We start from the raw sequence: 72,089 nt of genomic DNA, 5'->3' as shown, positions 1-72,089 counted from the left end.
AGCCATAGCCATCTTGCTCTGTATGGACATTTTTACATTTTTCATTAGTAGAAATCTACCTCATCAGAAAATATCCTTCAAGGAGTGTCACATAGACATTGCAACTAGATAGAAGAAGTGAATTTTAATTTTGGAAATGAATCTGTAATTATAACTTACAAAACTTTAACAGGTACTGAAGGAAAAGGTAACCTGAAAACAAATATCCTTATTTGTATACATGATGATGTCCTGACTTTACTTATTTCTATATATCCTGTATTAAATAAAAAGTGAAACATACTGTAGTTGTAGGCTGGCAGGGCTTGATGATGCAATAGTATAATCTAGGGCAATTTACAAGCAGTCATCTCAAGAAAATATGTCAATACTACAAATCTGTACATACAAACTTTTTAATAGCTCTAAATTTTGGTATCTTGTATTTTGCAAACTTATAAATAGCAGATAGTTAATGGCTACATATTAAACATGTAAATGCCCCTCAACATAAAATAAAAGCTTATCAATGTAATTTTCAGAAATAAGGATCTTAATTCCCTTGAAAAAATATATCTTTCTTGTGGTTTTATTATTACTGTCTTGCTGAGAGAGTCAGTAAGGGTTAATCCAATCTCAGTTCGCCTTGGACTGAAGGTTTCAGTCAGGCCGGTAGACTGTACTCAAAGCGACAATGGGGATTTTCATTTCTTTGAAGTATTTCTGCAGTGATCAGGTATCAGGAAACATTCTATTATGGACTATGAGGGGAAAGACTGAGCTGGAGAGGTAAAGATTAAGTCTTTAGGTTAGGAAGCAAAGGACTGGGAAGTAGATGAAGGAGAGTCTCTGGAGGGGAGATGCTACAGCTCAGTTGCACTCCCTTCTGTTCCCATCTCAAATGTATACACTTAGCTATGCAGTAAAGTGAAGTCAGTTCCACAGTGGATTGAGAGATGTTCCCATCTGCATTGATTCTTTACGGAATGTAGTATTTTTAATTTATTATTTGAAATTACTGGACACTGTTTCATCAATCTTCAGTTACCGAATAAATACAAATTTGATACATTCTTACTGGTTAGCAGTATTCATTCTGTGTTTAAGATGTTGCACATGAAAGGAATTTAGTCTTGCCAAGAAAGATATGAAAATATTCTATTAAAGGGCTGAAGGCTGATGCATATGCTACAGAAATAGAGCAGGAACTGTGAAGTAAAATAGTACATTTGAAACCAGCAGTAATATCAGGAGTGATACGCTCTTTGAACAATCAACGGGTCTTGCATCTTACGTCCACGTTGTGTTCTCTTTTTTCTTCCAGTGTCGTAAGAGTCTGGTCTTCTGAGAAAACATACACTAGGGGAAAATGCAACTGCCAAAGAAAACTAGGTACTGGAAACCAAAGATGTTGATACAATCTTAACAGAATTGACAAGAATTGCCTGTTGATTTACAGCTGGCTTTCTTTTGCTTTTCTCTTAAAAAACCAAATCATTCTTCAAGAAGCAGACTAAAAAAAAAAAAAAAAAAAAAAAAAAAAAAAGCCTTAGTACATTTTGCAAAGAACTTTAAGAACATAGCTGGTAAAAACCACATTAGCTGTTGCTGTTTTCTAATTACCTAAAGTGAGCTCCAAAATCCATAAACACATCACACTACGATTCTGAGGTCTTTAGTGTTTTCACTGAGATGTATGCTCATGGGTACTTTACTAAATGCTGTTAACAGTTTAATACTGCAAAAGTGATGTAAAAATACTTAAAGAAAAATTATTTTACTTACTGCATACCTATTATACAATGTGATTCCCCACATAAGGGACTTGTGTGATCCAGTGGCTCTTTACCGACACCATAATGAGTGGCAATGATAATTACATTTCTGAGAGATAATTTATTAATTTGGGCAGGTCTATTGATTTTTATGTGGTACTAATCTTTTTGTTTGCTTTTATTTGTCTTTGATATCTGACAACTTCAGAAATATTGTGATACAGGTTCTGTAGTATATGGCAAGGAAGAGAAAACTCATCTCAGGATTATTGACAAGGTAGAGAAAATATGCCACCCTTGAATTTTCTGAATTGGGCAATAGACTTCCCCTCTGCAGTCAGCTAGAGTTTGCCTTTCTCTTATCAAGCCTGGATATCCTGCCTGTGATCTTTTGTTACAGCTCCTCTCCCTCCTGCTCCCTTTTGCCGTTATCAGACATCTGTCCATCTGTTATGAGTGCTCCTGCAATGGCATGAGGAGGGTGCTCTCATCTGTCCTCACTACACTTTCATAGCTTCCCCTGGGATCAAAATTGGCACTGCTACAATATTAATGAAAGGAGTTGAATAGTTTATTATTGTTTATCACTGTAAAGAGAAAGGCTCAGATTTATATTAATCACTTGCTCCTAGGACATGGAGCATGATGGGAAGAACTGGTGATTTGTGCGGCTCTGAATTGTTCTGTCTGTCTCTCTGACCTTTTTGAATTGAAATTTTATGGACCTCAGCAGTTTGCTCTATAAGCCTTATAGAGATTTAACAGCTTATGTATTTTACTCTTTCTTTCAGGATAATTATAATTGTGTGACCCAGTCACAGCAAATGCTGTTACAAAAACAAAGACTTTAATAACCTTGGTGTTACGCATATTTTGAAAGACAGGAACAAGCATTCCAAAACTAAGGTCCAAATTGCTTCCACTTCATTTTAATGTCTACATTGCCATTTCAGTATGGATTGCTTGAAAACAAGAATTCTATTTTCAAAAAGGAAATTATTATATTAAATTTTTTGGGTTTGCAATACATCAAAAAGGCACTTTGAGAAACAGTATTGTGAACAGTTAATAGAATCATAGAAACATTTAGGTTGGAAAAGACCTTTGAGATCATCATGTCCAACCATTAACCCAGGAGTGCCAAGTCCATCACTAAACCATGTCCCTGAGCGCCACATCTACATATTTTTCAAACACCTCAGGGATGGTGATTCCACCAACTCCCTGGCCATCCTGTTTCAATGCTTGACCACCCTTTCTGTGAAGAAATGTTTCCTAATATCCAATCTAAACCTCTCCTGGTGTAACTTGAGGCCATATCCTCTTGTCCTGTCACTACTTATCTGGGAGAAGAGACCTAAACCCACCTGCCTACAACCTCCTTTCAGGTAGTTGTAGAGACCAGTTAAGGTCCTCCCTGAGCCTCCTCCTCCCCAGACTAAACAATCCCAGTACCCTCAGCCGCTCCTTATAAGACTTGGGTTCTAGACCCTTCACCAGCTTCATTGCTGTTCTCTGGACACAGTCCCTCTTGAAGTGAGGGGCCCAAAACAAACACAGTATTCAATGTTGATACATTGGCCTCACCAGTGCTGAGTACAGGGGGATGATCACTTCCCTAGTCCTGCTGGCCACACTGTTTCTGATACAAGCCAGGATACTGCTGTCTTTTTTGGCCACCTGGGCACACTGCTGGCTCATGTTCAGCTGGCTGTCAACCAGCATCCCCAGGTCCTTTCCCACCAGCCAGCTCTCCAGCCACTTGTCCCCAAGCCTGTAGTGTTGTGTGGGGTCGTTGTGACCCAAGGGCAGGACTCAGCAATTCTTCTTGTTGAATGTCATACAATTGGCCTTGGCCCATGGCTCCAGCCTGTCCAGATCCCTCTGCAGAGCCTTCCTATCCTGAAGCAGATCAACACTCCCCCCCAGTTTGGTGTCATGTGCAGACTTACTGCGGGTACACATGATCCCCTCATCCAAATTGTTGATATTAAACAGAACTAGCCCTAATACTGAGCCCTGGGGAACACTACTTGTGACCATCTGGCAGTTGGATGTAACTCCATTCACTACCACCCTTTGGGCTCAACTGTCTAGTTAGCTTTTTACCCACTGTAAGGTACAAGCATCCAAGCCATGAGTAGCCAGTTTCTCCAGGAGAATGCTGTGGGTGATGCTGTCAAAGGCTTTACTAAGGTCTAGGTAGTTAACATCCACAGCCTTTCCCTCATCCACTAGGTGGGTCATCTTGCAGCAGGAGATCAGGTTCATCAAGCAGGACCTGCCTTTCATAAACACATGCTGGCTGGGCCTGACTGATCCCCCAGATGTCCTGCAAGTGCTGCATGATGATGCTCAGGATGATTTGCTCCATATCATTCCCCTGCACCAAGATCAGGCTGACAGGCCTGTAGTTTCCTAGATCCTCCTTCCTGCCCTTCTTGTAGATGGGTGTCACAATGGCTAACCCCCAGTCTTCTGGGAACGCCCCAGTTAGCCACGACTGTTGATAAATGATGGAGGGAGGCTTGGCTAGCTCTTCTGCTGTCTCCCTTAGTGGCCTTGGGTGGATTCCATCCAACCCTGTAGACTTGTGTGTAAGTGGAGCAGCAGGTCACTAACTGTTTCCTCCTGGACTTTCCTGTGGGGACTTAATTCTGCTCTCCATCCATGCCTTCCAGCTCAGGGGGCTGAGTACTCTGAGGGTAACTGGTCTTACTATTAAAGACTGAGGCAAAGAAGGCATTAAGTACCTCAGTTTATTCCTCATCCTATGTTCCCCACCCCCCAACATCCAATAAAGGATGCAGATAATTCTTGACCCTCCTTTTGTTTCTAATGTATTTGTAAAAACATTTTTTTGTTATCTTTTACAAGTGGCCAGCCTGAGTTCTAGCTGGGCTTTTGTCTTTCTAATCTCACTGCATAACCTCACAATGTCTTTATAGTGCTCCTGAGTTGCCTGCCCCTTCTTCCAAATGTGTTAAACTCTTTTCTGTGAGTTCCAGCCAAAGCTCTCTGTTCAGTCAGGCTTGTCTTCTTTCCCAGCAGCTCATCTTTTGGTACACAGGGACAGCCCGCTCTTGTGCTTTTAAGATTTCCTTATTGAAGAATGTCCAGCCTTCCTGGACCCTTGGACCTTCAGGTCTGTCTCCCAAGAGACTCTGTTGACCAGGCTCTTAAATAGGACAAAGCTGGTCCTCTGGAAGTCTAAGGCAGTGATTCTTCTGACACTCCTCCTTACTTCTCTGAGAATAGAAAACTCTTACTGTCTTGTGACTGCTATACCCAAGACATCCTCTGACCACCACATCATGCGTCAGTCCTTCCCTGTTCGTAAACAGCAGGTCCACTATAGCACAAGGGTTATTAATAGCATGAGGGTTAGAGCACTCAGCTGGCATACAGAATAAACTGACCTATGTCTCTCTTTTGCATGATTTGGTAGAGGTGTTTAAGACCAGCTGAGGGCTTAGCAGGAGTTTAAAAAGCCTTTTGACTTTTTTAACCTTAAACCCAACATTTATCGACTGAACGTATGCAGCTCATTTAATCCCAGTTTTGCAGATTTCTCTACTTTCTCTAGGTACTTCTATTCCAGACAGTTCTGGCCAGCCTGCCAAGAAAGCAGATGTGGTACATGGCCTCTTAAAGCAAGAAACACTGACAGCACACAGCAACTACAGTTCCTGTACCTAGCTGCAGGTGCAAACTCCTGTGTTGGCCTTGTTCTTGTTGTGTGATGTAACTCAAAGCAGGGGAGTATAACCATACAGTTGGCAGCTGTGCCTGATTCAGCATGACTCCTGCAAAGTTTGGGTGACAGCCTACATAAAATTTACCCAACTGCTGTGAAACAAGCCTTGTCCCTGAATCAGAAAGATTTACATTGACTTTTGGGTTCCCTTCTATCCTAGGTAAGCATATACTAGTTTCAAGCAGTAGTTCTGCCTGGGACAATTCTACAAAAATGCAAAAGGGAAATGACAGTTCATGCTGAAATCCTGTAAACATTTAGCTTCTGTTACTGAACACTGAGCTATATGAAAAAAATAAGTCTTGAGGCTGTATTTTTTTGATGGTATATTTTTAAATTTGCTTAAAGCCTGGAAAACAAGAAGACTATATCTGTACTCACATTATTTTTGACAAATATCTTTTGGAAAGAGGCTTTTACATCACATGTAACAATTGTAAACTTGCTACTTTTTCTTGATTTGTATTTCTTTGGTTTAGGGTCAAAAAGAAATATTTTGTGTAGAAACAAAATACAAAACCTAAAAGTTATAATTTCACTAGAGGGCAGAAAATACCTGAGGTTTGTCATCTACAGAATCATGTTTGAGTTTATTTGACATAAGCGTTCTAAAACAGCTGTACACCGAGCTGTCTAACCTCTGAATCATCATACACCAGGCAAATCAATAATACTTCATGGTAGTCACTGTTCAAAGAAAGAACACTGTGATGGAAATGCCTTCACTTAGACAGTCATGTACTGTAGGTGTACCCAGTGAGTAATAATGCTTTCCAAGGAAGTAATCATGAAAAAATAATTCATTATTTCTCTCCTCAGTTCTCCTGGGAGTGAGACACAAAAGGGGAGCGAGGAGAAAGAAAGACGACAAATCAAACTTTCACCTTCAAAAGCAACTTTAAAACTTTCTTGTTTGCATTTTAGTATCTGTGATCAAATCTTAAAAGTTATTTTCATTTATAGACAGATATTTTGGGTAAAATTCAATGCTTAATGAACATTATTGGAAAAACTGACATATAAAGCTAGTATTTCTGAAATTTTTTTTTTCACATTAAAACCATTAAATTTTTTTAAAACTAACAGATATTTACAAATTTTTGTATCACTCCCAGAAAGTGTCTATATTTACACATTAATTTCACTGCATAATAAAAGAAAGATTCTGTATATGAATATAACATAATAATATTATACTACAATGAAATATAATACACAAAACAAAGATACTGCATACTGAAATTACTTTCTAGCTTATAGGGTCTTTTTATCATTTTAATGAAGCCCTTCCTTATACAGCTTTAATTTTTAAGTCTGCAAAAGACACAAAAAAGAAATTGCACACTGTTTTAATTTATGTTTACATAACTCAATTTCAAACTTAATTGGTAAGTCAGGTAAGAACTCATAAAACCAGCAACCCTTTGTAAGTTCACATGTCTCTTGTGGAGTAAGAATAGTCAAACACAGCATGATCTTGACTTTCAGAATCATTGTGTTTTTTCTGTGACATTTCATTGAATTAAAGAACATTGAACTGCTTGAGAACTTTAAAAAGTATATGAATAGGCCCTAAATACTTGTGAATGTATTGATACAAATAGTGCACATAGTGCCAGGCTATTAAGCTGAAGGAAAAACTGCTCTTTTTTACAGCAATATTGCACATTTTTTAGGGTCAACATTTTTTTTGTTTTGGATTCATTGCTTTTTCTGCTTAAGCTGAAACTTCAAAAGTAAAGAAACAAAAAAAGATTAATGTAGTTATTAAAAACTGCTGACCAGACCGTGGAAAATTGTTGCCTGTAAATATTCTTGAGGAAATAGGCAAATCCTAATTATTAATGTTATCCCCCACAGAAACCTTAAAAAAGACACTTGTTTGGCATTGCAGGGAACTTCATAGTGGCAAGATAAATGATAATTTTGCTCAGCTTGGTATGAATGTCAGTCTTCAATGGCAAATTAACTTCTATCTGAAAAAGCTAAAAATACATGGAATATGCAACAAGTGAGAATACACTTGAATTTGATTTTTTGCAATTATGGTTTTACGTGAGTCACACTTTCCAGAAAATGAGTTCTGTAGTAGCTGTAATAGCTGTTCAGTGAAGTCCCCGAAATGGCAAACACCACATTAATCCTTCTGATTTTAAAAGCATGGGATGGAAATAATTTCACATAACTTTGTATCCCTGAGATTTAATGCCTACATTTAATTCAGTTAACCTAACTCCCTTTTGAGGCAACAGAGCTATGCTGATTTGCAAACAGCAAGTACATGATCTTATTACCCTTGATAAATTTTGATATTCAAGGTAACTATAGGATTGACATTAATTTGTATATGAAGTAAGGATGGGCTGTAACTTGCATAAACACCAAATACATAACATTTTGGAGTCTTAGTCTAAGTCACTTTACCTAGAAAAGGGTGAAGAACAATTCATATCTGCACCTCCAGGGAGAGGTTCGTTTGATGTGTCCTGAAGCATGCAACTAAGGTGACATGAGTTGTCTTCAGGAAGTGGGCATTTCTTTCTGTAAAAGGATAGTAAGATAATTAGGTTGGATTTTGATATCTAACTTCAAACCCATGTTGAATCATTATCACTTACTGATTCTATAGTTACTTGTATGAGAAAACAGTGGTGCAAGGACAGTAACATCTTATAGTTCCTTCTAAATGTAGCTTTGTCTACAATCCACGTGATACCCAGATACATATTTATTTAGGAAAGCAAACAGATGGCTTCAAAAATGTAATTAAGTAGAAAGCCCTCATATCCCATTTAAACTAAACTGTGCAGGAAGTCAGCTACAGCATTTGCTTCTTGGTACATACAAGCTAAGCATTGTGGCTTTATTTTTTTTTCTTTTTTTCTTTCTTCACTTTGCCTGCTGAGACTAACAGGCTTTACTATATTTCCCATACTCTGAATAAATTTTTTACCTCACTTTTTTGAAAATTATGTAACACACCTTTTATTTATTATTATCTTTTATTAACCAATTTCGTCAGTATTCTTCATTTATTTCACACTACTTATATGATGTGAAGCTGCTCTCACTAAGCTATTGCATTGCAATTACACTGAGTCTAGCTGAAAGACAGTCAATTTTCTTCATAAGCAGCCCATATGGGTCTGTGTTTTGGATCTGTGAATAAACCAGTGTTGATAACAGACAGGTGTTTTAGTTATTGCTGAACACTGAACATCATCAAGGACTTCTCTGTTTCTCACTCTACCCTGCAGCAAGTAGGCTGAGGTTGGCCAAGTTGCTGGGAGGGGAAACAGCTGGGACAGCTGACCCCAACTGACCAAAGGGATATTCCATACTATATAGCAAAATGTTCAGCAAAAAAGTCTTGTGGACAGTGGGCAGGACACCTTCCAAGTTAGACGTTGCTCAGAGACTGGCCAGGCGTTGGTCTGCTCATGGGAGGTGTTGAGTGACTGTTTTTGTATTACTTGGTTTTTTTGTTACTCCACCCCCCTTCACTTATTAAAATGAATTAATCTTAACCTATAAGATTTTTCTCACTTTTGTTCTTCCAGTTCTCTTCAACATCCCCCGGGGGGCAGGGGTGTGTATGGGCATGGTGGAGTGACTGAGTGAGCAGCTCGTGGGTGCTTTATTGCTTGCTAGGGTCAACCCACCACAGAATTTTTAGATATTCAAAACAAAATGTCAGGAAGCTTAAATACTGACTGAAAGAAAATTGCATCTCTCTCCACACATTTTCCACTGTTAATAATTGTCCTGAAGAAAGCTATTCAAAAGTTTATCAACTTTTATCAACTGCAAATAAACAAAGTACCAAACCTTCACATAAAGTTTATGGATAGGAACAGTTGCCTTGTTAATTTTAGTGTCCTAGTTTCAGCATTGCATAAGTCTCCTTCAAAATATTCAGCTTCAGAGCTTCTATCTTTCACTCTATTCAGCAGCAATTTAACCAATTTAGAGATAATAGCAAAAAGAAAATAATATTTTGCCTTTTTACTAGTTGCTATAAAGTCCTCAAAAGTTATATTCTATATATATAAAAAAGTCTAACTAGCTCCTCAATGTGAATCTCATTACTTCGCTGTTTTAAGGCAGTAGCTTCTTTTAATAATTATGTTAAATATACATTACAAGAAGCTGTCCTACATAATTTTTGACTAAAATGTGATAACATGCTCAGTAATATTATTAGAAATTAGCATAGGCCATTGACTGTAAATCCAATTAATAAAATTTACCTCTGCTGTGCATTTTTTTGTTCTATGTGCATTTGTATAAAAGTATAGCTGAATCATGTGATAATCTGTGTACACTTGTGACAGGACCCTAAGTCTGTCCCAGGTTTGAGGCAAATCTGCCTAGATTTTGTCCTTTTATGAACAACCCCGTTTCGATTCTGAAAGGCTTTAAACTCAGAATGTTATGGAGAGGGGTGAATAAAAATTATGAAACCTTTTCCTCTTTAGGAAGAGAAAACTGAATGGGACCAGAAAACATAAAATATAAATAACAACAACAACAACAACAATAATAATAACATGGAAATTAGCTTAAAATTGTAATTCATAATTATAATTGTGAATTTAATACTATAATTACAATTGAAAGATTCAACATTAAAATTTATTTTAAAATACATTTAAATATTAAAATAAATTCAGTTTGGTTTAATCTTAGTTTTTAATAGGTCATATATTTAACTATCATTACAACTGTAGGAGGGAAGGTGTGGGTGATTTATAATTAAGCTAGAGTGAAGTGTTTACTGTAGGAATATGTTCAAACATGCTGTAACTGTAAAGTCTCAAGTGTGTCTTGTTTTCAGATGGAATGGGCTGATATGTATTGAAGATGAGCACTCTGGTTTGGTTCCAATAATTTTCTTTTTTTTTTAATTACCACTATTTTAGTGAAGCCAGGTTCTCTGTGCTACTCTTTAGCTTGCTACTATTCTTATCGGAGGTCTCTGCCATATGGTCTCACCTTTTTGAGTTCCTTCTATACAATTAACCCAGAACAATTTAGAGCTATGCAAATCCATTTGCCCTGGGGCAAAATCTTTAGAGATGGTGACTGTACACAGTCTTATATCACCTGCTGTTTCATTCTAAATCTGAGGTGAAAAAGTTGGTTGACTTTTACAGAAGATTGAGAATATTATGCAGTTTAAGAAGAGATGAGATAAATTCCTTTATGTTTTGCTTCTCCTCAGCAACAGCCACAGCACCTCCTGAAAATAAAGATACAAGTGGACAGAAAATTGTGCTTTTAGACTGAGGGACAATTAGTGCCTAAATATAAAGCAGGCTAAAACAAGACTAGTTCAGCAATTAGGACTGAAAATTCAACAGAGGTTACCTAATTATCAACTGAAATCGTCTGCCCACTCAATAGACAGAAATCCTGAGAAAACTGAGTATTTGTGATAGTAAAACTCTAACATCTTCAATTTTAGCAAAAGCAACTCTAAACTCGGATAACGAGCTAAATAAATCTCAAATTTTTAACAACTGGAGCAGAGAAATAATAGGATTAGCATTAAAGCCTTTATAGCTAAGATACTGAGCAATTTTTTACTTCATTTTACTTATTACTATACCTCCTACTATTTTCTTTACTCATTTGCTCTAAAAAGTTCCATAGTTGAGGCACAAAAAAGATTAGGTATGTATATCAGAAAATATCACTTTCTTTTTCTCGCAGAGTATGCCCACATATATTCTCTGCTGTCACCAGTTCACTGAGAATATTTGAGAGGCCAATGTCCTTGTTTTGGGGTATTTGTTTGTTTACATGTGTATTTGTATCCTGCAGTATGAATAAAACTCATTAACTGCATTTGAGAATGAAGTCATCAGATCTTTGAAAACCCTTGCAATGCACTTCTCAGCAGTGGAGGGTCCTGCAAATTTATCAGAAATAATACTCTACTTTCAATTAACAGATCAAACACTACCTAAAATAGCAAGCTAAGTCTCTCAAGAGACAATCAGAGCAGTCAGCATTGCTCCTGAAGTCAACAGAACTTTTATCCATAACGGTAATCCTTCCCTGTGTAGATGACAACAGTAAGAGCCCCTGTAGCAAGTGAAAAAGCTTGCCAGAAACCCTAGCAAATATGAAGAACACACATTTGGCATCCTTTCATAAAGATCACTTTTACACAGGTTGAAAATTGTATATATTGAAAAAGTTAAATTGCAGACCTGCACAATTTCTTTCACACAAGAAAGAATTACATGTCATAGTTTTTATGTATATGCTACTTAATGCAAAACTTGGAAAGTGTTCAGACAACACAATAACGAGACAGATTATAAGAATTTTCTGTTTGTAGGAAAAGAAAGTATCGCAACTATTTCCTTGAACAATCTAAATTATTAGACAATATAAAATAAACTTTTGACCATCTATTTTGCACCAAGAGGTAGTGGGGCTTTTTAATACCAGGAAGAAAGGCAAACAGATTTTGTAAAGTATCATTTAAAATACTACTTATTATAGCTAACGCTATAAAGATAAAAAGTAATATAAACATTCTTTCCTCTCTTTAGATGGTGGGAACCCTGAAATATGTACCATTGAACAGGTCTCCAATCCAATGCATGAAAACCCCATCTGCAGAAAGGGTCACCCTATTTTGATTATATGAGCTATTACAAGATTTTCTTTCAAGAAAACAACCCTATTCATCATTTCTGCTACCATAGAGAAGGGTTGTTCTCATAAGAACTTCTTGCTGCACTTTTAGGTAATGGCAAGGCCACACAGGTAGCACAATTGCGAATACCAAGTGGGACCTGCCTGCAGCTCCTCTGTTACAATAAGCTAGTTAATTTTATTCTGCAAACGATATGCTCAGCACAGCAAAGTCCTGAAAGCCAATCTGTACATCCAGCACAACACAGAAGCGGATGGCACAGGCCTGGACCAACTAGCTGTTTTGTGGATTACTAGCTTTTTGATGTACAACGGTCTTCCAGTGAGGATCACTGCAACATCTCCCTTGTACTAAAGGTTTATCTCTATATAATGAAAGAAATTCTGCGTGGTTTTTGCTTTACTTTGTCTTGGAGAACATGACATTTTTGAGAAGATTGTTTTCTACTCAGCCTATGATGTCTCCAAATCTCATGACTTAACAGTGCGTGTTAAAAGAAAAGGCACAGGATTTATTTCATCTAGCTCTACTAATCAAAAAGCTAAAATCTATGTCCTTTCCTTCCCCTTATCGACAATACGAAGGGATAGGCACCCCTTCATAGGCTATCCTCAGACAGCTCACGCATGGTAAGTAACTTTTGGAATATTCTTTATTCTCACTGATTTATAGGGGACATCAAAATAATTTAGATTATGCACTGAACTTTCAGTTAGTTCCAGTTAGGTGAGATGAATGCTAATGATTACACACAGATTTCTGCATTTAATTTCTTTAAAAATGTAAGAAGCTTTTTTCTATCCTGACTGTCTGAAGACTTCTCATAAATCAAGTTGAGACTGTAAAATTAAAAAGCAAGTAAATAGAGCCTTAAAAAATTGAAAGATCTTTGGATTTTAATAGTTGAAATGAAGAATGTAATGTGGCTGGTGAGTAGTTTTTGTACTCCATGACCTTTGTATAATTCTGAATGTTGAAATTAACTAGGACAAAGAGTTGTTTAACTTGAGTTTTTATTGTCCTTTGAATGAAAAATTCTACTTTTTTCCAGAAGGAGACTGGAGCAAAGTTGAATCTACAGCACAGTGTGCAGGGAACCGGGAGCAGAAAAACTGCATCACTATGTGTACCCAATAAGGATATGTGCTTTTAGGGCACAGAAACTGGCACATTACTTAACAGCACAACAAGCTAATATTGCTCTTAAAATCACAGAATTGAAATAACTGAGACTATGGAAATAAATTTGTTCTTATTTAAACATTATGACAGTGTAACTAAAATAAACACCTTTAAAGCCTCTACTTGGAAAACACCAAATAAATAAAACCTTGATCTAAATATTTGTTTTGCTTCACATAATTATAGAAAAAAGTGACTAACAGCTTTTTGATGAACTTGGACTGTCTAAGTTATGCTTAAATTACATAATTCTGTAATTGTTTATTAGATTTCAAAATTCCTCAGACATGGTTTGAACAAGTTTCTATTATTTTACAGATTTTTAGCTTTACAAAACTGTTTGAGAGAGAGATTACAGACTGGTGATATAGTTCATGGATTCTGTAACAAACTTGATTTACAGCAGCTAAGAATATGACCAAGTAGAAACCTTCTCATTCAGTAACATTAAGATTTGTTTATTATTTTTTTTTTTTTTTGAGTCAGTAAAAAAGGACACGTTAATCTCTTCTCTTCCATACAGAAACAGTCACTACTGGACTGTAATCATACCAGATAAAAAACAAGATGTACTTTACTAAACCAATTTTATAGCAAAGTGTATCTTATCACTAGAGTGCACTTCCTGAAGAAAAAAAGCCCTGCATTGCTCTTTTATTTAATCATGCAACTAAAAGTCTTTAATTAACTTTTAATTTGGGTTCCACTTCCTTTCCAAATGGACTGTCTTTATTACAAAATTTAAGCTGGCTTCATTTGCAAAGTAGTAATAACCTCCTTATGCTTGTTTAGCTATTGCCCGACTCAATACAGTTGTGTTTTTTTTAATAGCATCTGTTACATAACAATTTAAGTCAACAAGATTAAGATGGCCATACTTCAGCAGTATACAAAATCGGTGTCTGAGAGCTGTAAGAACCATGGCACAGTCCTAGGAAGAAGACATTCACAGGACAGAGATGAGAAACACACATGAAAATCTTATTCAGGGCAAGAAGTTATGCATGTTATATATAGGCTTAAGAATTTATGTCCAAGTAATGTTTCAGCAATCTAATAAAAATACAGCAATCTAATAAAAAAGAGAAATATTTACAAACAATTACAATTCCAAAACTCCCTCAGTAAAAGTCAAAATTGAGGGAACATTGACTCAATAAAAACGGTTAACATATACTAACTTCCTATTATGTATCCCTTTCTTCTGATGTTATGATTACTTTTCCACTATCCCAGTGGGTACTAAGGTCAAAAGCATCAGTCATTTTTAGCAAGAAGTGGAGGGCGACAACAACTCATCAGTGTCCTGAGGTTTTTGCAAGAAGAACGTTGTTAATGGTGGTGGGTTCTTTTGCCTTGGTCTTCAATTTTTCTGTTCTCTACATTTTCTCTGGTTAGTTTTACTTGGTTCACACAGGTGCACTCCTGCGTTGATCTGCTTTTGGCCACTGTGATTTGTTTTCACAAACTGGAACCTGTCATCCGCTATCCACATGTTTCCGCACCACATTTAAATCCGGTGTTCCCCTCATGCAGAACGGCTATCTATTACTGCTATATAATTTGAAGAAAATTTAGGGGATAGCTACCTGATTGTTAGACAATTGCTATCACAGGGGAAGCAAGCTAACATCAGCTCAGGACAAGGCAAATACAAGTGAGTCCTGAAAGACAGCACTATCAGGTCAATTTGAAGCCTGAGGCTTTTTGCAAGTAATGACAAAACATCATATTTCCAGGGCTATAGAAAGACTACCCTTTGGCAATCCTGCTGTGCTGTGTACTGATCTGTGCGTGAAATTGGATTCCAGAGCAACCAGAAAATTTGGCCTCACTGACCTTTGTTGCCCTTACCTCCTTCTACAGCTAAAAGAGTTACCAGCCTTTGGGGTAGCATAACCCAATTACATGACCTAATCCTTCACAGAAATGTATAAGCAACTGCAAAAGCCTTTGTAGTATTTTAAAATAAGTAGGATATATTACATAAAAATAATAGTTATTTAAATACTAGATGTGCAGACATGCTCAAGTAATGGTGACATTTGTCACTTAAAATCTTTAGAACTATGAACCCAAAGCATGTCAAAATGAATAATTTCTTCTCAGTTAATTATCAGTCAGACAAAACGTGAAAAAATATTGTCAGTGGTTGTTTATCAACTGCAAAAGAAGACATTTCAGACTGTCTGAAGTAATACATGATTCAATGGAGAAACAGAATGGATTTAAAACTATTTTGGACTCTGCTTTTCTGCTGTCAAAAGAAGCTACTGAAAAAGGGGGGTTATTGTTTTGAAGATGCATGCAGATTTAATGGAATTCCACTGGAAATAGATTCATTTTGGTTTTGAATAATTTTGGTATCTAAAACCTTTCATTTTGATACAATATAAAATATTTTCTTTAGCAAAATTTGTTTATCATTGAATGATTTATGTTCTTACTCTAATTCCCAGTTTTCTGAAACTAAAATCCACAAATACCTATGTACAGGTTATATAATTTTCTGGCTGGGATGAGAAATAAAAACTTTCTATACCTCTGGCCACAGCCCTATAAACCAGCCTTTCACACATGGAAAACACCAAACATTTAACTGACCATGAGTGTTCACTTTATTATTTTCGTTTTAAACTGACTTCCTGTATGAAAAGCTTAATTCTTTTGCAGTCATTTTCAGAAGAACTGAACTTTCTATTACCAGGTATCCCAGACAGCTCCTGACACAATACACATATGAGTATTTCTCCAATGTTTTGCAGTCATTTAGAGCTATTGTTTCTGAGAGCAACTGCCAAGAGTCAGCAATTATCAGGTACTTGTACTTTATATCAGTCATGGGATATATTGGCTAAGAGCTTTATTGCTTCACAAATACAATAAATTTGTTCTCAGTTTTCCCTGAATAGTATCACTGTAAAACCAAAAGTTTTAATTAAGAAATAATGACTAATGTTCAGAGAGTCTGGATAAACATATAATCTATTACAACCATATTTGAGATTGCTTTCCTTAAGAGTTCACAATTAATCAGCTGGGTTCTGACCTACTGTTTTACATAGATGTCTCCAAGGATTTAACTATTAACATTTGCAAAGTGATTTCATTGGCAAGAATCTATATTGTCCTAAAGTAAATTATTCAAGAAAAAATACTCACTCAGAAATAGCTCTGTTAAGGATTAGAATAGCTAGGCTTTCAAGACCCGGGGGGAAGGGGGGGGGGGGGGGAAGGGGGGGGGGGGAGGGCGGGAAGGAAAGACTGAAACAAAAGGTTTTGAAATATTGCTTCAGAAATTTCATTGTTTCACTAAGATACTTCTATCTAAAATATTTTTGTTTGTTCTGTATTTCAAAAACCCTCATTCTTTTTTTAATCTTTGTAAAATATCTTGAATTTTCATTGTTTTGAATAGTGTCATCACACACTTTTCTTCTGAGTTAACAAAGAAAGTGTAATAATCAGTCTATTCATCATTCATAGATTAATCAATATGAGCAAAACTAGTCATAGGTGAAGCAGGCACATAAAATATATCTTTTCCAAATACCACGTGAATATATTTCATTTAAGTCTTTGATTCTTTCTGTGCCTTCTTCTGACAGCTGGAGTAAGTCTTCTCTCATACACTTCAAAATATTTGATATAGAAATAATTATGTACTACACTTAAACTACTGTAGTGATGAAGTGATATTAAAACTGTAGCAATCTTGTTGTACATATAATATCAGTTACCCTTTCATCCAGTGTCCACAGTTTTTAAGTTCAGTTATTTCTCTGTTTGACCATTTCACCTCTAATAACTCCAATATTCAACTGAATTTATTAATAGTTGTGTAAGCAATTGTCAGCATCAACATAACTGTCATCATTTTCTATGCAAACCAATAGAATATTGAACAAAAAAATTGAATTAATCTTAATTTTAAAAGATACATGCAGAATTCTTCTGGAAATAAAGCTATGCATTGTGTTTTGTAACCTATGCAAAAAAAATATTTACAAAGCTGACTTCATTCCAGCTGACAAAATAACTGTCTCTGTGTATGCACATGCACATACATATGTCATCTTCTAATACATAGACTACTTTTCTGCAAAATTAATAGAGAGATGGTTTGAAACCAGACGTGAAGACTGACAATATGTGTGCATTCTGGTGCCATACTCCTTTTAGAGCTAGAGGTGGAATGCATTATTCAAAACAGTCTTATCAGTTTTGCAAAGACCTTTCTACAAAGCATCTATTTAAGCAGATTAGCTATTTGGAATACTTTTTCCAATGGAAAGAATTGTCATCATGTTCAGCATTTATGCTACAATTTTACTTAAGGATTATTGATTTGTACTGTGTTCATGTCTTTAAATTAGAAACTGGATGAACTGGTTGAAAAATCCCCAAAGAATTCAGTATGCATTTTTCAGTATTTAAAAATATATTTAATTAATAGGAATGACCTCAGAATGCAGTTAACACACTTTGTGTCGTACCTCTGTTTTTAGAAATGCCTTATAACGATTTGACTATGAAAGAAGTTTGATGCATTTCTTTGCCACTGTAATGATGAAATATTTTATTTCTTAATCCACTTTAGTAATATCTTCCAAATTACATTGAAGGATACTGCATAAGCTCTCTATCTTTAAACCAGTCCAGAGACTACCATGAAGGTACCTCTATTCTTTCCTCTCCTTTCAAGGGTAAATTTGTCTGTTATATTACCTCTGCTTTCCCTTGTACCTTTCTATAGTGCTGGATAGATAATCCCTGCCATGTGGGTCACAAGTGAAATCTCCATGGATTTTGTAATTTTTAGTGCTAGATTGGTATTTATATGTGAAAGACTTCTAAATCCCAGTTTCTTTTTAAAATGTAGCTCTCATATTGCTATAAATATTACCTTAGTAAACCATTAAAATGCATAAATGTCACAAAGTAAGTCCAGAAGATATTAACATAAATAAGATAAGAGTTGTAACATCATCACTGTGCAACATTCCCAATAGGATTAAAAATCAATGTCATAATTTTCACAACATAGAAATAAGTAAAATTGTTTCAAGGATTTTATTATTATTATTATTATTATTGGATGGTGTGTGTAAAGGACCTTTCTGTTTGCTTAGTTTTCTTAAAAAATATATAGCTCAAAGCAGGCATGTCAAATACATTTTCATGTTATGACAAGTCTCCACACAGCTCCTAATTATTTTCCTCTTGGTATTATCTTCCTAATTTGTGTGTTTCTTAAAGAGCATTTTTTAATTGGCTGTTTTCAAGGATGTGTATTGTCATTTGCATTTAGAACAAAACCTCAGATTCATTTAGATAAATAATAATTGTCAATTAGACTGTAACAAATTTTTGAAATCCAGTTCTCCAGTGCATATATCATCTCCTAGGTTAACAATTTTCAGCAGCTTTTACTATCTGGTCTGATATATTGCTTTTTTAAAAAGCTAGTGTTTACCAAACATTTAATTGAACATTTTTGTCAACATGAATTAGATTTCAGGATTTCATATATAACAATGGAATTAAAACAACATGCTTCAGGATTGCAGATTTGGCCTTGTTAAGGGATATGTTTGACATGATTCCATGGGAAACTGCCTTGAAGGGCAAAGGGCCCAGGAGACCTGGTTGATCTTGAGGAACAACATCCTCAATACACCAATGCAACCCGTTCCTTGCAGAAGGTCAGGCAAGTATGGCAGAAGGCCAGCAAGATCTGGACAGCAATTTCCTAACTGAGCTCAAATACAAAAAAGAAACACACAGGAGGTGGAAGCAAGGATGGTAGGAAAAAAAGAGGCCCTGCCTGATTGTGGAATGAAGTTAGGAAAGCCAAAACTCAGATAAAGCAGAATTTATGGAGGAATGCAAGTGGCAACAGCTAGGGTTTCTCTAAGTACATTGCCCATTAAAAAAGGTTAAGAAAAACCTGAACTTGCTTCTCACTGGGGTAGGGGACCCAGTAACAAAGGATGTGAAGGATCGCGTACTTAGAGATTTTTTTTTTCCTGGTTTTAGTGGGGTCCCTGTGGTCAGAGAATTGTATGAAAGCGATGAATGTTAGGACCCTACAGGCACCACCAGCCCTGACTGTCCCTGCCCAGCACTCCCGAGTATCCTCTTACCCTGCCCATGGCCCAGGAACCTATTTCAGCCCCCTTAGGGCCATCAGTCCCTGCTCCATCAACACTGTGGCAGAACCAGTCCCCAGCTTCCCCACAACCCTGCCCTGCCTGCCCCCCACACCCCAGCCTGGCCTCAGCCACCCCTGTCCCCAGGGAGATGCCTGATGCCTGGAATTATATACCACCTAACCTCCACTTCTTTCAAAATATCTCACATTTATTAGCAGTAATTTAAGTATTACATTGTTTTATTCTGTATGTCCATTTCCCCATTGTATTCAAAGTCATGTTGAATCATTACAGTGATAAAACCAAAACTTTGATTTATACATATAGTTAAATGTGATTAGTTCTATTGACTTCATTGGTTGACTTCAAAGTGAGGCTATCTACTTTTGGTAAAGTCAACCACGACGCCTTAAACTCTACATTCTTTTATTTTTTTATTACTTGAACCACATTTGGATCTACTAAAATTAATACAGATTTAGGTTATTTATATATTTGAAATATATATATATATGAAAACAACTGCAAAACACTAAGTTTGTTGCCTCTTCATGCCTCCACTGAAAAAAACAACATGCGTAGCTGCAAATGGTACCTATTCTGAAAATGCAAAAGAAAAGTAAATAACAATATTTCAGGTACTAGGTTGAGTTTTCTGGTCTGATATTTTTATGTGTAAACAAGTTCTAAGGGGCACAGAAATGGCTAAGGATATCCACCACAGAATCTTCCAGATTAAGGTCAAACAGCACCATTAAATCATCAATCCTGGCCCTTTTTCAATTACAAAACTCTAAAATTTTCCCAGTTATACTTCTTCTGAGCTCAATAGCTTTTATTTGAGTAGACAATAACTTGTGTTTGGCTTTCTGCAGACAGAGAAATCTACTTCGTCCCTTGGTAACTTGTTTCAGTGATTAATTTCCCCTGCTGTTAAAAAGTTGTGCCTAAATTCTAATTGGAATTTATCTGGCTTCAGCTTCCAGTTGTAGGTCCTTGATAGTTTTTTTTCTGCCAGATTGAAGCCCTTTAGTAATGGGCATTTTGCCCCTGTACGAGTACTTATGACTGCAATAAAATAATTTTTTTTTTTTTGATCAACCAAACAGACTGTGCTCTGAATCTTCCTCCATGAGCCATTTTGTTCAGCTCTTGGATATCTCTTTTCTGTACCTTCTACAATTCTTTGTCTTTTAAAAATATGGATGTTAACATTGTATTTTGGTCTCACTGTGCAGAGTAGAGTTAATACCACCACTTTTTCTCTTACTACTGTCTTCTTTATGCCTTTCACTATTTTCTGCCAGTGTTGCAGTAGGTACTTATGGCAAATTGCAGTAATCTTTAAATCTTTTTCAAATGCATTGCTTTCCAAATTTGTCTATTTATTCCTACTGAATATAATTCTTTGAGTTCAAACAATTTATTTGAATGTGATCCCTTACTTTGAAATTACCAAGTGATCCATACTATTTTTTCTGACTCAACTGTTTGTTATTTATTACTACTATTATTACTGTTATTAACGCTATTTATGATTCATCAGTCTTTTTTTTATCCACTGTTAGAATTGATTGACTATTAATTACTATGAAATGTCTCGTACTGGTTGTTTCACAATTTATTTAGAAAAAACATCATCAAACAATGATTTCCCACCACAGGATACTGTTCCAGACTTGACACTTGGTGTTTTTTTTAAATACAGTGATCTTGTATTGCATGATTTTACTGAAGTATTTAATATTCATCATTTAAAAACAACTGACACAAATTTAAATCAGAGGATGTAGGCATCTGAAGTGGAGAATTTTTACATGCTTTTCATTTATACCCACAGGAAACAGCAGTTTTCTCTCTTTCTTCTATGAGTTCTTGTTTTTATTCCACTCAGAATACATAACCAAAAAGAACAAAGCAAGGAAGAGAAGAAAGGCACATAGAAATCAAACTGAGAAGTATTTTTTGTGATGCAAAGTGCAGAACAGTGTGGTCTATTGTTTAGAACCAGTATAAAGATAAAGCACTTTCTTCATTACTGAGTAACTGATTTGCTACCTGATGAGCAAAATGACTTTTTTTTTTTAAAACTGTTTTGCCCAAATCCCAAACTAAAGCATTATACTGTTTCCTAATCATATAAATATATTTCCATTGCAAAGGTAATTTGTATTTCAATTTGTCATTCGATACTTTCAGAACGGAATGCAGTTTATTTTATTTACAATGTGGTGAATTTCTTGAGTGTTTTACTGCAGATTCACTCCAAATCTCACTCAAAAAATCATCATTCTTCTGTGTCTGAAAACTTTTTGTTACTTTTTGATCACAGAAGTTCAGTACCTTGGCAATATGTATCATGACATCACATTCTACTTTCACAAGGGTAGAAATGAAAAGTATGTGTAGACAGTTCCAGAACTGATTATAGAACACATAAGTGCTTCCAAATTTAATGGAAGTTAAGACCTGTAGAAAAACAATATGTTGAGATAATATTAGGACTAGCATTAGTGAACATGTTTTCACATTCACAACTTTTTGAAATTGACAGATTGGTTTTAGCTCCAATGTATACCTACAAAATTATCAGATTAATCCAAAATTTGAAATTTGACCATTAAAGTTTCTTCTCAGCTACAGGGGTAAAAGCAGTTTAAAAATTTATGCCATTTTAAAGAAGCTAAACAATTGGCATACAAGACAGTTTCTTATCGATCTGTGTGCTTAATAAAGCTAAATGTTAGGAAGACTAATGTACCATACTGATGTTTTAGGAATTTCATTAATGTATTTGAAAGACTGTCATAACTCACTCACCTCTGCTGAGTTTATGAGCCATGGGTTTTCTCCAGCTCATAAAATCAACTTGCTTAACACAATACAGTGACTGATAGCATCAGAGATGACACTTCATGAACAAGGTGACTTTTTTTTTCCTTCTTTTTTTTAATAAGTTTTGTAGGACAATGAAGGGATATTTAAAAGAGAACAGGATACGAGTCTGACAAATTGTTATTCTGACTTAGTGACAAGTTAGACAAGACAAATATCCTATCTTTGTTGTTGGTTGTAAATGTTGAATGCAAACTGGGATGTAACGGTAACTTCTGGAATGCTGAGAAATTAATTTTGGTTTTCTACTTTTGTAAATACACGAGTATTTAGTACTTGTGTATTTAGTAGTACACCTGACATGAAAAATGACCACTGTAAATAGTAATGTGCGTTTCTGTCAACTGTGTTTATCTCTATACCCAACCTTCATCTACAAATTTTGATATTAGAAACATTAACAATTTTCCCTTAAATGGAACAAAAGCAAAGAGCATATGTACACAAAAGCAAAGAGCACAAAGAGCATATATACACATTTTGTCATTTTAAACATCAACCATTAATTTTTAAACATTGTTCTCAGGTTTTTCTAGTTATCTACAATGCAGTTATCTGAGATAGTCATCCAAGTCTTCCCTTATCCATGGATCAAAATAGGCACCAACGATGTGTGATTTCTGAAGAAATGATTGTTTTTCAATTACAACAAAAGAAATCTAAAAGGAATGTCCCAGGTATAGATGTTTAATGCTATAATTATAGAAAGTTAGACTTATTTAATCTCATTTCTGGTCCCCAGAGCAGAATCTACATCTTTACCCATCACCTACAAGGTGTGGTAAAAGATATCAGACCTGGTTCAAAACAACCAACTCCCTGAACACAAAGCAACCTATTGAAGTAAAAATAACTGAGTTTGAGTTGCTTTTAGATAGATTCACGTAGCCCAATGCTATGTGAATAGCTCCATTAGAATAACACATTAACATTTTTTCTAGGTTTTACTTCAGAAAAATTCCCTTATGAATGTGGGTCTAATAAGTTTTTCTGGAATGGAGGAATTCTGTCTCAGCCCCAGAGAGCTACCCATACACAATCACAATTCAGAGACAAGAGCAAACCTCTATAGTCAGTCCCATTTGGAAAATGCACCATATCATCCCTTTCTTTTAAAACACAATGCAAAGCAACTATTACTTCCATGTGTGTGCAACTATAAGCCTAGCAATTAAAACACTTGGTCAGGATGTGACACACTCAGCTTCAATATGGCTTAAAAAACATATCATCCATCTTGAAAACAGTACATAACAAAGCAGACTACAACCAGTCTTTTGTGTGCACTCATGAAGCAATAAGAAGTGCATACTGACAGACCATGAAATTATATCTGAACAAAAGAAAAAACTTTTTACTGTGGATATATTAAAGTATTTGGATGGGGTGGCCAGGCAGGTCAACTCTTTCTCTTAAGACACCCCTTCAAATCTAAACAATTATCTGATTCTTTGAATACATGTCACAGAATAGCAGATTTGTTGATGTAAGAATTGACCTCTGGAGACCATCTAGTCCAGCCCCCCAGTCAGTAGGTCAACTAGCACAGGTTGCTCAGGGCAGTATCCAGTCAAGTTTTTAATTTCTCTAGGGATGGAGACCGCAAAACCTCTTTGATCAGCCTGGCCAAACACTTGACCACACTCATAGCAAAATGTTGGGTGTTTTGGTTTTGTTTATTTGTTTGGGTTTTTTTAATAGAGTTTTCTGTATTTTAATTTGTACTCATTGACTCTCATCCTGTCACTGGATGCCATGGAGAAGAGTCTAACTCTGTCTTCTTTACTCCCTCCCATCAGGTATTTATACACATTGATAGGTTCCCCTGAGCCTTCTTTTTTCTAGGCTGAACAGTCCTATCTCTCTCAGCCTTTCCTATATGACAGATGCTCCAACTCCTTAACCGTCTTCACAGCCCTTCATATGGCCCTTCACTGGACTCACTCCAGTATTTCCATATCTCTCTTGTACTGGGAGCCCAGACCTGGACACAACACCGCAAAAGTGGCCTCACCAGAACTGAGTAGAGAGGAAGGATTACATCCCTTGACTGGCTAGCTATATTGTTCCTAATATAGCTGAGGCAGATTTTGGCTTTCTTTGCTGTAAGTGTACATTGATGACTCATGGTCAACTTGGTGTCCACCAGGACCAGTAGGTCTTTTTCTGCCAAGCTGCTTTCCAGCCAGTTGTCCCACAATGTGTACTGCTAAATGGAGTTACTCCTTCACAAGATACCTGTTGAACCAGTTCTCCAGCTTATACATGTCCCCACATCCATATGGCTTATTAGCCACTCCTCCCAGTTTTATACAATCTGCAAACTCTCTGAGGATCTGTATCTTCTGCAGGCATCCAGGTCATTAATGAAGATGTTTAACAGTATTGTCCCTAGTACCAACCACCGACACACGCAGTTGGTGACTGATATCAGTCAGTTTTCAGTCCACCTCACTGTCCAGTTATTTAGTCTGAACTTCACCAGTTTCTCTATGAGAATGTTATGCCAGACATCAAAAACCTTACCTTGTATAATAGCTTAAAAAATTTAAGTCAATAGACTATGAGTTTATGTGGCTACAGGGTAAAATGAACAATTTGAAATATACTTTCAGATTTTAGCACTGCCCACTTTTAATTCCAGTTCAGATGCTTAAGTTCAGATCTACCCTGTGAATCTGTGCAAAATAAATAGGTTTGATGACCAGTTTATATGTCATTTTTAAGTGAATGTTGTTTTATTTCTGCATCCTGACTCTTCCATCCATTTGAAGATCCCCCATGAAAATTTTTTCTCTACCATTACTCTTTTATAACATATTAGCTGAATGACTTTATTTTTGTTTTCAGTTATGCAGTTACCTAACTTAGCACTGTAAAAATGATCACTTTTGAAACATGATTTGGTATTTTAGAACTGTGCTTATACACTATCCTGTTCTTAAGCAGAATTGGTCTTATGTATGTATGTTCTTCGCCACTTGGCAAGAAGCAAGAAGCAAGCAATCTTAATTCAATTATAATTCCTCAGACTGAGAAGTTTATTTAGATATTTTTGATGTTGTTTTTATAATTACATTTTCTCAGCTTATTCTCCCAGTCTTCTCCCTATTGAATATGTTCCTGTATTTTCACTGTTGTTTCTAATCAAGGCATCTACATTTTTTCTATTTTGAGTAAGCCTGCACGTATAGTTACAATTTCAGTTGTAAGACAAATTTAACTTTCCCATCTTTTCTCTAAGATTAAAAGTAGAAAATAATTTACTAACATGTGCTAAAAATCTAGATCCAGCTTGCCAAATGAAGTGCTATTCGTCCTCTGCATATGCCATATCATTTCAAACACTAACACTTTTTTCAGACTCAAACTTTCACAATTTGCAAGAATATTTTAGTTTGTTGAGAGCTACATTTCTACAAAGAAAATGTGATTACCTTGTATCAGTTGTTGAGTGAGTCAATATTGCATTCTTTTTTTCTTGGGTTTAGTTATGAGCTTCAGATAAGCATGATTTTGTAGTTTCCATCCTATTTTCCAAGTTACTAATTCTGAATTAGTCTGCTAATAGTGATTAATAATTTCTGAACCTTTAAAACACCTGCATGCCACAAAAAAAAAAATACAATACTTAAGGAAGTCAGGTTCTATGGCAATACTAGTATACACAGCAGGTGAATGACACTTTCATTTTTTATTATTTTACAAATTTTTATATGAAAAATTCCCATATATTAAGAGTTTTCCCTCCCAGATATTTCTTATCTTAATACACGTTACTTTTACTTTTCAGCAGTGTTCTCTATCAGTCTAAGATGTACTACTTTCTTCCTTACTCAAATGTACAGAAAATCTCATTCTTTTGGAAAGGTAATTGCATCTTCATGTAAGGATTAATCTAGCTATAACTATAAAAAAGGTAGCCTTTCTAAAAACTACAGTCTTGGACAGAGTTTGTGTTACTTGGGGAAGAGCTGAATTTAGCCCATTGAATAGTGCTATGCATTAACATTGTAACAGTAGAGTTTCTCTGTGTTTTCCGCACCTGTCATGGACAACAGAATCTGATGGGTATTAAGATCTCCCTTCTGCACAAAGAGCTGCAGGTACAAAGAACATCTGGAACTGACAGCACTGCAAGGACTTGACATCATCTTCTGTATAGAGACTGGCGCTCCAAGTAACCCAATTGCCTAGAGAAAATTCAGACAAATTACCTAAGGAATGGAGAAGCCAAAGATCAGCAATATTAAGCTATCACCTGAATCAAGGCTTTTATGTAATGCAGAGAAAATCTGGAAGCACTTTAAGCAGAGATTCTTCCTGTATCTATATTACTAAACGAGTACTAGCTGATAGGAAAAGCGACATCTAGGCACACGTTGCATATCACTATGGTAACAGACACCCTAAAAACAGTATAATAGCAATAGATTTAGAGTCATTGAAGAATACAAGAGCAAAATACAATTAAAAAAAAAAAAAAGTAGTATGTGAAGAATACTATTGTATGCAATGGCCACATCAAATTCTCTATTCTGCCTGAAAAGAGCATGTAGCTTCATCAGGTAGCATCATAAGGTTTGCAGTTGCTGGATTCCTACCTCTACACCAAAGAATTTGGAAAGATTTGGAACAATTTGGAAAATTCAAAAATTAAGGAATAATCTTGATTAGAAAACTAAGACATGTTACTGTAGTTTTACATTGCATAACAGCTACCTGAAATGCACTTGGAAAAGAAGATAAAATGCTTACAAAAGTATAGTCACATTTTATACAAGTTCATGGATGATTTAATTGATAATGAAAAAAACCCCAAAACTCAAAGATGAAAAAATTGATATAGTTTTGGGCTTATATAACTGAATACAAAGATTGGGAAGTATCTGTGATGTTCTGGGCTTATAGAGTTATTTTATCATTTTATGAGTCACATAAGCCAGTCTATGAATTTTAAAAAGAGATTATGCATAGTAGCATTTTAAACAAGAGTGATAATAAGAAACATCCATAGTATTTATCAAGATCTTTCTGAAACAAGGGATACAAAGGAAAACACAGACTTTCATCTTAGTGTAATGCCAAGAAACAGAATGGAACTGTCAAACTGTTGTGAAGTTGATGAAACCTATAATGCAACTATAATAATTTTATTAATGTAATATCAAAAGATAAAAAATAGAAACACTTTTATTTCTTTTTCATATTTCTTTCCCTCTTCTTCTGTCTCTCTTCTCTTTAATAGCCCAACAAAGTTAAGCCAAAAGAATCATATTTGTATGTATATTCATGGGTTTAATTATGAGTAGTTTGCACTGTGAAGGGATTCTAATTTTTTAATTACTACATCTGTTATATAAAATTTCATTCTCATATACACACATACACACCTCTCTCTCTCTCTCTCTCCCTCTCCCCCCCCCCCCAACAGTTTCCCAGATCTACAATAAAAACAGAAAAAGGAAAGGTAATGGGAATTTGGAAAGAATGGGGTGAAAATTTTATATTTTAGTTTTATGAGAATAATCAATAACTAAGATAAAACTTAAATTATTTCTAATTTCTGAAATTTTCTGCTCCTCAGATGACTGAGGTTTTGAAACAATCTTCTACTAGAAGCCATGAGAACAATTAATCTCTTGATATTTTAGAAAGAGAACTTGTATCTTTATAAACAAGTTTAAATCAAATGGAGTTAATGACCAAAGAGGCCTTCTCTTCTACCACAAACTAAAAATTCATATAGTTTTTCATTGCTTTCTGGAAAATACATCCTTCTGAAAATAGTTTTCAGCATTCTTCCGCTTCTATCCTAATTTAAAACCAAAACAATACTTAGCTAAGCAGACAGTATTCTATTTGCAAAGTAGTGTATAGGCGATACATTATCTACATGAAAAACTGCACTGCATCACATCTTCTGATACGGCATTGACAAATGGCTCAGATGAAAAGACTTTGGGGTTTTCTAATGCAAGCTGCCTAGATACTTTCTACTTTGTATCAGATAATAATGTAATTATAACCACAGGACATATTCAACTGTTCGGGTGCAGAATTACTTTTTTTTAAACCACAGATGTAGGGTGAACTTAATCACATCTAATTTTAGATTTCTACAATAGAAATGTTTACATGTGAGATAGTTAACCTGGTCAGTGAAAATCTGTAGTAAATCTTGGGTGATTCCTTCTATTGTAAAGAAGACATCTAAAATATAAGGCCTGTTCTTTCTATGCCGACTGTCTCCCTGGAATGACTATAAGGGAAATCTAGGCTACCACTCAAATGTGTGTGGCTACAGTAAAGATACCTATGAATGAGATAAACATCCTTTCAGGTGACTGTTACTAACTGCATATGATGTTGTAAGCATGAAAGTTGATACTCTAACTTGTTGAAAGTTTGGGATTTTTTTGTGTGTGTGTGCGAGCTTGTACTAACTAATGACCTATTCCAGGAGAACTCTATAAGTTACTGACTTTCCTCAGCCATCTTTTTGTTAGTTTTTGACCTCTGACGTTTTTTGTATTTCTGCATTTTTAAATAAGTGGGACTGTAGACACTGTGTAGCAAATGTAAGTCTCCTGCCAATGAGTTTGTTAGATACCTTTTCTACAAACAGGTTCTTTAAAGCTTGTTATGAACTGGCAGGAGTGCCCCAACAGCAGATTGAAATTTTGGGCTTAGAGAAATAAAGGGTTGGACCAAGCAGCATGTAATATTAAGAAGAAAAAAAAAAGAAAAAAAAACCCCGAAAAAACCCAAAACAACCAAGTAGAACAATTTGGAAAGAAAATACTTGTTTTGCAGAATAGGAGAAACTTCAGAAAGTATACTTGCTCTGTTCATTTTATACTCATTGCTTGAAATAAAAAGTTCTCCCGTATACAAATGCAATGAAACTCAGAGGCATGACATACACCTACTCTTTCCCAATAAACCTGGGAAAAATAAGCTCTTGGAGTCTCTAAAGGCTCCCTAGAGGGAGCCATGTTCAAATGCAGTTTACTACATGCCCCTGAAAAGCTCTCTAAAATAATCCAGTTGATGAACAAAAGAGATGATGATGATGATGATTATTTATTATTTGCTACAGAATCCTTACATAGGAAGAGAACGTACAATGGAAAACACTGGAGTCTTTCCTAACTGAATATGCTAGTCAAGTGAAGGATCACAGTCATAACAACAGTAAAGGTGCTGCTGCAAAATTAGGTTTCCTCTGTTCTGTAGTTTTTATGTACTAGATCCACCAAGGGATTTAAGAATTTAAGATTAACCTAGTTAATTTAGAGTGCAGATCAAAAATCACAAGGAAGTGGGAAACCTGCTGTACCTATCAGTAACTTGACAGGTGCCTTCATGTTCAGCTTCAGTTTCTGAGCACTTGTATGTTGCAAACTGCCCAAATCTGACTGTTCTAGGGATTACCTTCTTAGGTGATCAGTGACTGGTGTTTTTCTGACAATATAACTAGAAGATCTGTAGGTGTTCTCGCAGCTGAAATATTTAAAACACAGAACAACTCTCCAGTGAAATGCAGTTGCAGCTATTTTCTTTGAAAACACAGCTGGAGCTCTTTCATGGGGGTAACAGAAGTGAGTTCTTCACACTGAGAGGAGCATTGAAATAGAGGTTTGAGATCTCACATAAGAGATCCCAACAAGAGATAAAGAAGGAGGAAGGGAACACAGTAGGTATAGTATGTATAATAACAAATACCAGTCTTGCATAAGCCCTTCTTCATTTTTACACAGAGAAATAAGCCATTGTTCATAGGCTATTACTGTATGAAGGGAATAAGCCCACTGCCAAGAGGGCCCATCATGCCACTGTACTGTGAGCCATACTCTTTAAGATTTTCATCTTTCAGATGTTATAAACAGACAGATATATGAATCAGATGCTGAGTTGCTTTTCAAAACTAAGAATAAATAAATTTTGGGTAAAAAAGGCGATGCAATTGTAAGGTTTGGTGGTGCTTGTCTGTAATATATGTGTATGTAGAAAGTGGAATGGAATTTAAGAGTTAGCAGAGTAAATTATTTATAAGCAAAAGTATTCAGAATCACAACTTTTTTCCTAGGGAATTACAGTGAAGTTTTTCTTTTAACCATATACACATATACCCATACAGTTATATTTTTCTGTGGGAACTATTTCATACTCGTCTTTCTTTTCAGGTCTGTGGATGTGTAAAGCAGTATGGGAATAATTAAAAAAAACCCACAAAACCAACAACCAACAACCAACAACAAACCAAAACAAACCAATACAAACTATGGAAATTATAGCATCCGTAGAAATTATTAGTCTCATACAAATAAATAATCCTAAATTTTAGGAAATGAATTTGTAGCCTAATACCATAAGTTAAAACAAGTTAAAACTATCTATATGTAAATGATATATCACAATTCATATCTACCTTTCTTCCAGTATTTTTCTTCTTACATACACGCTGTAAATGTCAAATTATGTAGCTTCACTAAATAAACGAAATATTTTATCAAAAGAATCAATCTACCCTATTTTTCTCAGATCCCGGAGAAAAAAGTTCTGTTTTTCTGGTTTGTTTTTAGCAGTTATCTTGTTTTGACTGTATCTTATTTAATGTGTTATGCTAGTATTTCTGTCATAAACATGAACCTATTCACAGTTCAAAATTAAGGCACGTGTACAAATTTTCAGTGCTTTTCATATGCTTTTCCTCTTGTGGGAGGGAGCTTACAGATCTAGACAAGTAACTTTCTGAAGCTTTTCTTTGCAAGTGAGAGAAAAATAAATATGTTTCCCTTGCAATAAAAAATGGGTCTTATGTATTCAGTGTGGGTGTAAGAATAGAGGCTTCAAGGAAAGCAACAAATTTCTTTGGCTCATGATGCTATGGTATGAATGGACATCGTATCTCTAGCTCAGCACACACACATGTAATTAGCTGTATGAGGTGACTAGTTCCAAGATAAAATACCAAGTTCAAGTTAATTAATTTCTTGCATGAACTGGTTTTTTATTATTTTTTTTTAATATGAGCAGCAATAAATGATGGCTTTCTCAAATTAGAATATAACCTCTTGCAGGAAATAATCTGCCTATCTATTTTCCAGATTCCGTAACACTGGAGATTCATTCTTACTAGAAACCTTGCAGTAACCTTGCATAAAAGTTATTTTCCCACTCTCTAAAAGAGGTGTGCACTAAATTTTCATTTAAATAAAGCTACTATTGACATTTGAAAGGTACAACAATCTTCCCATCTGTGATGCAAATGTAAGACATATGACTAATAAGAACATAATTTTTTTAGACTAGGCTAGACTAGAATGTTTTGATTATTGACACATTTCATCTTAGACTCGTGTATCATAACTGCAGAAACTTTCCATTTTGAATTCTGGGACTGGAGCAGATGGCAGAGATGCATTTAAAATAATGGTACTTGACATATGATTTCTATAAATAGCTACACAGCTACAAGGTGCTATTTGTAATTTTTCTCTCTTGGGAAGAAACTAGAAATTCTCTGTCACTTCATTATAATTGTTCTTGAAATTCATCACAAATGGATATTTTTTAAAATTTTTACCTTAAGGTAAAAAGGCAGATATGAAGGCAGATGTTCTTTCATATGTTTACTGGATTCCCAAATGTCTTCATGGCCTAGTCATAGAATCAATTCCTGAGGCATATTGTGCACACATGTATAGAAATGTACTGGTAGAAAAAATGATGAAAGGCATATTTTCTCCAGTTTTGTAAAACAGTTATCAAATTTTCCTGTCATAATGCAGGGGACTACTGGAAAAAACTAAATTGTTTTTCTACCCAAGAAAGAATATATATATTTGATAAAATGTATCACATATCTGACTTAGAGTGAGTTTGTGTGTTACAAAAAATTCCCTTCAGCTCACTGATGCAATGATTTAGACACTGAAATGTCAGCTATGGAGGGGAGAGAGCTGTATAGTACAACAAAAATAATGTTTTGTGTTTATGCCACTGGTGGGTGCTCTTTGGGAGAATGGTTAATTAATGACTCAGGCAGAAGAAAAATGAAAAACAGTCTTAGACATCCTAGCAGAGCTTATGGTAATATTAAATAAAAATAACATTTGAGAGTCTTAAGGCAATTTCCACATGTTGTTTTCTGTTCCAGTATTAGTATCGTAATATCTCCATTTGAGGTTAATGCAAGCAAAACAAAAAACTCAGAAAGTCAGTTGCTGAAAACAAGTGAGAATGAATGGACTGTGTGATTTAAATGTTCTTTTAAACTTTTGGCAGCTTAAGATTTACTTTATTTCCCATTTGTCCTTTATTCTTTTAGTTATAGCAAGCAGGTAATGTTTCCTTTGCTGTGAAAAATGCTGTTGTTGCCAACTTTGTCAGTTAAGCTTCATTTTTACAGTTCTGGTAGCATCAGTTTGTTGACATAAAAGCTAAAACATTCTGAACTCAATCAAGCTTTCTCAAGCTTGTCTCCAGAGGTGGCATTAGAGGGTTTGGATAGCCTTATCTGTTCAATACTAAGGATGTTTGTAGCTCCTGCTAAGTGCTCTCTGGTGATTTCTTTCAAAACTTTTAACAGACTGCAACATTTCTGTCAGATCATATACATACTCCTTACCACACCATACTAGAGACTGTTTTTATAAGCGACTGCTAATATTGCTACCCTCTCAGCCAGTTCCACATACACCAATAACAGTAGCATAAAAGGGAAAAAACACAGACGTTTGGTACCATGCTTTATTTTGGTACAGTTACCATTGGATTTTTGGGGAGATAGATATAGGCAAGTTATGAAATGGACTGCCTCCAGAAAAAAACACAAGTGCATCATCCAACAAAGCTCTTTCAGATTCAGAAAGTTAGACAAATTTACTTTAATAAAGAAATATGGCGCAGAACAAGACTTGAATTTGAACAACATCACTTAACTTGCACAGCTTTGAAGGATAAAATTTAATATTTTATGAGATTATATAGCTTTGCATTGTGCAGGTTATTTGTATTAGGAAATACTATTTCTATTGTTTGTGCATATTGAATTATTTCAATGAAGTGGAACAGCTCTGACTGTGTTACCAACCCTCCCCCTAAAACTTACTTTTAAGTGCAGATTCCAATTACAATACACCTTTTTTAGTTCTGCAGACCATGTGCTTTCCTTTAGGATTTTTAACCAGTAAACAGAGAGATTTGAGGATAAACTTAATGCAATAACTGCTAAATTTTATGCTTTTTAAAGTAAATTATAAGCTTTTGCCAATGCCATGGTTCTATTTTCTGTGATTGTACTGGTGGCACTTTTACAGGTACTTAAATTAGGACTCTCTATCATCTATTTCTTCAGAAAAATCATACTGTCACATTCAGATATATCACTTTTGGCATCAAAAAGCAAGGAATAACTAACATTCTACCTTTAGCACTGTCTTTTCCTACTAATTTAATTTTATATGGTGCCCTCTGCATGGAACAGGGATTTTTATTTTCAGTTGAGGTTATAATTTTTTACACAGATGACACAGCAATAGAAGAGTTGTCATGCTGGAATAGAGCTATAGCTACTCTTAGCTCATACAATGCCTGTGGTGGTGGCCTATGCTCTATCTGTTAAGGAAAATGAAAATGTCTGTAGTAAAGAAGACATAGAGAAATGTGTATTTCTGACATTAGTTTTTTTGAGGTTAAAACTTTGGATGGAAATTTACACTCAAGTTAATATAACTACAGAACTTTCTTAGTGGACAAAAATTAATGATGATACATAGAATACTGCCTTTGAGCATTGACCAGGGGAATGGTAATATCTGTTTCACCCTCTGTCAGGAATGAACTCCAAGCATACAGCAAATTACTGCTTTTCATGAATGTGGTGTTACTTGATAGTACTGAACAGCAACCCTGTGAGCAATCTCTCCTTGGAATGAAACAAATTAGTTTTGGAGAGAAAAGTTGTTTTATTTACATAGGCAAAAAGTACAATGTTTCTATGCCCAGCTACAGAATTAGTTTTGGTTTTTTTCCCAGGTATTGCCAAATGCAAAAATCCATAAACAATATAAGGAGTAGAGACTCTGTCTTCCTTCCCACTCACTGACTAAAGGACTGAGAATCATTTTGTCTTTAGTTGAGTCCTTTATTAAGTCATACAAAGTAGAATTTATTTTCCCATTTATTTTTCTACTTAAACATGCAAGAACTACGACAGGAGATTGATGCAAATGTTAGCTTAGAGGCACTTTGTAGAGATAAAACCATTCTATGCAATAAAAACTATGAGCACTGACTTAAGATCATGCATATGCTGGTCCCACACACATATCCTCCAAGAAACCAAATGCAGAGGCCCATCAAAGATTTTATGACTCAAAATGCTATTCAAGAAATTCTGTGGTAGTAGGAAGAGATTATGCTTAGATCAACTGCATCAAAGTTCTAATATTGAGATGGAGAGAAAATACCTTTAATAAACTAGAACAAGGAGTAAAGACAGCTTAAAATAAACAAACAAACAAAAAACCCCAAAACCTCAAAACAGACAAAAAAATCCCACTAAACCAAAAAGAAACCCAAATGTATTTCTTGAACATGGTCTTAAACAAACAAACAAACAAAAAACATCCCTCCCATTTTGTGACAGAATTGTTAAATATAATTGGAAGGAACCTTAAGATATCGGGTACTCCATCTCTTGCTGAAGGCAGAAACAAGTAGGTTTAAGCAAGCAAATGTTTTCTTTCAGGTATTTTTTTTATCAATTTCTTAACTCATTTCTATTACTACCTTCATAACATCCAAAACTATTATAAAATTTTGTTTAGTGATTTCATCATGTGTCTCATAAAAAGTCTGGGTTTTTTTTTCCCCCAACTGCTATCTACAGTAACAGTTCTGTGCTTCAGTTCAGTTACTTATTTTTCTGTTCTGAGTGAAGGGGAAAACTTACCCCTTTGTGGTAATCTTTTTTCTCTTTTTTTGCCTTGTGTATGCCTCAGTTTTCTTTTTTTCTAGAAAACCACATGTTTTAATTTTTTTTTTTTTTCTTTCAAATACAAACAAGTATAATAAAGCATGGACCTCAGTGTCACACTGAACTCCATAGTATTTAGCTATAGTGAAAGCTCTTTCAGGGAGAACAGTCCCCGTGTCTCACTGAATGCTGACCTATTGGCACATCTTGCCTTCACGCTCATTGCATAAAAAGGGCAAGGCTAATTTTCTCTTTGCTGTAGAAACGCTGCCTAGCAAAACTTATTCCATAATACTGATCTTTTCATGTTTATTAAGTCAAATTGTTACGTGATATAGAGTCTGACCCATTTTGCTCAGTTATACGAGAATATACAAAATAGTACTATAAGTACCTTTTTTCCATAAAGCTGACTTTACCATAGGCAGAAAAATTACTTGTTCCTGGAGCTAAGTATTAATCAAATCTAAGGAGAGTTCAATACTAACACAAATCAACTATTCAACTTCTCCATGTATGTGCAACTGAAAATTCTGCCTCTTCACCTCTTCATTCATTTTCCTGCCTTGAATGAATCAAAAGTGTATCTTGGTTTCAGTATTAAAACAATAGTGAACATTTGTTGTTTGTGAATCCCAACTAAGACAGATCAGTCATCACAACACTTTTTCTTTTAGACCTGAAGAAAGTAATTACAAAACTGGATTTAAAGCCAAGATTCCTGAACAATGAGTGTTATGGACTATATTGAAAGATAATCTCCCCAATAAAAATCTTAGAGTTCTTTCTTTTTCAGAGCATCACAGATGAGAGTGAGGAACACTTGTATGGGCAAGAACATTGAGGACATGGAAGAGAAAACTATTCCTTATGTGGAAAACCTGGCAAAACAAATTAACAATTTACGTCTGAGCTGGTATCTTACCTGACTTCCATTAAATGAGATACTCACCCATGGATAGGATCACCCAGCTCAGTTATGGTCCTATTTTATAATTACAGTTTCACATAAAAGCAGGAACCTGCCTGTGGAGCAAGAATAGAATTATAATGTAACCAACTAATAATAATATAATGCTACAATGGTAAGAACAGCTACAATCAGAGCTACAAATACAAAGAAGGATGAATCTGATTACATGTCTTTATTGGCTGAGCAAGTGGTATCAATGTTACTTCCAGGGAGATTCCTCTATATGCACATTGTAGGAGACCTACTGTGACTACACAGATTTTACTGCAAATAGGAAGAAAAGATGATAATTTTATTTGCCTTCACTAGGGTAGGAGCATTAAATATTTTTCTCCTTTGTCACAGCATGAGATGACATGATCCATAGAATTAAGCTGCCTCTCTGTACTAACACACTGAATGATGCCATGGGATGGCCCTGACTTTGAAGCATGGCACTCTCCACTGTTCAGTTATTATAATGCAATTTCCAGGCAGTGTGTCATGGCCCTGAGCACACTACCTCCCCACTCCAGATGTTTGCTGGGTACATCAGCCCAGAGCTGATGTGGTGCATATGGGTCATCTGGGATCAGGCTACTAAGAAAGAGCAGGGTCAGAAGGGTCTTTCCTCTCTGCTTGGGAACTCAAACACTGCTACCTAGTCTCTGCCTGAGGTGCACATCAGCATGCTGTGCAAGGTCATTCACCTTGTTGATGCCAGCCTTAATTCCCAGCTTGAACTGGGGCCTCCTGGTCACTGTGGACTTACCCAGCCATTGCTAGGCTCCTGGCTGGCATCTGTCACTCTTCCTGTCCTGGACCTGCTCTCCTGGTTTGGTACCATGGGGACTGTGGCCCTGCGTGACTGACTTGCTCTGCCAGTCTCCCTCAGACCTGGCTTCTGGTGCTCTGCCCTTCCCAACCTCAGTGGCCCCTGACACAGTTTGGGAGTTAATGTGAGTCACATACCACCAACAACATGGCATGTGCATTAGACCACCTAATTAGACCTGGAGTCTAAGGCATGTAATAATAAGGATGAGGCCGTTCATCACCATTGCTAACTTTATTAGGTTACATATATGCGAGGAGTACTAGAGAGTTCTGATGATTTCCGTCCTACACTGTTTGAAAGGTGAGACATGCAAGGGTCTGAGCACGTGTCAGGGCACACCCATTTGGTTCAGAAGGGAGATTTAATTGCTGTGGGCTGTCACAGGGCTCTCTCAGGGGGCATGATGCCAGGGCAGGGAGAATGAACTGGGAAAGTGACACAGCAGGGCACACTTGGTTCTGGAGTTGGAGGTGGTGGTATCAGTGCCCATGATGAGTTCCAGAGGCCAGGTGGGCTCACTGGAATTGGTCAAAGAGTCAGAACTGGGAAGGGGGAGCACTCAGAGGTCAGCACCTAGCTAGTTACTTGGGAGGTGTTAGAGAGGCAAGGCTTTAAAGAGCTGTTGGTCGGGCTCTGTGGTGCTTCATGCTCAGGGCTGGATGCGGCAGGAGCTGACTGTCAGGGCTCATTGTGGTCTGGAAGTGCCCTGGGGCCAGGGGGTGAGGAGCAGCAGTGGTTCCAGAGGAAAAGGCAGAGCAGGGCCTGGCAGCCAGGGCCTATCCCACCGACCCAGCCAGCAGCAGGGAGCCGGGGGCACTGGGGCAGCCTCAGGCAGCCCTGAAGACAGGGTCAGGATGAGGTTGCACTGGGACATTGGCCTGCAGGTGAGCCCGGTTTGATGGGGCCTGTGGCCGGGCAGGGCAGGGCAGTGGAGAGCTGGAGCCTGGCCCTGCTGTGGCATCACTGGGACAGGGACTGACAGCCCAAGGGGGCTGACATGGGGTTCTGGGCTGTCAGTAGGATGGGGGAAACCCTGAAAGGGCTGGATAGTGACAGCCAGGCCTCAGGACCCTGTCACATATCTATAACCTCTACACTGTTATTAACTTGTGTAATATATGCTAGGTAGTTCTCTAACAAACCATCTTTTAATTCTTTCCAATTTTTTTTCTTTTTGCTAGAAAGCCAAGATATCTGAGTAAATTTTTATGTGGATTTCTAAATTCTATATTTGTGGCAGTGACACATTTATCTTTTTTTGAGCTTTAGTCCCGAGCTAAAAAATTTTTCTTAGCACTAGTACACATTGCAAAATGCTGAACGCCTGAGCAGAAATTCATCGGGAAATAAGTGGATGCTGTGGTAAGAGGAATGTCATCATAACAGAGAAAAATAGGAATAGACAACTGACACTGCAGATTAATTCATAACATCATGGAATCAATCACCGGGATGTGAAAATTGCCATAGATGGGGCAGATGTCAACACCAGTAGATTAACACTTCTCTTGGTGTTGATTTTCTTTCATAGAATAACATGGGGGCTAGTGCTAGAAAAAGCTTGCCTTAGTATCTCCACTCTTACATGATCAGACTCCACTTCCATTTTATAGGCATGTGTGTATGACTTTAAATTCTGTATTCTAATATATTTTTCCATTTCCTTTCATACTGATACATGGTTTATTAAAAATTTCTAGGAAATGTGTTCATTTTTTGTACCTTATTTTCTTCCCATGTTTCTGCTTGAAAAATAAACAGCAAATTTCTGGTCCAGCAGAGTTTCACACCTCAGCAAATAATCTGCAATTAAATCATCTGGACAAATGAAATGAGCTCATGCTCCTCGTGGAAAAGGTGGCTGAACTGCTCCCTAATTTTCAGACCATTTATCATTTGCCTTTTTATTTTCAGGATTTTTACAGGTAAAGAATTTTCTACTTTCTGCTTCACAACCATTGTATAATTGTACTAGATAATGCTTAAGATCACATACTCTTGCAGAATTCACAGGAGAACAACTACAGACACTAATTATTTTCTCTTTAAAAATTGGTTTTCTCCCCTTTTCTGTCTTCTTATAGACAGTGGAAAATGCTGAGGCTTTCAAAAAGAAAATCCCAAACTCATTTAATGACTGTTCTTTTTAAACAATGTGTAGGAAACAGGAACAACAGAAATCAAAACGGTCCTCTGATATTTAAAGACATTCTGAAGACCTTGTGTGTAAGAGAGGCATTTCTGAGTGATGCATAAATGTCAGTGTCTTAAAATTTTTCAGTCCAGCTTCTTTTTGCTTTAATCAGTCAAGAATCTTAACCAGCCTTGTGCCTTACTGTATTGATTTTTGTGAATTTCTACAGGGGCGCTCTCTTCTTTTGTTTCCATAGTCCACACTTTCAGTAATGATGGCATTTAAGTAAGAATGTTTTTTTCACTCCAGTCTTCTGGTTTTATGAAATCACCATGTCAAAGACAGAAATAAGTAAGTTAAAATATTTTTTAGGAAGGTTGAAAGAAAAAACACATTTCCGGGTATTGTTTGAATACTTTGAGGAGGACAGGAGTAAGTGATGAAAACCAAAGGGAAGTTTTGGGTTTTTTAAAGATTGGCATTTCTTGATTAAGACCGCTGCTATCACAAAAGCCTGTTGTATAGGTTTTCTGTTTATTTTTTCATTATATGATCCTTTTAATTGTTTTCAAATTGTAATGGCAATTGGAACTTTTAAAATCTTAAATCTGAGCTTAAATATTTTTAAGGCATAGCTACTTGTTATAATCAGTGATTTACAAAAAATATATGAGATAATTCTCTGAATGAGGACTTAACCACAATTGCATAACACTCTATTCAGTCTAAATTCTCTTGCTTGTACTGTTTCAACAATAAATTCTATTGCTAAATTATTTTGTGCTGGTCAAATTTGTCCTTCTGGCTTGTGTAGTGCACAGCATGAATGAGGCTTCACATAATGGAATTTGATTGAGACAGCCTATTTCTTAAATTATTAATACGTAGTGCTGAAATAATGAAGGGAGGGAAGAAGGAAGACAGAATTTGTTTGGTCTAATTTGGGTATGAAAAAGATATTCTTCTGTCCTAATTTCAGCTGAGATAGAGTTAATTTTCTTCCTAGGAGCTGGTTCAGTACTGTGTTGTGGATTTGGTATGAGAATAATGTTGATAACACATCAATGTTTTAGTTGTTGCTAAATAGTATTTATACTTAGTCAAGGACTTTTCAGTTTTTTAGGCCCTGCCAGCAAGAAGGCTGGAGACGCACAAGAAGTTGGGAGGGGACACAGCCAGGACAGCTGACCCAAACTAGCCAAAGGGATATTCCATACCATATGACATCATGCTGAGTATATAATCTGGGGGAAGAAAAAGGAAGGGGGAACATTTGGCATTATGGCGTTTGTCTTCCCAAGTAACCGTTATGCATGCTGGAGCCCTGCTTTCCTGGGGATGGCTGAACACCTGCCTGCCCATGGGAAGTGGAGAATGAGTTCCTTGTTTTGTTTTGCTTGCATGCATGGCTTTTGCTTTACCTATTAAATTGTTCTTATCTCAACCCTCGAATTTTACATTCCTTTCTGATTGTCCTCCCCATCCCTCTGGGTGAGGGGGAGTGAGCAAGTGGCTGCGTGGTGCTTGGTTGCCAGCCGAGGTTAAACCATGACACTAAAGAAAACAAAGCTGCCCAGACAAAGAACAAAAAATACCTTTTTTCACTGCAGATCTTCAGATTAGATTACAATCTAATTTTATTTTTTTTTCCACTAGGGTGGGTGAAGGCAAGCTGTTCTATCCCTATCAGGCTTTTCCACATATGTTTTATGGACCATGATGTCTTGCTGAAATTTATTTGCAATTTGTTATCAAAATTAGACTTTAGCTATCCTTTCATTTATTTCTTTGGATTTTAAAATATTTGAAATAAAACTGCCATTTTATGTTTATACAATGCCTATGTATGAGGCATTGTAAATACTGCTCCTCCTGTCAGTAAAAAGGAAGTTTTCTTACTTTACAGATACTTGTGTATCTTTTTTCCAGAATTGGAATCACACTGAATGGAAACTGTACTTAGAAGAGCTTGTCTCAGTCATAGGACTCATTTGCCACAGCCTGTATTTTAAATGAACCCTTAACCTGTAAAAATGACTGAGCTGAACCCCACACGTAAGCACATTTAAATGTCATAACCTACTCATTAGTGGGAGGAATAGAAAAGAAAAAAAATATCCAACAAAAGCACAGGTGGAGACTGATTTTGTATGCACTTGCTCAGGTGTATCTTAGAGTTAAAATGCTATAATTAAGAATAACTACTGAGGAGGAAAGAAACAAAGAGCTGACCCGAACTCTGTGAAGTTCAAATGTGCAAACCCTCTCAGCTCCAGAAGTGAAGTGACATTCTCTGACTTGGGTGGGAATTTACATAATGTGGGAAAGCTTGGGTTTTATCTTCACCTAGTTGTGCTTGCTCTGAAATGATCTATTTTCAAGGAACATTTGAAAATATATGCAAAAAAGGGCTGCTCTTGAACCTCTGTAATTCCGTATCCATTTGGAATGCACATCAGGGGACTGTTAAACTCCTGACTTGCTTACAACACTGCTTACACACCAATGATTGACTTCTTAAATAGCTACCACAGACGAGTAATGAACCATAAGTTTAGAAGAAAAAAAACATTAGAGAAATCATCTAAATGTTTGAGGGCAAACAATGTTTTGATACAAGGTCATACTGTGCCATTATGTGCTCCAACGTCAAGTTTGTTGGAAGAACTATTTCAGAAAGCACAGGTGTGCATCAGGCAAACAAAGCTGTTTTAACAGTGTCTATGTTTATTTTTCTAGTACAATGTATTGCTTTTTATCTGTCCGTGTGGATTCTGCAAACACCCAAGAGGATTAAGCTGAAGATAGGATCAGTAGCTGTAGGTATCTCAGAAACTTGAAAGAGTACTATTACTTATATCCCTTGTCTCACATTCTATGGTAGCAATGTAGATTGTTGGTTTGAAGAATGCCTGCTAATGATGAACTTGTTTTTGTTAAAATCAAAGATGAGTTGAATTTCACTGAACCCCTGAAAGATTTTTGGAAGTTAACACAGTTGCAAAATAGCATTAAGAAAAGCTTGGTTTGGTTTTTGTGGTTGGTTTTTGGTGTGTGTTGTGTCCCTCCCATCCTGTCCCCATTCCCCCGCCCCTTTTCTTTTTCTTCGCTCTCTCTTTCAAATGAAAAAAGGAATATTCAAAGGTTCTACTTTTCCAAAAGGTGAGTAATCCAATTTCAGTCATTCTCTGTAAGTACCACATTAAGAAAAACTTAATCTTGGGCCAAGAAGGCTCTTAGGCATTAAAAGACTTTTGAATATTCTGTTCTACGATGTTTAAGTCATTGTATGCTTGAGGCTTTGATATTTCTCTAATGCAATTTCCTAGTTGTAAACTTGCAATAATATTTTACTTTTTTTCAGGACAGCAGCATTATGAGAACAAATACATAAGAAAGGAAAGTTATTTTCATGGTTCAGTAATGAGAAGAATATAGCACTGGCACAGATGAGTCCAAGCCATGAATAATTTTACTAGAGTTAAGCTAAAGCATTCCAAGTTATGTACTAAGTATCACAAGATGTCTGTATAATGATGCTTGAAAAAACCACCCTTATTCAGATTCTACTTATTTTTGTTATGATTAAAAAGACTATAAAATAACATGCAACCATTTAACATCCACTTGAATTACTGTACTCTGTGACTAATGCTATTAAATAAAACCAAAAGCTTTTAATGAGATTTCTCACACTTTTCCAATTCTTACTATTTCTATAGTAAAAAATACTAAAAAAAAAAAAAAAAAGGTTTTGTTTCCTGAGATTTTTCAGCTGTAGAATTTGGCAAAAAAAGATGTAACTTTGAAGCCATTTATGAAATTTAATAGACAAGAAAAGGCACAGGCTGCTCCCCCTCCCCCCGCCCCCCCCCCGCCCCCGTCGCCCTGTCTTTGTACAATTGTCCTTGGCAAGATGAAATAAGTGAAATGAATCATGTGCTGTCACCATTATTGAGCAAGTCCTGGTGGCTTTAGCTTGAGGTTAAGGTTAGGAATTCTCTCTGAATATCAGTTTGCTTTGTCTCTTCATATCTCAGGCTGAAATATACTATTTTTAAAAAAAAATCTGTTTCTCCCTCCCTACCAATCGAAGCAATCAGATTTTGCTGAAAAAGTGAAAAATTATTTTCTTCAGCTTTTGTGTGTTTCTCTGAAAACAAACAAAACCTCAACATTTTCTTGAACTCTTGAGGTAAAATTCCATATTATTTACCTAGGGGTAAATCTTCATCTTCACATCTGAAAGTAGATCTTGCTTGATCTTTTCCCTGATGGTAGACTTCTTTACTGGTTAGTATTAGTGTACTACTACTACTTTTTATTTCTGCACACAGTTTCAGTTTTGCATACTCAGAAAAGTATACTTTTTTTTTTTTTTTTTTTGAAGTATGACTGGAGCAGTTCTATGCATTTCACAAAAATGATGCTACAGAAATTCAGAGTATTTGTAGTGTATCAATACTGGGATCAGATATGGTTGCCATGAGCAGATCTCAATCCACTTATTATAAAATGAGACTGAAAATAATCTCACATGCTGACAAGTGCTGTGGTAAAATCTCCGGGCAGTCCCTATTCATCAAGGTCAGGAATCTATGTGTACATGTCATACCTCTTACTCAGCTTGCTTTGATGCATTTGCTTTATGTAGAAACCTAACTACAGGGTAGGAAAAGTGATGTGCTTTGGGAACATGATGAGAGACGCATTTGGTACCAAGAACCCATAAGCATCTCTGTGCCCAGTAATACAATCATATGCAGACAGAAGAGATTAAAAAGTAAATCTTTTTAACTTTCTTTATGAAGTTAATTGAAAAGGGGCTGAAAATATCCACAGTTTTAAAGGCAGGAAATTAAAACAATCAAAGGAGGAAATTGTCCTGGTTTTGGCTGAGAAAGAGTTAATTTTCTTCTTAGTATCTAATGCAGTGCTGTGTTTTGCATTTGGTGTGAGAAAAATGTTGATAACACACTGATGGTTTTACTTGTTGCTAAGTAATGTTTATACTAAGTTAAGGACTTTTCAGTTTCTCAGGCCTTACCAGCCAGAGGGCTGAAGGGGCACAAGAAATTGGGAGGGGACACAGCTAGTACAGCTGACCTGAACCAGCCAAAAAGGTATTCCATACCATGGGATGTCATGCTCGATATACAAACTGGGGGGTTGGCCCAGGAACTGGCTGGACATCAGTCAGTGGGTGGTGAGCAGTTGTGCACCACTTGTTTTCTTTTCTCCCTTCCCTTTGGATTTCATTCCTCTTCCCTTCTCACTCCTTTTCATTATAATTGTTCATATTGCTGTTTAATTTTTATTTTATTTTAATTACTAAATTGTTCTTATCTCAACTCTTGAGTTTTACATTCCTTTCCAATTCTCTTCCCCATCCCTCTGGGTGAGGAGGGAGTGAGTGGCTGCGTGGCACTTGATTACTGGCTGGGGTTGAACCATGAAAAATAAATTGTGAGAAAAGTGACCTGTGTAAATCATATTCTCTAGTGAAGATAAGAATAGAAATATTCCTACCTTTAATTTTAAGTGAAGTTCTTAGTGACTTGCTTTCTGAGGAAGAGAATGATACAAGCATATGTTGGTGAATGATTTGTTTATAAGTCTGTGAATAACTTGGAAGCATATGTTAGTTAGGACTCAAGAGTAGGACATTTAAGTGTAATAGAAATCTGTACATATGCATTCAGATCAGTTGCCTAAACATACGTGACCAGTGTCATCTTCTTTACAGAGACTGTCCCACATATATTCCATCTGCCTTTCTAGAGAGAGCAGGTCTCCTGCAGTCTTGTGCCATATCTGCCAGACTTGTGCAGATCTCAGATGTCACTAAACATGTATGTGTGCACAAGTTAATAAAGCCCCTAATCAGTATAGGTAATATAATAAGAGCTATTCAGCTGACCAAATGAAGGTACATAATTCAGGGTGACTTGAGCAGCTTTCAAGGTAACATTATCATACTGCCTAAGGTCTTGATTTAGAGGCACACATATAGGCATTCTTGTACATCTGAGACACAGAGAATCTGAGACAAATGTTTGGGGCTGGCAGATAAAACCTGCAGAGAATCCACATCTGTCATATAAGACCATCAGACCTAAGGACGTTTCAAAATGTATTGGTTTTCTATCTATGGCCAAGGTAGCACTGAATGCAGTGATCTTTAGGGGTCCCTTCTGACCTAGGATATTCTGTGATTGTATGATTTTATCAAATGCAAGTAGCTTACGTACATATCTATGCAGGGAAATGTAGGTGTGTTATTAATTGACAAATTTAATTCAAACTATTGTGACTAAAGCAGTCAGTAAGAACGCAGCAAATAGTTTACATCCTCCTTCACACAAATTTTCCATTTAGGTTTCTTTCTCCTTAAGTTCCCTTAGTGTACACTACAGTCCATGTTGTTTCCTGCTAGTTTTAGCTGGGGCTTGGCCCAGACCTGTTTACAGCATGAAGATGTTTGTGGTTAAACTGCTGAGCCTCTAGGTGCTCCTCCAAAAGGCAAAGGTTCCTGTGTGATCCTGCCACACTGTGTGGACATTTCAGGTATCTTAAAATATCTCAAAATGGCAATGGACACCTTTCTAGGCAAGGAAAATGAACCCTTAACTATGGAAAACCACTTAAGGGTCTTTGATAATGGCCTCACCACAAAAAATAGTGCTAATTCTATGTAACACACCAACTTAAAAAGACTTCCTTGCACATGTAATTGAAAACTCTACAGCATTTATTTTGTTGTCATTGCTGCTATTTTATCAAAATGTAAAACCAAACCACAAAACCAAACCAAACCAAACCAACCACAAAACCAACCAGCAACACAAAACCAAAGACACTCTATTATGCAAGAACAATCTGCAGTGTATTTCTGACATGCTTGGAGTATGTACGTCACTGTGTTCCAGCTGGGGACAGCCACGGCTAGGACGATCCGATGCGACACCCGCAGTGTGGTGCAGCTGCACACCAGACCAAACGCCATCGGGCAGGAAAGTGTCTTGGTGGCCGCGTGGCCCTTCGTCTCAGCCCACGCGTGACTCAGCGGGCCGAGGCGGCCGTGGGTGCCCGGGCCCACCCCCCGCGCGGTGCCCGGTGGCGGGTGGCTGTTTGCCCCGGGGCTGGGCACCGCTGCCGGGGGCGGCCGCACCGCCGGGGCGGGGGAGCGAGCGCTGGGGCGGGCAGCGTGCGGCGCGGCCTCACAGAAACTGCTGCACCTGCTTTTTACATCAGTTTAAGCCTTTTCATTCTTGTCCGTAGAAATCGCACAGGCTTAAAATGCAATTTTCTTGAAAATAGAAAGAATTTATATAAGAAATGTTTAGTGACTGTTCTGCACTAGGGAAAGGGGTCAGGGGCTGAGAGAAAGAGGGGCAGAGAGATTGCAGGTTTTTTCCTGGCTTTTAATAAGAAAGGCCCAGCAACAAAGGGGAAGATAAAAAAGTTAATCTAATAAATCAGATTAAGAAGAGGAGTATAGATTACATGTAAATCCTACACACATCTTCACATGCCAAGAGTCCATTTGTGCAGCATTTGTGCAGCATCACATGGACACTGGATGGATTTTTTCCACTTCATGCCGTGCAGATCCACAAATACCTGAACAGAGAGAAGTTCCTCCTTTTTGGTCATTTCAGCTATTATGTAATTTTTGTACCAGAAACCAACTCTGTGCATAAAGGATGTTGCATGAGAACTTGCTGCACTTTTAGATAAAGGTGAAGTCATACAGGTGGTGTAATAGACAGTACCCAGTGGGAGCTGCCTGGAGGCTCCTTGTCTTAAGTTTATTCTGTAGCCAAGAGACCTGTGCAGCCCAACACTGTCTGCATTGCTATTGCTAGACATGCAGCGCAGCACAGCAGAGGCTTGCAGCTACTCACATTAACTGCATTGTGGATGACTAATTCCTCAATTTAGAGCAGCTTTCCGGTCAGGATAATTGCAGTGACTTAAAGTCTTTTGGAAAGTAAGATAATCTGAAAATCTCCAAGACAATTAAATATTTATCCTCAAGGTATTTTTAACCTTTGGAGAAAAATATGAAAAAGCTATAGCGGTAGCATGTTATAGTCAGTGTAACTGAGTCTAAGTATCCCCCAAGGTCAACTTCAGCATAAGCAAATAAAATGGAGTTAAAACCTTTCTGAAATGCCCCCTGCATAAACACAATTTAATTCACAAGTTGTGAAAGACAACCCTTTGATAAGGAAAAATATTATTACCGTATTATGAAGTAAAATATAAAAAAGTCTATTCTCTCCACTGCCATTCACCATCATTATATTGCTGTCTGAATAGTTCGACTGAATATTGCAAGATCAATAAAGATGGCATGATCTCATCCTAAAGTTCAGTAAAACTCCCATAAGACAGGAGACACGTGCAAGATTTATTTTTATAGTAAAATAAATCAGTAACTAACTTATGCTTTTAACTACAGGATAAACGTGATATGAAAAAGGACAGAATTTTAGCTTGAATTAAAGTACCAGTGTAGCAGTCTGAATGTGTATATAACTGTCACTATGATCCTTGTAACTTTGCAAAAAACCTCAGTGATACATTAGCCACACAATAGGGGTTGGAACAACTCTTTTGACAACAATGGAAGCTGACATGTGATTTGTTATGAGTGGCAGGGTGTGTGGGATAGTACAGGCAAGTACCTAGGGAAGTAGGCAACTCCAGTGTTTTGGAATTTCACCATTGAACAAGTGCAGAATCCAGAAAAAACTAGTAAAATATGTGGAAAAAGTATGCTGTCATCCTGAGAATTCCAGAGAGGCAGAAATTACTGCAGTGTGCCGGGGCCTAGCCTGTTTAACAGTATCCAGTACCCTGAAGGGGAATAGAAAGTCTCTGGACTGATGCCAAAACGACACAGAATAACTGCTCAGAGATGAATTTTGTCTTTAAGCAGCAAAGGTATTTATTTCGTGCAACATTAGGGAGCTAGCCAATTCACACCGGACAAACTAGCTCCCATGTTTTGAGTGAAAAGTTAGGTGTTTTATACAGTTTTCCTGAGAGGTTACATCCTTACATACATGTTCATTTGATTTTGACACCCAATTGTTCCATTCATAATAGGTGGGATCTAGGTGGAATAGACCTTTCAATTTTCTTTGTTCAATAATTTCCTGACTTGATGGTCTCCTTATCTCCTTCAGGTGCCCACCTTATCTTTTCTAATTATTCAGAGTACATTCCTTTCTCAACAGAAACAGAGCATCACCCAGAGCATTGTACCGAACTCATCCTGACTAATTTTTTTTTTTTTTTAAGACCTTGTTCTATTTCAGGGTCTGATGGCAAAGTAACAGACACTGTGGCTACTCCAACCCCTGTGACAGGCACTGCGGCTGAAACAGAGAACCAACCCATGCTGGTATCAGTCGCCTCTATAGACAGAAAGAAACGGACACAAAAGACAGCTTGTTTAGTAAAGGAGGATGAAGTAAGGCCGTCACTGAAACAGAAGGAAAAGGCAGAACAAGAGGTAACCACCCAGTTCCTATCCCTGCGTGAGCTGTGGGATATGCAGAAAGATTTTAGCTATTGTCCAGGTGAGTACATTATCACTTGGCTGCTTCAGTACTGGGATAACAGGGCTAATAGTTTGGAATTAGTGAGTAAGGAAGCCAAGCAGCTGGGATCATTTTCTAGGGAAGGGGTATTGACAAGGCAGTTGGAAGAGGGATGCAAGTCCTCAGCCTCTGGAGAGAACTCCTGTCAAGCGTGAAGGAAGAGTATCCCTTCAAGGGGGATATTACATATTGCCCAGGCAAGTGGACTGCAGTAGGGAGAGGTATCCAGTACCTGAGGGAATTAGCCATGAAAGAGATGATTTATTATGCAACAAACAATGCAGTTACCCACAGATCCTGACAAAGTCCAATGCACACAACCCATGTGATGGAAATTTGTATGGAGTACACCACTGTTGTATGCCAGCTCATTGGCAGTAATGAGCTGGAGGGACCACGTGGCAATAACAGTGGATGAAGTGGCTCTCAGGCTCTGGGAATATGAAGACAATCTCTTCCTCCCTCACCTCAGCTGTGAAGAAACTGGTCCAGTAATCAAATGAGGATAGATCCTACTCCCCACCTGTACAGACCCACATCTCAGCTATTAACAGGAAGCACCCTTCTGCTCTAGAGGGAGAATATAGGAAGTACACACCATGAGGTACCCTGTGATTTTACCTGTGGGACACGAGGAAGTGGGATGGAAAACCCACCTGGACACTGGAGGCATGGGTATGTGAATTGCAAGGAAAAACAATCACAACTGCCATTCTTCCAGGAAGGTTGCTGCTCCAGTCTCCAGTGGGCAGTTTCCCAGACAAAGTGGAAGGGCAGATCTTAGTCCTGATCCTATGGAAGGGAATTCTAATACATTTTTATAAGAACTAAGTGGAGAATCCTATGGCCAGGACTAGAGGTGCCCTGCCTCCAGCCAGGTGGAGTAGAGGGACAACCTGATTTACTGGACTGTGTGGGTCTGAGGACCTGCCACATCAGAACCACAGAAGCATAAGACTGGTAGACATTGATGAAGAGTGTATCCTAATGCCATCAAGCTATAAGGGAGCAGAACACATTTGTTTTTCTGGAGTGACAGAGGGATTGCAACAGCCAACTGTATTTGGGGCTAAAATAAGCCTGACTGGGAATGAGTGGCAAAAACACCCCATTTTGACTGGCCCAGAGGCTCCATGCATCCTTGGCATAGACTATCTCAGAAGAGTATTTCAAGGACTTCAGTTCTGCAGCAATTAAGCAAGCCAAGCAGTTAAAGTCTCTTTGGTATGATGGGCAATGGCTAGAATATAAATATGAGGAGACCTGGAAGATTGGTTATATCACACTCTCACAAACCTGCCTTCGCAAGCACTATGTGCTTACAATGGTGGAGAAACCACTGGATGGCTGAGGATGTACCCTGTGTCCCATGCCACTGCCTGGAAAACTACCCTGTGCCTTGAAAAGCAAGTCTTATGGAGACACGGCATCTCAGAAATAACTGAGTCATACAACAGGACTCATTTCTGAAACAACTTCATAGACACTTGGGACAAAGAGCATGACATTGAATGGGAATATCTTATCCCCTATCATGCACCAACCTCTGGGGAAACTGAATGATGTAACAGACTGTTAAAGACTACATTGAGAACAATGGGTCATGGGACCTTCAAACACTGGGATACACATTAAGAAAAAGCCATCTGGTTAGTCAACACTAGAGGATCTGCCAGTCAGGCTGGTCCTGTCCCGTCAAAACTTTTACATACTGTAGAAGGGGATAAAGTTCCTGTAATACACATAAAAAAATCTGCTGGTGAAGACAATCTCCGTTGTTCCTGCCCCAGGTAAAGGAAACCCATCCATGGGATTGCTTTTGCTCAAGGACATGAATAAAGCAGTAGGATGGGGAAGTTTGATGCATGCCTCAAGGGGATTGATTTTGGGTGAGAATAGCCAATGAACCAAGTTGTGTGATGTTGATTGTTACTTAACACTGTATATTATCACTCTATGGTAGCTATATGCTCGTCACCACCCTGGGCACCTCATGGCATCCATCTCCACCACTCCAGATTTGGGGACCTAAACCCAGCTGCCTTCCAATCACCACATTGATGAAGAATGAACTTTAATGAAACCAAGCAAGCACAATGATGATAGAATCAGAACTGTCTGCAGTATGCAACAGTCCAACAGCACACACCATTTTTCCTGCCCTGAAAGTTTGTTATGACCGATGGAGCCTAAAGTCATGCACTAAACGAACTCTGGATGTTTCATAGGGATGGCCCACAGACTAAGGGAATGATACTCATGATATAAAAAGACAGGAAGTTGATGGCATATTGAAAAGTGTGCAACCTGGGCATGACATAAATGGTATAAAATAAAGGTTGATACTGTCCTGGTTTTGACCAGAACAGGGCTAATTTTCTTCTAGTAGCTGGTACAGTGCTGTGTTTTGGATTTGGGAGAGAATAATGTTGATAACACACCGATGTTTTTAGTTGTTTCTAAGCAGTGTTTATACTGTCAAGGACTCTTCAGCTTCTCAGGCCCTGCCAGTGAGAAGGCTGGAGGGGTGCAAAAAGTTGGGAGGGCACACAGCTGGGACAACTGCCCCAAGCTGGCCAAAAGGTTATTTCATACCATATGACATTATGCTCAGTATATAAACTGGGGGCAGTTCATTGGCAAGGGGTGGGATTGCTGTTTAGGGTCTGTCTGGGTATTGGTCAGCAGGTGGTGAACAACTCTGTTTTACATCACTTGATTTTTTGCTTGTTTGCTGTTGGTGGGGTTTTTTGGTGGGATTTTTAGTTTTGTTTTCTCGAGTTTTATTTATCTTTCTCTTCTTGTTATCTACCTTTTCATTACAATTATTGTTGTTACTAGTAATCATAAAATTACTATTAGTATTGTATTTTACTTTATGTTAATTATTAAATTATCTTAACCCATAGGTTTTACCTTTTTTCCAGTTGTCCTCCCCAGCCCACTGGGGGCTGGGAGTGAGTGAATGGCTGTGTGGTACTTAGTTACTGACTGCATTAAACTACGATATTAACTTTGGTTACATTTGACATCTATGTCTGGCCAGAAGAATAGTTCTCCATAGTCCACTGACTATATTAGCTCAAATAAATGAGGCAGGATAGTTTAGGATGATTTCAGATTGTATGGCTTCTATGCTTAGGAAATTGAAATTCCTATTTTCAGCTCAATAAGAAAGTAAAACCTACAAGTTGATTACTTTTTCTAGTGATAAAATTATTTTTGTAAAATGTTAAGTAAAAAGTACAGCCAAATTTGTATACTTCTGTACTTCAAATAAACGCAGTTTTCTGTTTTCAAACTGATAGTGTTACACAACTAGCAATTTGGGGGTGAAGGGAAGCTTAGTTTTGGGTTTGGTGGTGGTTTTGGGTTTTTTTTTAGCAATTTAACAATGTTCTACTTCTCTGGTCTCTAAATATTATTTTTTTCTGTTACTTGTCTGAGGAAATTAACAACTTTTATTTCAGAAGCAGATACACAGCATTTATACCAGCCTCCTGACATACTCTGAAAGCACTTAAATACCTGCTTTGCTGTCACGATGTGAATATTCTTACTTTAGCATCTAGGACAACTCAAATGTATAGTATTGGGCTTTTTACAGTATACCACCTTACCAGAAACTATACCTATTCAAGTTGATTACAGTAAAGACTGACTTTATAAAGGTCAATTTCATCTTAGTTTAGAACAGCTGTTTTAGTTTTCATGATAGTAAACTCTTCTAATTCTGATCAAAGTTTTCTCAGTTACTTTCCCGCTTTCACAGAACTCAAGTTTATTTCAGCTCACCAAAAGTTGTTGGCATGACTTTTTATAGCTTAAAATAGTGGAGGATAATCACTGATGTCTACAAGTGCAATTCACATCTATCTGCAGAAAGACAGGAATGGCCATCCTGGATGTGAGACTTTAAATTGAACTGAGAGGTGGTTAATGTGGTACAAATTCTGATTCACAAAGAAATAATTTTGAAACTTGGAGTTTTGACTGATGTTGAATGCTGAAGTAAGATGAATAGTAAAGCAATATTTGACATTGCATTTGCAAGTAATAATATGGCTGGGGGGGACGACAGCCATTTAAGCTGTTGTTGCAAAGCTCATACAAGAATAACTTCTACTAGAATTGTAAACAATCTGTTGTCTTGTTTGAGGAAAAATATTTACCAGTGTAAAGCCTATATCACAGTTCTAAATAGTCTTGTCTGATATGGAGTTCTGATGCAGGAGTGTTTCCATCCATTTGTGCTATAGTCTTGATTTCATTTGAGATCTTTATTGCCTGGACTAAAAAAATAAGTTAAGACCTAAGAAACTATGTACCAGAATCAGTTTGTTAGCTGAAGCAAAGCATGCACAGACAAAACTATCTGGCTTTCTACAGATAGCTTGCATGCTTTTCACCGTATTATGCTGTTTTCTTACTGCACTGAAATAAAGAAACTGAAGGTATCATATTGAGTATTCTGTTTAGTGAACTAAGGACTTTCAATTTCAGTAGACTACTGTAGATTATCATAAGAAGATAACTACAGAATCATCCAGGTTGGAAAGGATGTCAGGAGGTCTCCAATCCAACTTCCATTAACACTGAATTCAGACCAGATTGCTTAAGGCCTTCTCCAGCTGAGTCTTGAAAACCTCCAAGACCAGCGTTGTCACAGTTCTTCATCCATACATGGAACTTCAGCTCCTCCTGTTAATTGCCCAGTCTGTGCGCATGTGTGCACCTGCACTTCAGGTGAGGTGCCTTCTAACATGCTTTATCCTTCACAAGACCTCATTTACACCCGTCACTCTGCCCCATGTACCCTTGTCTTACCTTCCCTCATGTAACTGCAAGCTCTTATCACTGTCTGCTGATATGAATAGTTTAAAGCTTTCATGACCAGTCTGGCAAGTCCTGTTGGCAAGAATACTTATACCACATTTTGACAAATAGAATTCATGTCTTTCTAGCAGTCCTTACTTTTCAGAAAGCCTTGTCACTGGATTTCTGAATCAAAGCACTGCTTGTGACAACAGCAACACATCTACTTGTTATCTTTCAGGATGAATCCACTCCTACCTGAGACTTTCCTATCATTCATACAACCAAGGAGTAAACCACCTTTGCCCTCACACTCTGTACTCACTCTTTAATGCTCCAGGTCTCCTTTAGCAGTATTACTTGTGCATTCATGGATGAGTAAAAAGTCTGAAGGCCACGTAAGCCTTGACATCTTCTATGCATCATTCTGGATCCAAGCCCTGGCAAAGAACAAACCTCCTATGGCAGCAGTTCGGTTTGGCAGGTGGGTGCTTTCATCTCCTGCAGAACAGTCTCAAAGCACATTTGCTGCTTCCTCTTTGTGCTGATAATTGGTTCAGTCCCAGGTGTCTCTGAAGTCTACTTCAGTGGACTTGTTGCCTTTCCTTGGCTATTAGTGCAATATACCAATTCTGTAAATTCAGATCTGAAGGCTGATGAGCCTTTCTTTTGCTGCCAGATAACACAAGTTCCCATCCATCCCTATCTTGGAAGTGTCCATGAATTCAAGTGTAGTCTTTGTCCCTCCTTCTTCCATTCTGTATCTCAGCCCCTTGCCTCTGCAGTCTCAGTGAAGATCACAAAAACTTCCTACTCATCCTCCCTCCACCCCGCTCCCAGTAAAGCAACAGACTTGAGCCCTGGGAGGCAGCATCCTCCCTCTGAAACTCTAACCCATGGCCAGGGTGCTTCCTCCAGCGAAGGCTGGGCACTGACCCTGGTGAGCACTCCACCACTGCTGTGTGGTCCCACCCTGTCTGGAGCAGAGTTTCTGGATCCCCTCTGCACCCACTGCCAAGTAAAGTGCCCCACAAGCAGCCAAAGTCCCTGTTAGCCCACCCTGCTTGCTGGGCACTGTGGTCCTGCTCACCAGCTAAGCAGGTGTCCCCACTGCAGTAGATCACTTGCTCATCAGCAGGCAATTTAGCAACCAACCAAAAAGAATATGAACATGGCAGGATCAGTCTCCTGGGTTCTGTGTGGTTTATGATACAACTAACTAGAGAATTTTCTTAATCACCTTTTTTTTTTAATCAGTGCCTTATATTAACTTCAGAAATAATTGAGAGTATTGTTATTTAAAATACTGTGAGCATAAAATGTTAATAAAGACTAATTAGACAAAAAACATCAGGGGTGAAATGTGTGCTTCACAAAATCAGAAGGACTGAATATTTTAAAGGACATAGAAAAGAAATATGAGGGCTTCAAGGGACCTTTTTTTCTCTGTTAGTTTTATAGGATTATTTTGGCACAGTTTCAAGTGATGACTAAAGTAAATCCTCCTGCCAGCCTACAATTTCCTGGCAAATTAATTATTGTTCTTATTGATCATAGGTGAGGTATGTAAGAATCTTTGTTTTTAATTTTCCTGGAATCTCAATTTTTATGGCCCTGTTTTCCACTGCTTAGAATTTTGTCAAGTTTCACACATTTGGGATGAAATAGTCCATGCCTGCTGTCTTCTTTTAAATAGTTGGGAAAGTTTCAATTAAACTTCTCAAACACTTTTTCAAAATGGGGTGGTGGAGGGGAAATAGTAGGTTGCCAACACAAAATCCCAACAATTAAAAAAAAATAAAAATCTCTTGAAGCTTCAGCACTTTCTGATGTCTTCAGAGGCATGAATTACTTCCTTTTTAATTTTCCAAGGTGGTCACCCTGATATCTTTAACATGCTTTTTATTGCTCAGTTAATACCACCAAAGTATAAGAACTAGAAAAAAAAAAGATATATTCAGACATTTTTTAGAATTCTACAATTAAATTCGGAAATTGGCAACTGCATCAGACACCTACTACTTTTTGATTGACCTGTGCATATACCTTTCTCTGAGAGTCACTGAGTGCTCGCTATCCCAGTAATTCAAGCAGTGAAGAAAATTTTCCTTAAATGATTCATTCTGACTGGACCATTTAAGTCAGGGAGTTTGAGGGTTCTTTTAGTGCTCTTCCTGCTTCCCCTACTAACATCCAGAGACAAAAAAGGAGGAAAATGAAAAAATAATCTTAAATCCAAAGAGTAAGGAGGAAATGAGACAGCTGTTACATCATGCAGAAATTTGACTGGAGGACTGAATTTTAGATTCATTGAATTTTGTTTTCTACTGCATAGTTAGATTCCTTTATATTTTAACTTTCATCAGAAGAATGCTGAAATGCATTTTAAATCATATATTTCCAGAAAGGTTGCTGAGAATGCTTTGTTGGTTTAGGCAAATAAAGCAAATAAAAAAAGTAAACAACAAAAACCCAAATATCTCTATTCAGTGTGTTTTAGGATAGGGTCTCATGTTTCCCTGGGAAGACCTAACATGAAAAACAGAATTTATTTATTTATTTTATTTTATTTTTTACTGATATTTTCATTGTTTAAATCAAAAGAATACATGCTGTACATATTTGATTTTGCATAAACATAGGGTTTATACAATGTACAAGCACAAATACTTTTTACTTCTTCACAAAATAATATATAAAGCAGAAAATGTAACTTGTTCTTTATTTAGAATTTCCAGCAATGTTAAGATTCTTTTAGATAAGTCAAGTAAAGTGATGTGTAGCTTCTACAATCTTCAGCATAATCTGATCAGTGTAATATTAGGAACATTAATCAAAAAGAAATCTTACAAGAAAAAATATTTTTTTTTCCTCTTGTATAGTAAATAATGTATGGACTGCTCTCCAGATGGTATCAAGCAAAGCATTTTTGGTGATCTGCTAAATTCCATAATTCAGATCGAGTATTTTGTGCAGAGTAGGAATTCTGTCCTTGACAAACTACAAGTCATGAATTCTTTGCTGTGAAGGAAAACAGAATACTGATAAGGAAAACAATACTCAGTTTGCCTAGGTTATCTTAAAGGGAACGTACAGTTTAATGAAGTTTGAAAGGATTAGGCTTTGATAATGATTATTATGGGACTCCAAGATTTATAAGGTTAAGCAATATTCTCAACATTACAGTTTAAAAGGGTTAAAACTGAATGGAAGTTCCTTTTTGAGATTATCTATTAAAAATGGTGCAATTAAAACACTATAGGATGTTAGATGCTAGTGTAATGCCTCAAACTTCTGCATCAAACCAGAATTATTTTTTTCTTCTTTATCACACATACCATGAAAATACACTGCACCAACTACATGTACTGAAGTGTAAAAATGTACAAAGGATCAACAGCTGCTGGAAAGAACAAGAAGTCTGAATGTGAGCATGTCTAAGTACCTTTTGTCAGAGACCTGAGAGTACTCTTCATTCATATTGTAAAATTTAACAAGGGACAATAAATATTAAATTCTTGCTCAACAGACTTAAATAAGGCTCGTGCTTAACCTGCTGTGTTCTGTCTTTGAACGGTAAAATATCTTCCAGGTGAGATGCGGTAGCAAAGTTCATCATATCCAATAAAAATCAAATTGATATGCTTTCAGACAGAGGGTGGGTGTGTATGTCAAAGTTTTCTGTGAGCCAGTAATATAGATTAGGGTTAATGTTCTTTTGGTGTCTTAGAGACTTTGCTTGGCTTCTACTGAAATCAATGCAAAAATCCCGATTGACATGATGCAGCCCTGAGCTCTTACAGGCTTGCTTCATTTTGTAAAATAGGCAATAGCATTACAGGAAAAGTCAATCACAGACATAGACTCATGCTGCCATGACTTTACAAGTGAATGTAATTATTTGCATAGCAAGGATTTCTCATATGAGTAATGCTTTGAAGGTCACATCATACACTGTAAGATAACTCGTGATTTCTAAGGATAAAAAGATTTTAAAAATCCATATCAGTGCTTACTTTTAAAAAATGAATGCATTTATAATTTCTAAACAGAAAAGATGCCTTTGCTACAGCAACAACTGAGTGGTATTACAGTTAATTACAAGTGCTACTTCTTATTTACAATTTTGATAGGGAAAAGATGACTAGTGAAGGAGAGGCTTAAATACTGCAAGTTATTAAAATATTACTGTGATAACAGTGATACTGGAACATGAATATAAAGGATATTGATTTCATATTTGTCCTACCTTTGCCAGAAACTCAAAACTCAGAACATAAATTTATAACTGTAATGAAGCGTATGGGAAAATAAGCAGCAGCTAATGCTTATTTCTGAAGTAGAAAAGAATTACAAATATACAAAACATGAGGAGAAACAGACATATAAAAAGCTCTGGTTCAATTTCAACTTCTTAAACATCTTCAACATTCCTAAAAGTTCTTAAATGATATAATCTTTAATAGGAAATGCCACCGTGAAAATAGTGATGACATCATCTTCCTGGAGAAATTTTGGAGCCGTTCCAGATTTTCAATGTCAGTGGCATTCTATCAATTTTTCCTTTGTAACCTGAGAACCTCCTCTGAAATCAGTATCCTGGGCTGCACCAAAAGAAGTGTGACCAGTAGGTCAAGGGAAGCGATTCTCCCCCTCCACTTTGCTCTTGTGAGACCCTACCTGGAGTCCTGTGTTCAGCTCTGAGGCCCCAAACATAGGAAGCACATGAACCTGTTGGAGTGAGTACAGACGGGGGCTGTGAAGATGATCAAGGGGCTGGAGCACCTTTCCTATATAGACAGGCCGAGAGAGTTGGGGTTGTTCCACCTGGAGAAGATAAGGATCCAGGGAGACCTTACAGAAGCCTTCCAGCACCTAAAGGGGGCCTACAAGAAAGCTGGAGAGGGACTTGTTACAAGGACATGTAGTGATAGGTAAGGGGTAATGGCCTTAAACTAAAGAGGACAGATTTAGATTAGATATAAGGAAGAGACTCTTTACTGTGAGAGCGGTGAGACACTGGAACAGGTTGCTCAGAGAAGTTGTGGATGATGCCTGGAAGTTCAAGGACAGGTTGGATGGGGCTTTGAGCAACCTGTTACAGTGGAAGGTTTTCCTGCTCATGGCAGGGGGTTTGGAACTAGTTGATCTTTAAGGTCCCTTCCAAATCAAACCATTCTATGATTCTATGACTGTATTGATTCTATTATGCTGGACAAACATACTCTATTTATTCTGCTGTTTTTCTAATGTAATTTGGGGATAGCATAAAGTAAAGAATGGAAAGAAATAGCATATCAGTATCCTTTAGGATACTTATAAAGATAACCTCAACCACTTTTTTCTACCTTCACCTTTCTTTATAGTGACAAATATATGATACCAGATTCTGAAAAATGAATAATAATAATAAAAAGCCTGTTTCAGATCCTTTCAAAAGCTGAAGACAGAAATATCAGAATGATTCCTGTGATGCAAAGAGAAGGAAGGGCAAAGTACAGCTGTGCAAACAAATAATACTTTTTCTTTCAAAAATTATTTAAATTTATCAGCTATTTAAATCACTCTAAAGGCATGACTTGCAAACAATGAGAAGAGGGAAGGACTTTATTTTGATGATCATATTTTATTTGGGTTTTTTTGCTCCCAATACTTCTATCATTAAGCTATTGTATTATTTTGCACTGCAAGCTTTTCCAATTATGTTAATCCTAATTACAGTAAATAAAGTACATAACAGAAAAAATATTTTTTTCCCCCAGGAAACATGATTTAGTGTCTCTATGAATGGTTGACCTTTCTAAACAAGAAAAGTTCAAGGTAACCAAATTAACTCTTTCAAAAGACCTAATCATTAATATTTAAACATAACCCGAATGAACATCATTGTCTTCTTCATTCCAAAAGTGAAAAACATAGAATAGGTGTAGTATACTGTTGATTTAATCTAAATTAGATTAATGTTTTGGGTTTAAGTAAAAAAATCAGTAATTACCCACAAACACTTAAAATAATTTTATTTCTAAAAGAAATGTGAATTTATCATTCATCTGTGTTTTCAGTCCAGAATATGGACAACACAAAGGTTGTTTCTTTACCTAGTCATAAAATTTGAAAGAACAAAAAGTGGGGGAAAATTCTAAATTATCATACGCAAATCTTAATTTTTATTTTAATTGGGGGATCATTGATACATAATGTCTTAGTTTTGCCCTTTCCTTGTTATTTCATGTAATTTTTTAATAACACAAGATAATAAGAACAAGGCAGACTCAACACTGATTATAAAAAATGCACAGCATTCAGCATTTTCAGTTAATGCTTTCAAGTCATTGAAATGTTATGTTGAATATTACATTAAAGCCATATAGAAAAAGTACAAACTAAACAGTATGCCTATTTACCTACTGAAAGAAAAAAATCACATAAAACCTGTGTACAAAAGATTTTAATTCACATTTTATAGGAAGGCCCTTAAGATGCACAGATGAACATGTTGCTAGGGAAAAGCAATGATGTTTAAAAATAAAAGTAGAAATAAATCATGATGGAATTCCATGATATTGTATGTTGGATATGTATGGTATCAGACCACATATCAGTATAAAACTAAAATGATTTGTACTTCAGCATAGAATCACATTTTTGTTGAAGAAAGCAAAGAAAATAATGGCAGTGTTGTATAGAAACACCATTCCTGATCTGGCATAAAATTCTGTCGGTGTGGATCGATCTGGCATCTACCATCCTGTGATGATCCCTTTGAACAAGTGGTAACAAATGTGAGTGATAAAGGTGAATGAGTACTTGCTCTGTGTATAACACAGACACAGCATTTCTGGTCATGTCCTAAGAAAGGATTTAATAGCTCATAGAAATTTGACTTTAAAATTTAAAAAGACATTTAAATATGAGATGGTTAGAATGACTTAATGAGATATAGCCTATGAGACACAACTATTAATTTCAATATTGATGTTCCTTGCCACTCAAAATAAAAATTTGCTTAAATCTCTTGTTGAAGAAAACTGAACTGTATACAGATTTGGAAACATATGGAAGCTTGCTGTATTTCATTAAGACACCATGTCTTATGTCCTTACCTTTAGTTATATCACTGGAACAGAAAAAAAAAACCAAACAAAAAAACCCAAACACGTCAAACTCATACATTCAGAATTTTCTTCTTCCCCACTCCTTTTCATGTCAAGGTGCAAGAGAGAGTTTCAGACCTGAAGCATAATGTTAATGTTTAACTTAGTTCTTTTCATAACTGAGAGAATATTAGAATATTCTATGGCTTGTACAGAAAACAGAAGCCTCCTCCTGCAATTCTAAATTAGGAGTATACCAGGCAAAATCTAAGACATTTCTTGTGATCCTCAAAATACGCCCCCCAATATGGTATAACTCAAGAAGCACTTTTGTACCTAGTGGCCCCATAGAAAACAGGATTGTCATTGGTAAATGAAGGAGCACAGGCCTTCTACTGACTGTGCCTCAGGCTGATTGTGCAAGGCCCCAGACCTGGCCAGCTGTTACCAATTTATTATGGGAACCGGCTGTATGAGGTTGGGACCGCATGTCTTTTGCTATAATGTGCAATTTAGTAGTCAGATAATGGCAAAGACTTTGAAATTATGACACAGGTCAAAAGCGGAGGCTCCAGAACCATGAACAGCTCAGTGACAGTCAAATGACTGGTCACTGAAGGAGCTTAACGTAAAGAGATGGGAAAAGATACCTTTGCATTAAGGAGCAGCAGGTAAGTAAAGGAAAAAGGAAAAGAAAGAAAAAAGAACCATGTGAAGGAACAGAATAGGGCATCTTCTGGGACTGGCAAAGCAACCTCCATCTCACCCCACCAAGCATGGTGCCAAAAGCTGGGATTTGCCTAGGAAATCAGCTGTCTAATTAAAGGACAAGATCCCAATTTAAGGCATGAGGAAAAAAAGAAGACAAAAATTTTGTACTGGCTTCTGTCCTTGAAGGGCTTTTCAGTCTGACAGTGTCAATGAATAAGACCATCAAGGACCATAATGATCAGCACTAGCTCTGTGGCATCAGCTGTGAACATTATATGTTCAAATTTAATGCCTTGGCAGGTTATAACACTGAACCAAATTTTGACATCTCAGAATTTGACACAGGAAGTTGATTCTGAGTTGCAGATCAGCTCTTATGTAATACCTGTTATTTTGTCTTCAGACAGCTAAATGTAGACAGAAGCTTTTAATGATGTATTGATTTCATAAACTAGCAAAGTAAATTTCCAATACTACTTACATTTTTGATAAAGTGAACCTATATCTTGTTTGTACTGGTCATATTTCTCATTGTCAGTAAATTCTATACAAGATTGACTTGTTTTTAACTTCCTAAAGTTCTAAGATTTTAAACATGAGAATAATAAAATATAAGAAAATTATATTCATTCTAAGATTTGAATGATATGCAATGCACTTATTTGATTATTGATGCACTGATTTTATTATTGGTGTTACAAGATTTTTAGTGATCTGTTAGATCCAGTCTTATGCAGATCGTGGTTTTCAACAGACTAATATAATGCTAATTTCAACATTTGTTTAAGATCCATTTCTTAATATAATTCACATAGATGCAAAGTTTCTTACAGTTCGTGTGATGACAAAAGCAAAAGTAAACTTGGGCATGTACTGCAAATGTATATCTTTTCAATTCAAAGCACTGGAATTTCAAGTAGAACACGACTTAAAAGTATTCCTCTAAAAAAGTAACACAGTCCTTAGCCCAGCTGAAGTGTCAATATCACTGCACACAACATGGGTAACAAACAGGAGGAGCTGAAACTCACTGCAGCTGGAGGAAGGGACAGGCAAGGAAGGAAGCATGGGAAGGCGGTCCTCTGTGTAAAGCAATAGATTGATTGCACAGTGCTGTCTTTGAAAAACAGTGATGAACAGGTTGAAAGCTTATGGGTAAAAACTAGGGGCCAAGCCGACAAAGGAAACCTCATGGCTGCTGTTTACTACACATGACCCAACCAAGAGTGGTCTGTAGGTGAAGAGTTCTTACATCAACTACAGGAAGCATCACGCTCACAGGACCTGACCCTGCTGGGAGACCTGAACCACCCTGACATCTGCTGGAAAAGCAGCACAGCAAGCTGTAAGCAGTCCAGGAGACTCTTGGAGTGACTCAAGGATAACTACTTAATCCAGGTGAAGAACAGCCTGACCAGAGGAGAGCTGGCCTTGTTGCTCACCAACGCAGATGAACTGGTTAGAGAGGTCAAGGCTGGTGGCAGACTGGGCTGCAGTGAACAGGACCTGGTGGAACTCACAGTCTTGAGGGATATGGGCCATGTGGAGACTAAAGTCAGCACCCTGTTTTTTAGGAAAGAAAACTTTCAGTTGTTTAAGGAATGAGTAGATATTAGTGGATGGGACGCCCTGGGAAACTGCACTCAAGGCCAAAGGAGCTGAACAGAACTGGTAGCTCTTTAAGGACATTTTTCTTTGGGCACAAGAGTTCTCAGTTGCTACATATAAGAAATTGGGCAAGGAAAGTAGGAGACAAGCATGGCTGAGTAAGGACATCCTGGTTAGACTAAAGTGTGAGAAGGAAATTCAGAGTCAGTGGAATCACGGATGTGTATCCTGGGAAGAATGTGTAGGGATGGGATGCCTGAACGTTTAGGGATGGGAGCAGGAAAGGTAAGGCACAGATGGAGATGAATGTGGCAAGCAGTGTGTTAATAAGAAGGGCTGCTATAGGTACATTGGCCAGAAAAGGAGTATTAAAGAAAATGTATCCCTCTAATAAATAAAACAGGTGAACTAATGTCACCTGACATGGAGAAGGCTGAGGTACTCAACAATGTATTTTTCCCTGTTTTCAGTGGTAGCTTCTTTTCTCATATCTCTCAAGACCCTGTATGTCAAGTCAAATACTGGAGGAGGAGCATCCCTCCAGTTGTAGATTAGATTTGAGACCACCTGAGAAATGTGAACATGCTTAAGTCCATGGGACCTGACAAGATGCATCCCAGGGTCTTGAGGGAATTGGCTGATATAGTTGCCAAACAATTCTCCATCATATTGCAAAAGTCATGGCAATCAGGCAAAGTCCCCAATGACTGGAGAAAAAGGAATATCGTACCCATAGTACCACAAAAGGGGTACTAAGGAGGACCCTGGGAACTAGTGACCAGTAATTCTCACCCCTGTGCCCAGTGAGATCATGGAATGAATCCTCCTGGAAGACATGTAAATATAAACTCATGGGTTTGGGGTTTTGTGTGTGTGTGTGTGTGTTTTGAACTCATTGTAAATCATTGCAAAATATAAAGGCAATGGCTATAATATATTGAAAGGAAATTATTATGCATGCAAAGAGTTTCACTGCATCATGACCTAGTAAATAGATATTGGATAGAATGTATTAAATCCTGTTTGAAATATTGGTGATGAGTAATAGGTACAGTGCAAAGGTCTGGGCTACTATGAATTTTTGCTTACTGTGCAGCATTTTTGTTAAGCCCATGAAAATAAGCTGGTGAGTTCCACTGTTTGGATTTTCTCATGCTTATATTCAATATTCTTATTTGGATTTTAATGCAACAGCTGTTTCTTAATTTGGTTTCTTTTAATTATTGTTACTATTATCATTAAATATTTATATATTAATATAATTCTCATTACTAATGATTAAAAATGTACTAGCTTACATCTCAGTTGATTTCAGTTAGATAAATCAGATTAGAAGGGGCTAAATCCTTCAGTTTGTCCTGTTAAAATAGTGCAATGTCAGATATTGGTTGTTAGCACTGTCATTTCCCCCACTGCCCCCCCACCCCACCCCACCCCCGGTTCTGTAAGATATATTATTTTGTTAAACAACAGTTGATTGAGTTAAAGAAATAACCTGAAAAGCAGTGTTTTCTCCCAAAGAAAATCATTAACCAGGAAATATCAGCATCACAGTTTCTGCATGGTTTCTGTGTAGGTAAATCAACAGTACACTTTCTCCAACATACACAAAAATCACAACATGAGGTTACAGTTATTCTAAGAAAGTGGAATATGGGCTGAATCCCACCCAATTACCTTAAAAGATTAAATTTTAGGAGTTCCATATTTTTTGTGAATGGCAAGATATAAGCAAAGAACAACTTAGGTCTATCCACTTAGGGCGTCCCTTGAACGTTCTCAAGTGTAACATGTTGATTTTGGTCCCTAAATATAGACATCTAGCCTTTTAAAAATCATAAGGTATCCACCTGTTTTCCAGCTGCCAGGCCAGAAAAACAGAGTTCTCATGCTTGTCTTCAAACATACCTGCTTTGTGCAGACGTCTCAGATTCTACAAGGTGTCTCAAATGGCAGTGGAAATAAAAGTTAAAGCAACTGAGTAAACCTGAAAGATCAGAGAAACACTAAACCTCGGTTAAAAATCTTCAAAGCTAAGTAGCAGCTGATGGTAGACTTGTAGAATTGCATATTTTAATTTAGATATTTGTATGTCCTAAGTTAGCATTGCCCTTCTCTGACAGGGAATTACTGAAAGCACACAAAAGATAAGTCTCTGATTTCTCTTCTGATTTCTCTTCTGCTGCCTGGTTCCAGATTCATTCAGAATAGCCACTAGAGGAAAAGTAATGGATTTGCACCTGTAATGCTTGGCCAGATGTCAAGTGGCAGCTTAGACATTTCTAAAAGCCATTGGAGGCTTTAGAGTACTTACTTAAACTTATGGAAGTTTTAACACTTAACCTCTAGGAAGTCTACTATGAATATGCAAACTACAGTGGTTCTTAAGCTTATAACTAGGTCAAATGAGGACAGTTTTCACAAGAATTGCAAAAAAGAAATCCTTTATGCAAAAGTCAGTTCTCTGCCAAATTTCAAGTCCTTATTCTACAACTTGGTGCTATAACAGCATTCCAAAGAACAGATTGCCAGAATTCCTATTATAATTAAAAAAAAAAAAAGGTGGTTTTTTTTTCCTTAGGTTCATACAGTAGCTGAAGTATTTTTTACTAGAAGTTAAAAATACCTCTTAACAATTAAAAATTTCAGCTTGAGGTAATTTCATTGATTTGGTTAAAGTCTGAATAGATTATAAGCATCTGAAATCTGGTCCCAACATCAGTTGCAGGAAACCTTGAAAACATTAGTTAATTGACCTGCCTGTAGTAGAAGAGAAAACAAAAAGAAGCCAGAGCACCATTTTTCATTCATGGCAAGCATCTCTGAACTGATAAACTCTGTGTACAAATTCCACATTGAACTCAGCATGGAGTTAGAAGCAGAGTTGCATTTATGTCAGTTAAGTCAATATGATAACTAACAGACTAAAATTATTAGGATTTAGCTTGGAAGCTAAAATAGCAGAGAAACCTTTACGTGAACAAAATTCAATCTATCAACACAATTTTTAATACCAAAAACAAATTTGCAGCTGTCTTATCAGTGAACTTTACATATTTTTTTCATTCCAACTAGTTTGTTTCTCCTCAATTTCAAGTTAATTTTCAGAATTATACACTACTTCTTGGTATTACAATGGTAATTTACAGATGGGACATCAGAGAAAGACTTTCTGTTCACTTGAGGGAGAATTAGTTCTGGTCATGTACGAAATCAAGACATGTTTCATCACTTACTCAGTGTGATGGTTCCTGAAACATAGCTCCGTTATGCTTTTACTGGTAAATATTTCGTACATATGGTGATTCATAAAACCAGCCTCACAGGCATTGCTTAACTGCCAAATGTTTTCATCTTTTTGATCTGAAATGCAGCTATTATTATTACTATTATTATCATTATTATCATCATCATCATCATAATGTTAATCATCATTATCATTATAATCATCATAATGATTGTTATTATTATTTTGTGGAAAGGTCCCCCCTCCTCCTCTTCTATATATGTATTATGTTTTCAGTGTAGGATGAATATTAAAGCATTATGAGATAAAAAAGTTATGGCTTGTTCCAATTCAGAATGGAGCCTTAAAACTCTGGGAGGAATGGTACTAACATAAAGCTAACAGGTTGGCAGAAGACTGCATTAAAAGATGAAATGATCTTGGCAAACTAGGATTGTGAATCACTTCCATATCCGCTTACTATAACAAGAAATGGCTACTATTTTCTGAGAGACACTGAAAAGAATACAAATTATTTCATGTCACTGAAAGAAAACATTTAAAATAGCGCTATTTATTTTTTAATTGTCTGATTCCACAACTCATTACCTGATGTTCATTTTTCTATCAATCTATCTATCATGTAGTTAGGGATGAAAAACCAACTAATCTGGACTAATCTGGTTTGGAGCCAGGGTTGAAGAAGATCAGGTTGTTAAAAAATATCAAGTATAACAGTGCTTAGTGGAAGAATGAGGGAAAGGGAATTGGATGTATAGCAATGGCTACTTTTTTGCTTGTATAACTGGGATAAAGACATTCCTAATTCTTTGCATTATGTAGCAAGTTTTGTGCACTGACAGTGATGCCAGCTCTTTACTATTTGAACAAAAATAATATTTGCTGCCTGCAGTCATCCTGATTTTAGGTACTGTATCTTAGGCTGGTTGTTTTGGGCTTGGGGGGGTGTGTGTGTATTTTGTCCCATTTTAGCTATATCTTCATTTTGTTTCTTTTCATAAATGTTTGTATTTGGCTATAACTGAGCCATAATCAATCACAGGTGTGACAGGCTGCTGTAAATATTAGTTGACTTCAGGATTATTTTGGAGCTGATCAATGATATTTAATGTGATGTCAGCCACCTGTTTTGCACATTCTGTTCCTGGTAGTCTTCTGGCGATCATTCTTTATGAGCAGGATCCAAACACTATGTTTCATTAAACTGAGGTAAGAGGTGTGTGTATGGGGTGTGTGTGGGGGGGAGTAGTGTTTATTTGTTTGATTGTTGTGGATTTTTTAGGGTTTTTTTGGTTAATTTTTCCAGAAAACAGCAATGTGTATGGGGGACAGAATAACAAAAAAACCCTTTCAACTCTTGAGAAGCTGTTGAAGTAGAAAATTCTGCAAGAAATGTAATCCACAGTCCTTTAGTATTTAGGAAAAAAAAAGTTGAGACAGCCACTCACACCAAAAACATCAAAACATCCAGGACAAAGCTATGTATTTATTTATTCAGTAAGTCAGTGAGCTTTGTCTACACTATTTATGAACTTTTAAAGAGTCCTGGCAAAGTGAAAGTCAGTTTGTCATTGTAGGGGAAAAAAACCCTTGATGAACAAAAAAGCTAATAAAAAATCCCAAACAACTATTCACTTCATTCCAATCTAACCTCTAAATGTTTTGGGTGGGGTTTTTTTTGTTTTTGTTTTTGTTTTTCTGCCATAATGACCCTATTTCTTGAGAAGACACTAGAGCTGAGTTGAATAATCCAGAAAATCCTGAGTCCTGGATATGCACCTGTGCAAAGCAGTATCAAGATGTGATAACCCTTTAACCATTTTTGTTCAATACTTCAATCTAAATACATTGATGTCAATGACATCCAGTAAAGTTAATGGAATTCACCAATCTTCCTGAGAAAAGAGGCAGATGCTGATAACAGTTATGGATTTTTTAAATTACAGCATTGAAGAAAAACAGATTGAAAGCTAATCTACAGCTTTCTCTTTCAATAACATCAATGTGAAGGAGGGATCACTCAAAGGGCTCACATAATCTGGAACGGTAACATCAGTGGCAAGGTGAAAATTGTCACAAAAGCATTATGCTTAGCAACTGCCCAAGTTTAGATCGATCATATGGCACATAATGGTAGGTAGAACTGCAGCTTTTTGGCATCTGATGTCATACAGTCATTACAATGTGCAACTGCTATTAAAGCGCATGTTCAAGAGCAAGAACAGGTTTTCCATGATATTGTCCTATTTTACTATGATGTTCTGGAACAGAAAACATTAGTTGGCCAATACAGATGCTTGCTGCTGGGCACATCTCCCAGTTTTACAGCAGTCTGAAAAAATTTTTCATGTATTTAGTATTCTTCAGTTATCAAGGTAAATAATACCTTGAAACACTTCAGAAAGTTTGGCTGTAGTTTCCTCATAATCAGCCTATAGTTTTCAGTTCTTACAGTCTAGAATAAGAAAATTGTAATGAAGACTTCCAAACTTTTAGTAACTAAATTACAGAACCAAGGTGAGTGAGACTCATCAGGCTTACAGGGACCAGAAAGATGAGAAGAATTTATTTAATTATCAATATATAGACATTGGAAATGTCATTGATGACATGATTGTCATAGATAATCTGGGTGATGGGATTGAAAGTGCTTTCACCAAGTTTGCTGATGAAACTGAACTGGGTGGTATGGTGGAGATGTCCAAAGGGAGAGTCAGGCCGGAAGAGTGGGCAAGCAAGAACAGTGTGAAGTTTAACAAAGAGAAGTGCAAGATTCAACACCCTGGATAACATAGCCAAAGAGCCCAGTACAGGCTAAAGTCTGTGTGGCTGGGGAGCAGCATTGCTGAAAGGGACCTAGGGGGTCTGGTGGACAACAAACTGAACATGACTCAGCAGCACACTGCTGCAGCAACAAAGGCAAATTAGATCCTGGGCTGCATCCACAGGCATCCATTAAGAGCAGAGATAAGGATGTGATCATCCCACTCTACTCAGTGCTTGTCAGGCCACATCTGGACTTCTATGTCCAGTTCTGGCGCTCACAATTCAAAAAAGACATGGACAGACTGAGGATGGTCCAAAGTATGGATGGTCAAAGTGCTGGAGAACCTGCCTTATGAGGAAACACTAAAGGAGTTAGGTCTTCTGACCCTGTAAAAGAGAAGGCTCGGGGGACCTCATCACAGTTTTCCAGTACTTAAAAGGGTGGCTACAGAGAGGACAGAGGTTCTTTCTTCCCAAGGAACCACATGATGAAGATAAGGGGCAATGGGTGCAAGTTGCAAGAGGAAAGAGTGAAAACAATCAGTCACTGGAACAACCTCCCCAGGGACATGGTGAAGTCTCTATCACTGGAGGTTTTCAAGATGTGACTAGACAGGGTGCTAGGTAATCTCATGTAGGTTCACTTTCCCACAAAATGTTAGACCGCATGATCTTTCAAGGTCCCTTCCAGCCTGGGCTATTCTATGTTGTTTATGATACTGTTTTGGAGAAAAAAACTTACCGAAATGTATGAAATATCCTATTATGTCCTTCTAAAACAAATTACAGAATAGTATTGTTTGGAGAATTTAGTATGCATTTTAATCCCCCCCCCCCCCCTTTTATTTTCCAAACCCTTATTGTCATTTCAAACTCTTGTTTATATATATTGCCATATATATAAAACAGCCAAATTTTCATATCATATAACCTATGCTAATCCTTCCAAAGCTGAAGAGCAACATGATTCAGTGAATGCTGAAGGCTAACTTTTGAAGGTCCTCTTTCCACTGCTTTTAAATGACACAAGTTCACACAAGAATGTTTTACCTATACTTGAGTTTGTAGTATAGCTACATGATAAGTCATATTAAAGCCTTTCCTTTTTTTTTTTTTGTTTCATTTTCTTTCTACATTATTATAATCCCCAAGTTTTAACTTCCAAAACTTGACAGCTTTACCCAAAAGAATTTGATAGTCATGTAAGACAGCATATTTGTATTTCATGCTGCTTACCACTGGCTGAGAAAACTCATCAGCTTCCAAGTGATAGTAAATTCTGGACTTCTTTTAAAAACAGGAAGATAGTGGAGATGTCTGGACATAAAATTTTTAATGGAAAATCTTTGTATCAATGAAGGTGAAAGAATGTGTCTAAAAATGTTAGTCAGGAGGCAGATTTATAGAGGGCATAAGTACAGGACCTTGCAAGCATAAGCAATTGTGAGGGCTGGTAGGGAGCAAATATTGAGGTAGAGAAAGATAAGGAAAGCAGGAAAAAAAATAAATCAATATAAATTGATTTATATCAGACCAGACTCCAGGAAGGAGTTCTCCTGATTACTTTGACTTTATATGAATTCCTGGGGAGATGAATTGAGAAAAGTAACAAGCTGAAATTCCTCACTATTGCTATGTGGAGCAGAGATAATATGATGGAAAATACCTTTGTACCGTAGATATAGTCCTTTGAGATTCCTGATGACTCCAACTTGCAATGTTTTTCATATACATCTTAACGCCTGCATTCTTTTAGTATAAAATACTGCTCACCACCTTTTACACTATCTTTTGGTCTAGCAGTTAAATCTGTTAAATAAGATGTGCAAAAATTAGACTGCAAATTAAAGGAATGATACATTAAAAATAAATCCCTGTGACCTCTACTTTGATATCAGTGGAAAGTGCAGGTATTTAGTACCTTTAGAATTCATTCCTGATGTCTGGTTGTGAGAGATGAGGGAAAGGCAAAATTAGAAAAAAGCCAATGTTAATAAAAGTTTCGAGGCAGATCAGAATGACCTAGATATTTTTAATGTGAAGGTTAAAAATGTGGAAAGTTGATACGTTTCTGTGTAACCTGGTCTTTTTATAATATTGACAGAAGCATGCACCATAGCAGACCATGCTGTTTTCTTATGATATGATTGTATTCCCTAAATATTTGAAGGTTAGACAAAATAATGACAGTGCCTCCAAGGCACTGTGTCTAGACTTCAAAAAAGAAGCCATTAGGAAAGGAATAACAAAAATGTAGTGAGTTTGTGTATTGACACATTTTGTTGGAGTCTGGGGGCAAATCACTTCTGTAACATTCTGAACACAAGTGATCTGTGAGGCAGAAAAATAAATTGAGGCACATGAAGCCATGTCATAAGTGACTGCAAATGTCAAGTAACAGAACATTTAGAATGCAAAACTACGACAGGTTATATGATATATTTGTACTGTTTGTACTGTATATGCTTTTAATTTCCTTTTAAGGTAAAATGAAAACCATTTTGTTTTGTTTTATTTTATTTTGTTTTATTTTATTTTACTTTATTGTATTTTATTTTATCTCTGACTGTAGTTATCTGTTGAAAACAAAATATGTAGACCAGTGAGTCCTAACCTCAGAAAGATAACATGTGGCATGCAACATGCAGTTTCTACACTACTTTTCAGTAGTTGAATTCCACCAGTTGTAACACTTTTAATAAAATGAAGGAACAGTGAACTGGATATTTTGGGTCATAGTTTACAAAAATTATTTGCAACCAAGTGAAACAAAATTTCAGGTATGTTTTAGCATAGATCACTTACTGAGAAGAAAAATAGTCTTGAAGACAAAGTAAAGTAATCAGAAATTTTCTGTAAGAATTATTTGCCAATGGACAGCATCTTTTTTAAAAAAAACAAACTTT

The sequence above is a fragment of the Falco cherrug genome, chromosome 2 (assembly GCF_023634085.1).
Source record: "Falco cherrug isolate bFalChe1 chromosome 2, bFalChe1.pri, whole genome shotgun sequence".
Taxonomy (NCBI): Eukaryota; Metazoa; Chordata; class Aves; order Falconiformes; family Falconidae; genus Falco; species Falco cherrug.
This window is presented reverse-complemented; position numbering follows the sequence as displayed.